Source organism: Xenopus laevis, chromosome 8S (genome assembly GCF_017654675.1).
Source record: "Xenopus laevis strain J_2021 chromosome 8S, Xenopus_laevis_v10.1, whole genome shotgun sequence".
Classification (NCBI taxonomy): domain Eukaryota; kingdom Metazoa; phylum Chordata; class Amphibia; order Anura; family Pipidae; genus Xenopus; species Xenopus laevis.
This window is the reverse complement of record NC_054386.1, coordinates 8,640,709-8,711,999: the sequence shown is the minus strand read 5'-3', so window position 1 is coordinate 8,711,999 and position 71,291 is coordinate 8,640,709. Positions and strand designations below refer to the sequence as shown.

The following is a 71,291-nucleotide window of genomic DNA, read 5'->3' as shown; positions in this document are numbered from 1 at the left end:
ATATTTTAGCCATAGGGCTATAGAACACTTGTAGTATTTAGCACTGGTTATCATGAAAGTAATCCCTGGTTTCAGATTATCTCTTGGGTCTGGGGTGGAGGGCTCAGTTGACACTGGGTACACCTGCATGTACAAGTATGGTATCTGTTATCTGGAAACAAGTTATCCAGAAAGCTCCAATTTACGGAAAGGCGATCTCCCATAGACCTCATTTTAATCAAATAATCCAGGTTTTTAAAAATGATTTTGTTTTCTCCATAATAAAAAAACAGTACCTTGGACTTGATCCCAACTAAGGCATAATTAATCTTTGTTGGAGGCAAAACACTCCTATTGGGTTAATTTAATATTTAAATGTTTTTTAGCAGACGTAGATCCAAATTACAGAAAGATCCCTTATCCAGAGAGCCCCAGGTCCCAAACATTCTTTATAAGAAAACAAATACAAAAAGGTCCTCTGCATTCAACCCATTATCAATATATTTAAGACAGAGACATTTTGTGCATACTGCTACTGAAAAATGCCTTACCCTTTAAACAAAACAGGGATTGTTTGTCCATATATTGCAATATATTTAAGCTGAACAACTACGTCAAAGTCATCCCATATCTGGCCAGTGGCGGGCGGGAGCTCTTCTCCTGCTCTCCCCGCCCTCCACCTTCAAATGTCGGCATCCGCCTTCCGGGTTCTGGTTTTATAGTCTCGCATCTGCTAGTCCCACCCCTTTTGTGACATCATTGTGACGTCATCTGTGGCGCGGGTCTATAAAAGGACCCCAGAAGTGCGGGTGCGGGCTGCAGCAGGGCGGGTTAGGGTCGGGTGCGGGTCAGGAAAACCCTGAAAAATTAAGAATTCTATTGCTTCATTATACATTTTACAAAGGGACTAAGTTTCACCTGCAACGATGCTTTCAATGTAAAACTCTCAAACTTGGTTGCCCTTTTATTAGCCACCTGTGGGATCACCTGACTATAGCTGGGAAGGGTTTTGTTTAAAGGGTAAGGCATTTTTTTGAGCTGTATGCACAAAATGTCTAAATGTCTTAAATATATTGATAATGGGTTGAATGCAGAGGACCTTTTGTATTTGTCTATATATATCTTGTGGTCACACCCTCATTGCACCCCCGCCGAATGGTTTAGAAATTAGTGGTGAGCACAACTTTCCCTTGTTTGTTATAGTTATACAGGAGCAGTGACCAGCTCCATGTTGTAGCTCCCACCCTTCCCAACTATAGTCAGGTGATCCCACTGGTGTCTAATAAAAGGACAGCCAAGTTTAGGTGGTTTAGTGTTGAGTCTAGGACTGGCCAGATTTGTTGGCCAGCTTAAATATATTGCAAAATATGGACAAACAATCCTTTTTTGTTTAAAGGGTAAGGCATTTTTTAGTAGACGTATGCATAAAATGATTACATTTTCCCAAAATTTGCTTTGCTTGAAAAAATCTGATTTTCTCGATTCTTTCAAATTTTTCATCCGAGTTTCGCAATTTTTTCAGGTTGTTCATCCGAAAAATCTGATTTTTGCCTGAAAACTTCGGGGTATTGAACGAAACACAGCGCACCTCAAAAAAACATTGGAACTTCTCCCATTGACTTATATGCAATCTCGTCAGGTCTGAGATGCCGGTTTTTCAAATTCGGACTTTTCCATCCTCTGGGTTTAATAAATTCTGAAAAAAACGTGATTTTTTTTAAAAGCCCAATTTTATAAAAAAAAAAAAAATCACAAATTTTTCATGATTTTTGCATTCAGAGTTTAGTAAATAACCCCCTACATGTTTTAGGCCAAGCCCTTTCTCAAGTGGAGAAACATGTAGTGTGCTCACACTAATAAAATAACACTTGTAGTTTACTAAATACTGCCTTACAGCTGTTTGATTCCAGACACAGACATGCACAGACTGGGTCAGACTGGGGGGTCCGGGGCCCAGGAAAAATTTTTTTTTTGTAAAAACCGAACATCGGGAAAGGGGGTTTGGCTCAAAGAGGGCCCATGAGGGTCGGGGCCCATGAGGGTCGGGGCCCACCGGGTTTTTTCCCGGTGTCCTGCCGGGCCAGTCCGACACTGCGCACAGACACCTGAATATACAGCCAATAGAAGTTGGAAGGAGCACAACTGAACCATCACCTCTCTTGGTCTCCAGCAATACAAAATACAGGACAGTCATTTACTTTTTACTACGGAAATAAATACAAGGGCAGTAACGAGTGCAAATGTGTTTTACTTTATGCTCCGTCATATACCCAGGAAGGGGATTTTACTCTGCCGTACTGATTGATATTGAGCCAACACGGAGGCAAACTTCTAGATTACTCTTCAGTACCTATGTTGAATACAATATACTGTATATATTCCTCTCAACAAACAGCTCTTTATATGATATATTCATTATACAATGCAGCAACCTTGCGATCAGGGGATACAAAGAAAGGAATTCCATTTACAGAAAATTATTCATTTGAATGGAGCTGCTGTTCAAGTGATGATCAAACAGATATCAATAATAATGACTTAAGTGCACCCAGGAGATAGAGATCTACTATGTGCAAGATCACAATTATCCAGACAAAGCACAAAAAAAAAAGCCTAGAAAGGTAGAAAAAAATAGATGCATATAAAGGTTAATGCTATATGATGAAATGGAATGACTATGCTTGGCAACGGATGTAGGTGTTTGGTTCTCAGCATCATATTGAAGCTAAAATATGGGGGAAGGTATTATACAGAGTAAAGAGAATGAACACATTAAAACCCAGGCAATGGGTTGGTAAAAAACGTAAAATATTCCAAGAATGAAAAATAAAAAAAATAAAAATAAATAAAATAAAATGAATATTCCTGTGATATTTAAATGAAAAAACCCATTAGATAGATACAGCAGATACAGTAGATAGATTACACAATTACACAGATCAGTCATAAAACATGAGAGAAACGGAATAATGTTTATTTAAAATAATAAATATTATTTAAGGCATTTTTCAAGCTTATCCAGTAAAATCCCTATGTTTGGGGTACACAAACATCCTTTATAAAAAAAGCAATCTGGTTTTCTGTAAGAAGTGCATTATTACCTTCAGCACATTCAGATATAAAAAGAGTTGGGGAGCAACACAAGCATGAAAAACGTTCCAGGGTGGTGTAAAATAAGGGCTGTGATTGGCTACCTATGTGGACTGTCAGCCTACAGGAGACTCTGTTTGGCAGTACACTGGTTTTTATACAACCAAAACTTGTCTCCAAGCCTGGAATTCAAAAATAAGCTCCTGCTTTGAGGCCACTGGGAGCAACATCCAAGGGGTTGGAGAGAAACATGTTACTCACGAGCTACTGGTTGGGGATCACTGCCTAAAATAAAGGCAAAGGAATAAGTAATCCATACAGACAACATCTCGTTGGGTTTGGGAGAATATGCTGGCAGCAATATGAGCAGAAAACATTATTATCCATGGGAAAAAAAAATACATGAAAATCTACAGAGACAGTAGGGGTTATTTATCAAACCCTGAATACAAAAATCACTACAAATTTTGATTAAAAAAAAAAATCTATTTTTTTCAGAATTTATAATACCCCAAGGCTGAAAAAAAGTCTGAATTCGAAAATCCACCATCTCCAAGCTGTCGGGGTCTTGTAAAGTCAATGGCAAAGGTCCCATTTCAATATCATGGTCTGCACTGAGTTTAGGCCAAAAATATATATTTTTTTTTATTTCGGGAAAATCGGACTTTTGTCCGAGTATGATTATGAATGCAGGACCGTCCGGGTTGCCATGCAACATAATTGAGCTTGCACAGGCTCAGCGCTGACTGCCACCAAGAGTGGAAAAGGTTGGAAACAGGTCGCCGGCTAAGTCATCAGTCCTGTTTCAGGATGGCGGCTACAATGGCGAGTTATGCTGACGTCCCGTATCGGTAAGATATATAGAGAATTGTGCCGGGGAATCCTTTCTTCGGAATGGCTATTTGCACTGTGTATAGGTCACACACATTATCAATGGTTGGGATCCCATTTTGCACACTATGATATAGGAATATAGGTCACATCATCACTTGCATGTGATGTGATTGTGTTGTGTACGGTGTTTCACTTTCTGAAAATGGCTCAGTCTGTGGAGCCGAAACGTTGAATAAAATCTAACTATGTTTGTTGGAGAAAGACCTGAGGGTGCGGCTATTTTTTGGAATAATATATATATATAGAATTAGTAAAGGAAGACCATTGCAAGATTCCGAAGTACGGGTTAATCTTACTTTAATTGCTTCTTATACATTTGTTTCCAGTTTTAAAGTAGTTGCTCTGGCAAACTGTCAAATACAATGCAAATGAATTTACTCGCCAGTAGGAAGGCAGCAGTGATGCTGTGCTCTTCCCCGCGATTTGAATCAACATTGCACTGCACTACACAGTGAAAGATCTCAGCCTTTTTACCATCACCTCCCACATTCGCCTACAATGCATTTACTATAATTGTACTTATGGGAAATGCTTGAATGTATGTCGTTTCTTATTAGCTAAACTGGCCATGGTTCCTTTTTAACTTTGGTGAGAAACAAACATAAGCTTCAGAGATTCGTTTAGATCACCGCTGCCGTATACAATGCAGGTTTTCTAAGCAGGCCCGGACTGACAATCTGTGGGTTCTGGCAAATGCCAGAGGGGCTGCTATAAGGTCCCATAGAAAGTCAGTATTTAGTGGTCTGGTGGGGGCTGTTTGGGCCTCTGTTTACCTGAAACGCCAGGGCCTATTTTAATTCTCAGTCCGGACCTGTTTCTAAGGTTCATAAATGAAATGGAGATGTTCACTGCTGTTTGATCAGGCTCCCATTATCTGACAATGAGGTTATGGATATATCTAAAAACCTTAGCCATTCAACTGTAGTACAGTGAGTATCAAGGCAGCAAATACATATTCAGGCCAAATGTCACCCTAACTAACCAGTCCTTTGCCCCTCAGGTTGGCCTACCTGCAAACAACAACAGATTGGACACTGTTCTCAGGTTGGTTATGGGGTTTAACAAACCAGTCAAGCAATATGATTTAAAGGATAACTAAAGCTTAACTAAAGAAGTAGTTAGAAATGTTGTACATTTTGTTTTGTGCTTCTGTACCAGCCCAAGGCAACCACAGCCTTTTAGCAGATCTGTGTCTCCAAAGATGCCCCAGTAGCTCCCCATCTTCTTTTCTGCTGATTCACTGCACATGCTCTGTGCTGCTGTCACTTACTGAGCTTAGGGAGCCACTCACAATATACAGTACACATAGAATAGAAATGTCACAATATAAGGCTGATTAGTAATTAATACACATAATTACTACATGGCAGCACAGAAACCAGTGCAATTAGCATCAGAATGTAATAATCAGCAAACCTGTAGCATCAGCTTATATTACAGCCAGGGAAGCTCATTTTCTGCTGGATAATTAGTGACGAGCCCTAAGCTTAGCTTCTCAACAGCCAATCAGAGCCCACTGAGCATGTGAGTGTCACAGACACTTTCCAAGATGGTGACCCCCTGTGACAAGTTTGAAGTCCTGGATCATTGCTGCTATTGACAAGCTCAAACTTTAGCCTCGTGCAATAAGTTCAGTATATAAAATATAGCATTATTAACCATATTAATTTTTAGGGTTTCGTTCTCCTTTAATGCCTGAATCCTGACCCTGCTGACCCTTTTTCAGCAGGGTTCGGGTTTTGGCCGAATCCTTCTGCCCGGCCGAACCGAATCAGACTTCTAATTTGCATATGCAAATTAGGGGCCCGAAATTGCGTGCCTTTTTGTCACAAAACAAGGAAGTAAAACATTTTTCCCTTTCCCACCCTTAATTTGCATATGCAAATTTGGATTCAGTTCGGTATTCTTTCGTGAAGGATTCTGGTGTTCAGCTGAATCCAAAATAGTGGATATGGTGCATCCCTAGTTATTTATCCGAATTTATCTCAGTATTTCTAATATCAAACTATTTATGATGAAAAAAGCCTGTAAAAATAGGGTCGGGCAAACTGCGGAGCTTTCCCTGAAAGTTTTTTGCGCCAAAACCCCAAAATTATCGGATATCGGTACGGACATCAGCGCAGACACTGGGACCTTCCCCATTGACTTATACAGGACCTAGAGAGCTTTTAGGTGTCAGGTTTCGGATTTTGAGTTTTTAGACCATCGGACTTTAATAAATCTCGAGAAAATTCGTAGTTGTAGGTTTTGCTCCAAAAACTACGAATTATTTGAAGGTTCGGATATTCGGACCTTGATAAATAACCTTCTTAATGTTTAAATGATTTATACCAGACAAGAAAGAGAGATCCAAAATACAGACAGATCTCTTATCTGGAAAACCTCAGGTTCAAAGCATTCCAGAATCCAGACAATAGATCCGACAGTATATATTTTTGACAGACTTCTGAACTTTCCATTGTTATATGTAATTAAACATGTAGTCTGCCTGTCTGAAAACACAGGCTGCTATAATATATGGTAGCATGTATGTAGCTGAGGCTGGCAGTCTCCTTGTCGCCTTACAAATGATAATTGGAACAGAGCAGATTTCTAGTTGCAGCATCCTATGAAGGGCAGAGAATAATAAATATGCCAGATAGTTATATAGTTAAAGGGGAACTATTGCAAAAATGAAAATTTATTATAAGCTTCATCATACTGAAGTAAGAAACTTTCTAATTACAATCAATTACAAATTCTGCATTGTTTCTGAAATAATCACATTTATATTCACAATTCCTCTCTCAGCATCTGTCTTCATGCAGCAGTTGGGTGTCAGATGACAGTTGACAGTTAAATCCAATATATCTTATAGGGGGGCTCCTTGCCTAGCAGATGAATTAGAGCTCACTCAAATAACTGATTCCAGTACAAACAAAATCTAACAAAATAACTGCCTTTTGCACAAATTCTGCATGTAGAGAGACATGATGTCTGGTGATTTTAATAGAGTGAGCTCTAATACATCTTCTAGGCAAAAGGAGCCCCCCTATAAGATATATTGGATCATTCATCTGACACCCAACTCCTGACTGAAAACAGAATGAGGAGAAACCGATGCTGAGAGAGGAATAAGGAAAATAAACTTGATTATTTAAGGAAAAGTACAGAATATTTAATTGATTGTATTTACAAAGTTTCTTACAAAGTGAGCTGAAGCTAATATTACATTTTAATTTTTCAAGATAGTTCCCCTTTAAGTTGGGTTGAAAAAAAAAAAGACCATCAAGTTCAACCCTTCCAAATAACCATATTACCCCCTATGCACATGCATATACTTATCCAGACCTATACATATACCAATATCTATATTAACTAATTTCAGATCCCAATAGCCTTGGATATGCAAATTCGGATTCGGTTCGGCCTGGCAGAAGGATTCGGTGGAATCTGAATCCTGCTGAATAAGGCAGAATGGATTCGGTGCATCCCTAACGTATATACAAATTAAGAAAAAACAGCACAAAGGGACTTTTTGGATTTTCAGAAACATTTTATGTATAAATGTTTTTGAAAATAGATTGAATCTTCTTTAGAAATCCATTTGTACAATAAACATTGAAAGATCCGCTTGTTTGGCAATATCGGGCTGATCTCATTATTTGGGCCTCAGTGATCGGAATACAGGATACGAGGATTATATCAACAAGCCAATGCCTCACCCCAACAGGATCTTTAAAGGGAAAGGAACGCCAAAAAATGAAAGTGTTTTAAAGTAATGAATATATCCTGCACTGATAAGGGTGGTGGCACCACGCAGATTCAGGGAGATTAGTCGTCCAGCGACAAATCTTCTCTTCATCGGGGGACTAGTCTTCCCAAAATGCCTTCCCGGCGGCAAGAATGTGAATTTCCGGCAGGATAGCATACGGATCGCTTTGGTTTTCCAAAGTCACCCAAAGTTTCTTCGTGAGGCAACTTCGGAAATGTATGCCATCCCGCCGCCGATTCACATTGTTGCCAACGGGAAGGCATTTTGGGGAGCTTAGTCGCTGAAGAAGAGAAGATTTGTCGCTGGGCATATTGTGTTTTTGTTTGGGGAGTGCTCCTCCATGTTCCATATATATTTACTAGAAACAAGACATACATTGGGTTGGACCATCCTTTAAAGGACAAGGAAAGTCTAAAATAGAATAAGGCTAGAAATGCTGTATTTTGTATACTAAACATAAGCATGAACTTACTGCACCACAAGCCTAATCAAACAAATAATTTATGCTTTCAAACTTGGCCACAGGGGGTCACCATCTTGTAACTTTGTTAAACATCTGACCCTGACCCTGCACATGCTCAGTGTGGTCTGGGCTGCTTAGGGATCGTCATAAAGTAAAGGGGATGCAAAGGCAAACATAAAATCCAATACAAATCTCTACACAGTCGCCGACTGCTCTACAGGGAAACAAACAAAGCTGCTTGAGTTCTGCATGGCTGGGAAGTAAGGAGGGGGCTCCCCCTGCTGTTCATAAGTATGATTGTTTCCCTTCTCAGCAGTTAGGGACCGTCTGACAATTCCTATCCACAGCAGTAAATGAAGGGAGAATTTCACTGCATGCAGTCAGGTTTCTTTTAAAAACGGTACACATTTTTTAATTAAAGTATATTGGAGATAGGTTTCTTTTTCATTAAACAAAGTAAAAATGGGATTTTATTTTTTGCCTTTCCTTGTCCTTTAATCATCCAAAAAGCATTTAGGTATATTCCTGCTTACCTCCATCAAAATGTTCCTTGTTCCCATCAAACAGTGGAGATACCTTACACTTTGTTTAGTAAATAAAATGCTATGGTTGCTTTGGGTAATAGAAAGCATATACATCACAGTTTGAAACAAACTGCAAAAACACATGTAAGCCTGTCACATTGCACAGTATAATCGGCAGACAAACAAAGCTACATTCTATTCTTGGGTCTGGCAAAGAGAGCAAAACAAGCAATATTCTGGAGTGGCAAGTGCACAAAGTAACCTTTCTCTATCAACACCTTATTTATTAAACAACACCACATCCTCGGTACTAAATCTTGTTTAATGTACCGCACAGAACGTGTGTTAATTAGAAAGCTGTAGGCATCTGCAAGGAACCATGAGTAAGTGTTTCTTTCTCTCATCTGCCAAAAGGAAACTGTTAAACCTACATTTTAATTGGGTTAATAATCTTGCAAGTAAAGCCAGAGAGAAGAGAAACCTTTTGCAGCGTTTTCAATAGGTATTCAGCACAGTGGGCTTGGGATGCCATTCTATAATATAAAGTATCTGCGACCTAAATAATAAAATAATATAATGATACATTTATAGCAGCGGTCCCCAACCTTTTTTGGCCGGGGGGGACCGGTGTAAAGCCAAATTTTTTTTGCAAGGACCGGGGGAGGGGTGGGGGGGTTGGTGTCCAATTCTGGCGCGCCGGCGTCCATTTCAGCCTTAATTATACCCTAGGCTCGGCGGCCCAGGTGGCCGGTAATGGTCCACGGCCCGGCGGTTAGGGACTCCTGATATATAGGATCTGTTATCCGGAAACCTGTTATCCAGAAATCTCCAAATTACTAAAAGGCCATCTCCCATAGACTTCATTTTGTCCAAATAAACCAAATTTTTAAAAATGATTTCCTTTTTCTCTGTAATAATACTTGATACTTGATCCCAACTAAGATATAATTAATCCTTATTAGAAGCAAAACCAGCCTATTGGGTTTATTTAATGTTTACATGATTTTCTAGTAGACTTAAGGCATGAAGATCCAAATTACGGAAAGCCCCAGGTCTCGAGCACTCTGGATAACAGGTCCCATACCTGTAATATAATAAAATTTAAAGGGATACTGACATGGGGAAGGAAAAAAATTTTTTTCAAAACACATCAGTTAATAGTGCTGCTCCAGCAGAATTCTGCACTGAAATCCATTTCTCAAAAGAGCAAACAGATTTTTTTATATTCAATTTTGAAATCTGACATGGGGCTAGACATTTTGTAAATTTCTCAGCTGCCCCAAGTCATGTGACTTGTGCTCTGATAAACTTCAATCACTCTTTACTGCTGTACTGCAAGTTGGAGTGATATCATCCCCCTCCCTTTCCCCCCCCAGCAGCCAAACAAAAGAACAATGGGAAGGTAACCAGATAGCAGCTCCCTAACACAAGATAACAGCTGCCTGGTAGATCTAAGAACAACACTCAATAGTAAAAACCCATGTCTCACTGAGACACATTCAGTTACATTGAGAAGGAAAAAGAGCAGCCTGCCAGAAAGCATTTCTCTCCTAAAGTGCAGGCACAAGTCACATGACCAGGGGCAGCTGGGAAATTGACAAAATGTCTAGCCCCATGTCAGATTTCAAAATTGAATATAAAAAAATCTGTTTGCTCTTTTGAGAAATGGATTTCAGTGCAGAATTCTGCTGGAGTAGCACTATTAACTGATGCGTTTTGAAAAAAACATGTTTTCTGATGACAGGATCCCTTTAACAATCATCTATTCCCGTTATTGTTCCTCAGTGATTCAAAAGACCCCAGTAGTTATATACAATCAATAGCTGAATACGTTCACAATTCAGCTGAGCTCTGCGTAGATAAATTATAATGCAATGTACTAGGATTGCTTGAGTCATAGGAACACTCCTGTTTCTGTTAATGAGTGCTAACTCTTATGCACCATAACAAAAGGGCTCAGCTACGTGGGTGTATTTTCTCCAGCTGCTACCAACTTCTCCAAGTCACACATGTGTCACAAATGATAGTTTGATGGGGTGCTAGTAAATGAGCAAAGAGGTGCAAACGGCACCCCAACTAACACCAACCATTGTTTTAGCCTATTCAAGGTTTTTGGTCAAATCACCATTCTCACTGAGAAGAATGATAAAGGGGTTATTTACTAAACTCCGAATGCAAAAATCACAAAAAATTATTGATTAATTTTTTTATAAAATCGTACTTTTAAAAAATCACAAATTTTTCAGAACTTATTAAACCCTGAGGATGGAAAAGTCTGAATCAGAAAATCCGGCATCTCAGACCTGTCGAGGTTGCATATAAGTCAATGGGAGAAGTCCCAATGATTTTTTGATGTGCGCTGGGTTTCGTGCAATTCCCTGAAGTTTGCAGAGTTTTTGGGTGAAAAAAATTGTGAAAATCGGATGAAAAATCCGTAAAATCGCGAAACTCATATTTTCCCACAGAGTAAATTTTTTGTGAAAATGTAATAATAAATAAGTGCAAAAAACCTGAGCGGATTTGTAGCAGAAAATATTGGGATAAATTCGGACTTTGATAAAGAACCCCCTTAATGTAAGTGGTGCTAATAAAGAGAAAATCCCTATACCCACAGTATAAACAGAAAGATGAATTTTATTTGAAAATTGTTCTATAGATATTTATATATATATATATATATATATATATATATATATATATATATATATATATATATATATAATACACAAAAGCCATAAATATCCTATAAATTATATCCTTATAAACGGTGAGTTCTGATGTCATCAGTTATAAACGGTGAGTTCTGATGTCATCAGTTATAAACGGTGAGTTCTGATGTCATCAGTTATAAACGGTGAGTTCTGATGTCATCAGTTATAAACGGTGAGTTCTGATGTCATTTCTCTCACATGACTCACGGATACTTATGTATTATAATAAATAAAGTACCGACAGTTGCAAAATATGAGGATATTAGTTCCATGACCTGTAGAAAAACACTCGGCCTTCGGCCTCGTGTTTTTATATGGTCATGAAACTCCTCGGTAACTTCTAATATCCTTATAATTTACAAGAGGGGGTACTTTATTCACTATATAACCTCATAGGAAAGTCAAATGATAAGGCTTTTTAAAGGTGGCCATAGATGTTAAGATTTTTCTCTCCCTAATGACCAACTTTAGTGCGATCTGACAAATCTGTCAAATTATTGTGAGGTTAATGGCCACTGAACAATCGATTTTTCATCCGACATTGGTCAGAAAGTCGATTGGTCAGGTTGGAAAATTTTCATCATTCACAGTGAAATGTATCCATTGTCCAATTGTTTTCAGTGCCAATCAGACAGTTACCCACAGCTTTCCTGGCTTCAACTAGACAACATCACTTGAAAAAGTCTTTTTAGTTGATGGACAAATTGTACATTTAAATGATGGTTTCAGGATAAGCTTGGTCCTACGATAACCAAAAGAGCATTTAAAAATCATAGGGGGGAATGTAATTAAAGTCGCAAAGAGAAAAACAATTTGAAGCAATAAGAATAAAAATCCACATCTTGCAATGTAATATTGTTCCTTAAACTGTTGCGAATTTTAATTACGCGTTGCGGAATTTTATTGCGCACTCTTAAGAAGTGCTTGAAGGTTTTGTAATCTTTTGGAGCAAACAGAACGACTTTTTTTGTAAGAAGTTTTATCACATTGAATGTGCATTGGCGCAAACTATAAAATTCGCAAATGGTCTTCCACTGTCGGAAGTGGTCGCTAAACAGTTTCCGGGTTTGCATAAGCTACATTATATTAATTCGCACACAGCTAAATTTGTTTGCGCAAAGGCATAACTGTTCGCAATGCAAATAGTTTTTCCGTTTTTTTTTTTATTTATTTATTACATTCCCCTGTTAATGTCCCCCGTTAGTGTTGCTCTATGTATACTGGTAACAAAACAGATACAAAGCTAATTTCTTACAGTCATAAAAGTTTTGCTTTTATTACGCTACAATAGGGGGCAAATTTACTTATGGTTGAATATCGAGGGTTAATTAACCCTCGATATTCGACTGCCGAATTGAAATCCTTCGACTTCGAATATCGAAGTCGAAGGATTTACCTCAAATAGTTCGATGGAAAGATCGAACGAAAAATCGTTCGATTCAACGATTAAATCCTTCGAATCATTCGTTTCGAAGGATTTTAATCCATCGATCGAACGATTTTTCTTCGACCTAAAAATAGTTCCAAAGCTTAACATCGACTTCGGTAGGTTTTAGGTGGCGAACTAGGGGGTCAAAGTTTTTTTTAAAGAGACAGTACTTCGACTATCGAATGGTCGTAGTAGAAGTAGCCAATTCGATGGTCTAAGTAGCCAAAAAAACATTCGAAATTCGAAGTTTTTTTTATTCTATTCCTTCACTCAAACTAAGTAAATGGGCCCCTAAAAGTTGCTTTTCATGTTAGAATACTGCAGAAACTAAGGCTTGCATATGGTGGGCCAATTTGGGCAGATCCAAACCTGCCCTCGATCCAATGGTCAGAACACCTGGAGGGATCATACCAGAGTCCGCCATGGACTGCATTCAAGGCCTTATGTGACCCTTAGCCCGTGAAATCTTTTATCCTGTATACTGTCAGATTGATATATGAATTATCTTCAGATTTAGAACAAGGAAGGTATCATTTCATACACAGCTGATTAGGTCAAGAACGTCCAAGTTGGTAGCCAAAGTCTGCCAATTGATAGGCACTTTTACGGTGTTGGTTAGATGCTCTGCTTGCTCATGTGGGTGTTCACATTAACAGCATGGTTTAAACTTCTCACATACAACATTCAACCCTAGTGCAGAACTATATAAGGCTAGAAATGTCTTGCTCCACAACAGAAAGCTTTAATGAAGCTTGGTTCATAAAGCATTAATAAAAAACAACGCAAACAAGGAGCCAGGGCCAGATGGCATACTCCCCTGGGTTCTAAGAGAGCTTAGTTTCAGATTTTCTCGGATTCGCCAAAACTCTTGTAAAAAAAATTTAGAAATAATGATATGGCATCACTGTTAAGGGCCAAGTTTTGTTGAATAGAGGAACAGCTTTCTTAGATTAGTTAGCTCCCTGGACTCAGCATTGGGAGCACATTATTGTACTGAACTGTGTGTGTGTCCAATCCTCCATTTAACACCCACAGTCTTGCTAGTAACAGATACAGACAAGCACATAAAATGCACGAAGCCAAGCAAGTTGGCAGACTGCAGTATGTTAAAAGCCAATGACAAAATTGGAGTTTGTTATGAAAAACATTATTCTATTTCTGCTGTTACTGGCCAGCCAAATTAAAACCCAAAAATGCACAGTATTAGACATGTGAGCTTGCCAGAGTATCCTCTGTATTCTATGCTGAAGCATTCTCACAGAACTTTTCTTTCACCGCAAACATGGCTTTTCATTAAGGAACACAGACAAATAACTGCAATACAAAGGGTTTATTTATAGGAAGGGAATGCAGGGGCGAAGGGAATATACATGTACCTCTTCTGTGTATTCCTTTGGTAATGGCACTAACCTGAGGATAAAACAGACTAATGCAAACAGAAGAACACCTGCAAAGGCACAAAAGCATTGACATATTTACAGGTGATGCTGAAGGAGTGTAATCAGTAAACCTTATTTTCTTCTTTGAATTAGAATTGCTGCTTTAAAGGACAAGGAAAGGCAAAACAATAAAATCCCATTTTCACTTTCTTTAATGAAAAAGAGACCTATCTCAAATATACTTTAATTAAAAAATGTGTACCATTTTTATAAGAAACCTGACTGTATGCAGTGAAATTCTCCCTTCATTTACTGCTGTGGATAGGAATTGTCAGACGGTCCCTAACTGCTGAGCAGGGAAACAATCATACTTATGAACAGCAGGGGGAGCCCCCGCCTTACTTCCCAGCCATGCAGAACTCAAGCAGCTTTGTTTATGACGATCCCTAAGCAGCCCAGACCACACTGAGCATGTGCACAGTCTTAGTCTTGCAAAGATGTTTAACAGAGTTACAAGATGGTGACCCCCTGTAGCCAACTTTGAAAGCATAAATCATTTGTTTGATTAGGCTTGTGGTGCAGTAAGTTCATTTAGTATACAAAATACAGCATTTCTAGCCTTATTCTATTTTAAACTTTCCTTGTCCTTTAAATGCTGATTCTCTGCTTTAAAGCAGCCATCACAGTACCATAGCTTGGCCCACAGATTAAACCTGTCTAAATTTGGGTTCAGAATTAGGAGTGCAAAGATAGGCAATATTTGTGTTTTTGAGAGGAGCCACATAAGACCACTACTGCCCTTTGGTTCTGCTACAGAGAAAACAGACAATGATGTATCAATTTATAACTATATATTTTTTAAAAGTTGGCACCCAGGGACCCTGGTCTTTTGCAAACAACTTCGTTGGACCAGGGCCTCCATTAGAAATCACGGGGCCCCGTACAACAACATTTTTGGGATCCCCTGAGCCCCGCGACCCCTGCCTCTAAGCCCCACCCCAGATCCACCGTACACCACAGTTAAAAGATGACACAGACATCAGCGCTAAAAATGGTTAACTCCCCCACACACAAGTTATAAAAAGCCATTGATGGTCAGGGCCCCCCTATAAGTTGAAAAGAAAACTGTGCCGGCCGGGCACCCTATAAAAGTTTTTTTTTAAAAAAAATTAGTGATCAAGCCCCCCCTACAAGTTAAAAAACAATAATTGGTGACCAGGGCCCCCCTATAAGTTAAAAAAAAAAAAAAAAGTTGAGAAAAATGTTGGCGCCAGGGTCCCCCATAAAAGTTTTTTTTTAAAAACATTGGTGCCAGGGCCACCCTTACAAGTTATAAAAAAATATTGGAGCCTCAGAGAATATTTTTTTTTAAAAACATTGGTGGCAGGGGCCTGTAGAGTATTAATATAAAAAAAAATTGTGTAGGGGTTTAAAAAAAGAAAAAAACACTTTTGTGACTTCGGGTCGTTTCGCGGCTCTTTGTGGCTTCGGGACTTCAACTTCGGTGTGTTTCGTGGCTTCAGTTTGTTTCGCTGCTTCGGGACTTCAACTTTTGCTCGTTTCGTGGCTTCAGGTCTTTTCGGCGGCTTTCGGGACTTAAACTTTGGCTCGTTTCTTGGCTTCGGGTCTTTTTGGCGGCTTTCGGGACTTCAACTTTGTGGCTTCAGGTCTTTTCGGCACCTTTCGGGTCTAATCAGCGGCAGTGGCTTTCGGAGGCTTCTTCGCGAGCCCGGTACAGCTGAACCCGCTGTGCCCCCCTGATGACGGCCCTGGTTGGGACTTTATTCAAATGATAAGCAAGTCTCTTGCTTAGCCAGAAAAATTGTATCAACAGAATCGAGAGAACTAAAGCTAAGTTACTTACACAAACCAAAAAGAAACCATTTAGAACTTTCTTGGCTTAGTAGAAACAGGTCTGAATTGTAACTTTGACCTATACAGGTAAGTGACAGACTAGAGTCACTGCTCAGAGCAAGTTTTAGCAATTTTAGCGAATGTTTGGCTTTTCAACACCATTGCCAAATATTTATACTAATTTATATTTTAGGATACTGTTATTTATAAAATGAAATGTGCCACTTACTGTTGGACCCCCACCATGCAACTCACAGTGGTCACCAGAACAACAACATGAGGCCGCAGACACTTGGGGGCACATTTACTAAGGGTCGAATATCGAGGGTTAATAAACCTTCAAAGTAAAATCCTTCTAATTCGAATATCGAATTAGAAGGATTTACCGCAAATACTAAGGAAATCCTTCGAATTGAACGATTCGAAGGATTTTAATCGATTGATCGAAGGATTTTTCCTCGATCAAAAAAAGGTTAGGAAAGTGCTGGGGAAGGTCCCCATAGGCTAACATTGTACCTCGGTAGGTTTAAAGTGGCGAAGTATGTAGTCGAAGTTTTTTTTAAAGAGACAGTACTTCGACTATCGATTGGTCGAATAGTCGAAAGATTTTTAGTTCGAATCGAAATCATAGTCGAAGGTCGTAGTAGCCTATTCGATGGTCGAAGTACCCAAAAAAATAATTCGACGTTTTTTTACTTCAAATCCTTCACTTGAGCTTAGTAAATGTGCCCCTTGATGTTAAAAAATTTCTCCATTCCAATGTCTGCCCCGAACCCGGCTTCAGTCACTGCAAACATGAACAGTGCAGTAGATTATGCAAAGACACTTCCTATTACAACCAATATGTTGCCATTTATCTGAATATTCCAACATACCAACAAATCCTTCATGACCAACAAGCTTCAGTGCAACTTTATCAGCCAAAATGGAGGAGTTTCCATGTGCGACGTTTGCAAAAGGTCCAGCGGGGACAAACACAGGATTTCCCTGTAAGGAAGTTTACAAATAGGAGTTCAAATCTAACCTACATTTTGTTTTCTTCTTATGCAGAAGAGCAGCATAAATCTTTTGTGTATCCCAATTCCCACACTTCCAGCAAGTACAGACAGGAGTGCTGCTTATTATTATTATTTCTAAAATATAAAGTGTATTTAGGTATACAGGTATGGGACCTGTTATCCAGAATGCTCGGGACCTGGGGTTTTCCGGATAATGGATCTTTCTGTAATTTGGGTCTTCATACCTTAAGTCTACTAGAAAATCATTTAAACATTAAATAACCCCAATAGGCTGGTTTTGCTTCCAATAAGGATTAATTATATCTTAGTTGGGATCAAGTACAAGCTACTGTTTTATTATTACACAGAAAAAGGAAATACATTTTAAAAATTTGAATTATTTGGATAAAATGGAGTCTATGGGAGCCATTCCGTAATTCTGAACTTTCTGGATATCGGGTTTCCGGATAAGGGATCTTATACCTGTATTTATTTATTTATAATACACAAAAGCCATGAATATCTTGTAAATTATATCCTTATAAACGGTGAGTAGTGATGTCATCAGTTATAAACGGTGAGTAGTGATGTAATTTCTGTCACATGACTCACTAAAATTTGTGTATTATAATAAATAAAGTACCCCCAGTTGTAAAATATGAGGATATTAGAAGTTACCTCGGAGTTCCATGACCTGTATAAAAACACTCGGCCTTCGGCCTCGTGTTTTTATATGGTCATGAAACTCCTCGGTAACTTATAATATCCTTATATTTTACAAGAGGGGGTACTTTATTCACTATATAATACACAAAAGCCATGAATATCCTGTAAATTATATCCTTATAAACGGTGAGTTCTGATGTCATCAGTTATAAACGGTGAGTTCTGATGTCATTTCTGTCACATGACTCACTGAAACTTGTGTATTATAATAAATAAAGTACCCCCTGTTGCAAAATATGAGGATATTAGAAGTTACCTCGGAGTTCCATGACCTGTATAAAAACACTCGGCCTTCGGCCTCGTGTTTTTATAGGGTCATGAAACTCCTCTGTAACTTATAATATCCTTATAGTTTACAAGAGGGGGTACTTTATTCACTATATAATACTAACCCTATAAATTCCCATTTATACTTGCCTCCAACATCTGCATCAGATTGGGCTTCACAGCATCCTTCATAAGGACAACCAGAAACACCGCTTACTCCCTGTGGAAATATAGGAATGGCTTATTAGCTCCAGCCAACGCATCTTTAACACAGGAACACATTTAATAATCTGGAGCACGGAACTAGGTTGTATAATATTAAGGCCAAGTGAATTTATTACTTGGTGGTTTTGAGCAGTTCACATTTCTTATCCTCCCCTAGGCTGCTCCCCAAGGCTAGTAGAACAGTAAATATATGCTTAATGAAATTGATTAGCTTTAACATTGCTTTGCAAAATTATAGCTCCTTTTGTAACTTATTTACATTTTTTTTAAATGCCTTTTAAAGTATTACAACTAAAGTAATCCATAACACTTTCATTTTCAGCAGGTCCAGTGATTGCATATTGTTGAGCAGGTATCTGTTTGTAGGCAGATGATGCACATTATATAGTATAATATACACTATACACAGTATAGTATTACCATTTAGCTACAGAAGTTCTTAAAGCATCTGCCCTAGGCATGGGCTCTTGGGAGCATATATGGTAAATATATATAGCTGCAGAACATCATAAGGAAATACATTATAAAACTATTTTTAAAAGATCAACAACCTTTAGTAATAAAGCAGCTGCAGGACAACACCACCACCATCCCTCTCGCAATTGCACCTAAATAAAGCTGCCAGGACAGATCTGCAATTACTGAATTATAAAAATAGCCAGTGTGTGGTTTACAATATGACTTGAACCAAAGACACATCATTTCATAAATCCAGTACTAATAGAGCAGGGCACATGTTACATCTGCAGAAACTGGCTAAATAAACTGCACTGCTACTCACCAGGGGGGCAGATTTACCAAAGGGCGAAGTAGCTAACGCTAACGTCAATTTACTAGCGCTACCGCCAACAGAGACATCGCCAATTTACTAACAGGCACAAATTCACTAGTGAAAGAGACATGCGCTAGCGCTCATTCACACTCTATCGCCAGGCGACAATTCGCTCTGGCGAATGGACATTACTCCACAAATTCACTAGAGTGCGGATTTTACTGAACGTTACCTCTTTCGCCAGAGTTGCCTTCGCCACCTCAGACCAGATGAAGTGCATTAAAGCAGCGAGATCTTCCTCAATCTTCTGTCACTTACATTATATTCTGTGAGCCGAAAATGCATCAAAGTCCAAAAAACGCTGGCGTCTTTTCCTTTTTTCAGCCTAACCGCCTGCAAAAGACCTAACAAACTTTTTTTGGGTAACTGGTTTTCCCCCATACATTTTCTTACATATGGAACATAAACTATACAGTGGGCTCATGTGTAGGGCATTATAATAACTCTATTGTATTTATTAAGGTGCCCTGGACTTGTGTTTTAAAAAGTGTAATTTGTAAGTATTTGCACCAACATTTAACATAAAGACGTCCATACAACTTTAAATTTCCCGCCCTATGCAAATCGACCTTAGCGCAAAAGATTGAAAGTGTTTTAAAGGAATCACAATATAAAACTGATGTGTTTGGTTCAGAAACACAAGTATAGTTTATATAACAAGCTGCTGTGTAGCCATGGGGGCAGCCATTCAAGCACAGGATACACAGTAGATAACAGATAAGTACTACTATAGTTTATATAAACAAGCTGCTGTGTAGCCATGGGGGCAGCCATTCAAGCACAGGATACACAGTAGATAACAGATAAGTACTACTATAGTTTATATAACAAGCTGCTGTGTAGCCATGGGGGCAGCCATTCAAGCACAGGATACACAGTAGATAACAGATAAGTACTACTATAGTTTATATAAACAAGCTGCTGTGTAGCCATGGGGGCAGCCATTCAAGCACAGGATACACAGTAGATAACAGATAAGTACTACTATAGTTTATATAAACAAGCTGCTGTGTAGCCATGGGGGCAGACATTCAAGCACAGGATACACAGTAGATAACAGATAAGTACTACTATAGTTTATATAAACAAGCTGCTGTGTAGCCATGGGGGCAGCCATTCAAGCACAGGATACACAGTAGATAACAGATAAGTACTACTATAGTTTATATAAACAAGCTGCTGTGTAGCCATGGGGGCAGCCATTCAAGCACAGGATACACAGTAGATAACAGATAAGTACTACTATACTTTATATAAACAAGCTGCTGTGTAGCCATGGGGGCAGCCATTCAAGCACAGGATACACAGTAGATAACAGATAAGTACTACTATAGTTTATATAAACAAGCTGCTGTGTAGCCATGGGGGCAGCCATTCAAGTACAGGATACACAGTAGATAACAGATAAGTACTACTATACTTTATATAAACAAGCTGCTGTGTAGCCATGGGGGCAGACATTCAAGCACAGGATACACAGTAGATAACAGATACTCTCTGAAGCATCCCATTGTATAGTACAAACAGGCTAACAGGTAGATATGGTGGAGCTTACTGTGACATCAAGGCTGCAGCTCCATGTAAGTTGCACAGATAAGTCAGCCTTTTCGCACCTCTCCTGGGGGAAATTATGGGGGTAATAGATGGGCTCTGTATTCAGCTTTGAGAATGGCTACACCACAGCTGCTGACAGCTGGAGACTACTTTCACTGCCAGAGCAGAATTAAGCCAGAGAATATGAAATGTAAAATCTGCAGCCCTTGCTATTGAAGATACAATTCAATGTCAGCCACAGGGTAGCAGGTTACTTCTCCCCATTATGGGCTTTGCACGAGGCTAAAGATTTCCAGAACTAGAGGTTTTATTATGTAGTGCAGAGTAGGCATTGGTATTTATTCTACATATGGCTAGGCAAAGAGCTGCTGCTTTTTCAGCCTACGCCACCTGTTTTAGCTATATATAACTGAAAAAAATAAACTGAATTGGTTATTGAAGAAAAAGAATAATAACAGAAAGACAATTCCAAAACTGCCATCTGTTCACAAATACCAGTTGATTTTACACAGTAGGTTTCAATTATGCATGTAACTTTATTTAAAGCATTTATGTCTATATTGTGTGTATATATATATAAAATGGTTGCTGGTGTCCGCACTCTTTTCTTGTTAGAGCAGGGGTGCACGATCAATATTGTAGATAATGGTGTGAAGGATCAGCACTCTCCCATTAGTTTAGTGAATGAAGGGTTGTTTTATTGAATACACAACATTAGATCCGACGTTTCAGTCCCACTTGGGGACCTTTTTCAAGCATGGTGTGTACATACATGTGAAAGCCTAAAACGGGTGGGTATTTAAGCTTTCACATGTATGTACACACCATCCTTGAAAAAGGTCCCCAAGTGGGACTGAAACGTCGGATCTAATGTTGTGTTTTCAATAAAACAACCCTTCATTCACTAAACTAATGGGAGAGTGCTGATCCTTCACACCATTATATATATATATATATATATATATATATATATATATATATATATATATATATATATATATATATATATATATATATATATACACACATATATAAATATGAGTTGTAGTAGAACAGTTGACCTGTTGGACAGTCTGAAATACATAATTTTATACCCTGATACTATGGGGCCCATTTACTTAGCTCGAGTGAATTCGATGGTCGAAGTAGCCAAAAAAAAAAAACATTCGAAATTCAAAGGTTTTTTTTTTTGGCTACTTCGACCTTCGACTATGACTTCGATTTCGAATCGAACAATTCAAACTAAAAATCGTTTGACTACTCGATAGTCGAAGCACTGTCTTTTTAAAAAAAACTTCGACCCCCTACTTCGCCACTTCAAACCTACCGAGGTGCCATGTTAGCCTATGGGGAAGGTCCCCAATTTTTAGGTCGAAGAAAAATCGTTCGATCGCTGGATTAAATTCCTTCGAATCGATTTTTCGTGCGATCAAACTATTTGCGGTAAATCCTTCGACTTCGATATTCGAAGTCGAAGGATTTACATTCGGCAGTCGAATATCGAGGGTTAATTAACCCTCGATATTCAACCCTATATAAATCTGCCCCTAAATGTTAGTAAAATGACATTGAAGAATTTAGTGGGTGCATTTAGGGCTCTTTCAGCACATTTCTCCTGTACCCCTCTGCCATATGCCATGTTGTTGTGTCAATATCCAGCCTGACAGTTTATTTCTTCCTCTACTAGAGCCCCAGGGTCTGTTTTCTCAATGCCCAGCCTCTGTGGTGCAAATTAAATTAGAGAAGAGCATTGAAAACAATTGGATTGTACAAATTCAATTTACCATATGGTCCACACTTCAGCTCTGCCTTTAAAGAGCTGAAATTTTTTTTTTTTTTTCAATATTTAACTTTGTAAATATAGGCTTAAACAACAACTCATAGAAATAAGCCCCACATTTTTAATCAGAAATGTACAAATACAGTTTGGATGAAGCCCCAGCAGTTGTTGAGATATCAAGACAGAAACTCATATTACAAATATGGAACCTGTTATCCAGAATGCACAGTAGATAACAGATAAGTACTACTATAGTTTATATAAACAAGCCGCTGTGTAGCCATGGGGGCAGCCAATCAAGCACAGGATACACAGTAGATAACAGATAAGTACTACTATAGTTTATATAAACAAGCTGCTGTGTAGCCATGGGGGCAGCCATTCAAGCACAGGATACACAGTAGATAACAGATAAGTACTACTATAGTTTATATAAACAAGCTGCTGTGTAGCCATGGGGGCAGCCATTCAAGCACAGGACACACAGTAGATAACAGATAAGTACGACTATAGTTTATATAAACAAGCTGCTGTGTAGCCATGGGGGCAGCCATTCAAGCACAGGATACACAGTAGATAACAGATAAGTACTACTATAGTTTATATAAACAAGCTGCTGTGTAGCCATGGGGGCAGCCATTCAAGCACAGGATACACAGTAGATAACAGATAAGTACTACTATAGTTTATATAAACAAGCTGCTGTGTAGCCATGGGGGCAGCCATTCAAGCACAGGATACACAGTAGATAACAGATAAGTACTACTATAGTTTATATAAACAAGCTGCTGTGTAGCCATGGAACCTGTTATCCAGAATGCTCAGGTATTGGGGCTTTCCAGCTAACGGTTTATTATTGTAAATATTAAATAAACCCAATAGGACTTTTCTGCTTCCAATAAGGATTAATTATATCTCAGTTTAGATCATGTACAATGTACTGTTTTATTTTACAGGGAAATCATTTTTGAAATTTTGGATTATTTGGATAAAATGGAGTCTATGGGAGACGGCCTTTCTGTAATTCGGAGCTTTTTGGATAACGAATCCCGTACCTGTACTTGGTTTACCACTTTACATCAGAAAGCTACTGCATGTACACATTGTTAGATTCTGTACTGATGTACCTTTCAAATGAAAGTTTAATTCATTTTGTTGATTTAATTCAATGCCAAAATAAAACTCAGATTGAGTTAAAGGGGCCTGTCAAATGAGGTTACTAGAAAGGCATCTGCAGAACATTTACTGATCACGATGAGCAGGAATACTAATACAGAGGCTGTCATGGCTCTGCACACATTAAGTGCAATTCTGCTGGAATGATTGGCAGTTTCACTTGCTTTGCTCAATGCTCCATGTGATCACAACCCTGATTGCCTTTAGTGTGACATAGATCGCTTTCATATTTAACAGCTCTAGGGACCTAAAGAACAAACAAGCTCCATTTTAATCTGGTGACTCACTGTATAATCACCAGCCGAGATCATGAAATCTATTTTAGTCATCCTTCCCATGTAGTACAAAAGGAGACACATGGCATTTAACGCAAGCAAAGTAATGAGAACTCACTGTTATTTATTCAGGAAGATGGGTGGTTGCAGTTGTACAAATTCTCTAATGATGGGCAAAATTAATCCTAGAAGCACATACTTAAAGGTTATCATTTTGTTAGTGCCCCACAAAGCAGCAGTTGGATGCAAAGAGAAAGACAAAAAAGCTTGACTGCATCTCATCTACTTCTGGAAAAGACTGACAAGGCAAGATGGGTCAGGAACCACACTCTGGATAAAACATTCTGCCTAGAAAAAAACTATTATGTTTCACCACCAGGACGTGCACACGGGAGACAACATTCTCCACCACAGCAATTTTGAATTTTAAAGGGCAAAAGGATATTACAGATCAAAAGAACATGAAGGGGTCAAAAAATGGAACTGAGAGCAAAAAGCTTAAAAGGTAAAGCAACCATAAGGGCTCTTACTCACGAGCGGTTGTAGCTGCGCTCCCCTGCGTTCCGTTTTTCTGCGTTCAGCCGAAGGGGAGTGCAGGAATAGACGGGTTACTTTTTTCCCAATTGGCTGTACTCACACAGGCGCGTGTAGGCGCCGAACGCAGGTTTAGACGCAACATGCTGCATTTTTCCTGCGTTCGACGCCTACACGCGCCTGTGTGAGTACAGACCCTTTGGAAAAAAAGTAATGTGTCTATTCCTGCGCTCCCCTGAAGCTGAACGCAGGAAAACAGAACGCAGGGGAGCGCAGCTACAACCGCTCATGAGTAAGAGCCCTTAATAAAATAGTGAGGGCATCCAAAGTTGGACAGTAGGGCTTGAACTCAAGGAAAGTCAGAACCTGAGAGGATGCAAAAGAAAAAGTCAATCAGTAAGGCCCATGGAACAACAAAACATGCTCCACTGGTGAAAAAAACACCTTTCACCACTCAGACTGCAAATGCTTGAAGTCCCAGTCTGCACATTTCAGGTTTAAATTAGACAAAACTCCACCTGATTGGTTTCCAAGCATACTGAGGGAAAGCACGTGCTTGCTCAGTGTGAATGACAGACTTTCTTACTTTATTACTTTGTATATGATGACCTGAAGTCTTCTGATCTGAACTTCTGAGAATTTCCGAACTCTGTTGTTGGAAGGTACCAACAGGCTATAAAGGGCCTACAGTAAATACAGAAACAAAATAAATAAATAGTAAATAAATAAAAAAAGGTTTAAAAAAAACACAACTGATTTTCTGTTGCAAAAATAATTCTTTTCCTAAACCGATCATTGCAAAAAATTCTTCCATTTGTTTGACCCAGTGAATCATCAGATTTGACAAGAAATCTAGAGTCAAGGGAGGAGGGGTCATTCTTCCACTGTATAGAGCACTGGTAAGGCCCCATCTAGAATATGCCGTACAGTTTTGGTCTCCATCACTCAAACAGGACATTATTGTATTAGAGAGGGTACAGAGAAGGGCAACTAAGCTGGTAAAGGGAAAATCTTAGCTATGAGGAAAGACTGGCCAAATTGGGGATGTTCACTCTGGAGAAGATGCGCTTAAGGGGTGATATGATAACTATATATAAATATATAAGGGGATCATATAATAATCTCTCTAATGATTTATTTACCAGTAGGTCTTTCCAGCTGACACGAGGTCACCCAATCCGATTAGAAGAAAAGAGGTTGCAGCTAAATATTGGGAAGGGGTTTGTTACAGTGAGAGCTGTGAAGATGTGGAATTGTCTCCCTGAATCAGTGGTACAGACTGATACATTAGATAGGTATAAGGAGGGGTTGGATGGTGTTTAGCAAGTGAGGGAATACAGGGATATGGGAAATAACTCATAGTACAAGTTGATCCAGGGACTGGTCCGAATACCATTTTGGAGTCAGGAAGAAATTTTTCCCCCTCTGAGGCAAATTGGAGAGGCTTCAGATGGGTTTTTTTTGCCTTCCTCTGGATCAACTGGCAGTTATAATAATAAAAAAAAAAGGTTGAACTTGATGGACGTGTGTCTTTTTTCAACCTTACTTACTATGTTACTATGTTACTATGAAGCTTCAGCAACTTTGTTCAACATTGAAGGGATTAACCAAGATCTCTCAAAACAACGCCCCAAGCTCATATGCCGCTAAATAAACGGTCTAGCAGTTTAGTTGATATAAGTCAAACTGACCAATCAAATGTAGACATGTATTGTCAGTGTTTCCGTCTAGAGAATAAATCATACACTGGGAGAGCAGCCTAAAGGTTGTAACACAAGTGATTCCTTTGCTTTCAGTTAAAGATGTATTATAGGATCTTCCAAGCAGAAACAGTAATCCCGCAAAGACACATATGAGAGTAATTATCATTAATTGTACCAGCAGGTGCCTCCTGTCATCTGAAGCCTTTCTAGGCCAGGAAAATGTAACTAATGTTGCACCGGAGAGTGGGTCAGTTGTAGATCATCCTCTACAAGCTCTGAATTTAAATAAAATTGTACAAACACACATGAGGCTTCCCACCTTTACAGACTGTCAGCTCATGAATAATACGAGCATCAATAGCAGCAGCTACCAGATTATTGGCGGCGGTGATTGATCCTAAACTGTCACCCTGATATACCTCCAAGTGGTCCCACTATTCATTCAGGCACATTAGAAAAGCCACGGGGCCACAAGGGGTACAAAACCCGTAGAGCCATTAGGAGATGTTAATTTTTCAATTTAATTTGAAATAAACGCTCTTTTGCTTTATATTAGTGGCCCCATGGATTTTCTAGTGTGCCTGAAGCTCACCTCTAAAGTGTTGCTGTTGGTTTATCTGTCCCCCGAACTGAGGGTGTCAGATGAGTATCAATATAATTTATTTGTGGCATTTCTTTCTTGTTTTTGGCTATCATGGGGCAACACTAGAATACACTTTTATTGGCTTTAGCCTAATATCAAACCTTCTGCAAATGATAAACAAATTCCAAAACCAATACTAATATGCAAATTAGATAAACCCCTGGGGGCGACTGCACATTAAAAAAAAAAAAAAAAACAATGAGAATTTCAGGTCTAAAGTAATGTGATTTTAAGGGTTTAAATTCCGTTCAGCCATGTACAGTTGGTGTTGTAGTTTAATAGAAAACCAAAAGAACCAACAGTCAGGCCGTGCATGTTGCTGATTCTGTGTAATTTAATCATTAATTGAGGCTTGTTCCAAATAATAGCAGTGTCCAAAATAATAATAGCTTGTTCCAAATAATAGCAGAGTGGAGTTCAATTAGTGACGTCATTCATTCTGTGAAAAAACAGGCGTCAATTACGGCCCTTATTTAAGGAAGGAAGGAGTAAATGTTGTGCTGCTGGTTATAGTGTATTTCTCTCTGAAAATCTGAATAAAATGACTCGTTCCAGACATTGTTCAGAAGAACAGATCACTTTGATTAAAAGGTTAATTGGAGAGGGGAAAACATATAAAGAAGTGCAGAAAATGATACGCTGCTCAGCTATAATGATCTCAAATGCTTAAAAATTGCAACCAAAACCTGAAAGAAGTGGATGAAGTCGGAAAACTACCATTGGAATGGATAGAAGAATAGCCAAGACTGCAAAGACTCAGCCAATGATCAGCTCCAGGAAGATAAAAGAAGGTGTAAAGTTGCCTGTGATGCTGTTACAATTAGAAGACGACTATGTGAAGCCAATCTATCGGCAAGAAGCCTCCGCAAAGTCCCATTGTCTAAAAAAAGACACGTGTTGAAGGGATTACAATTTGCCAAAGAACACATTGACTGGCCTAAAGAGAAATTGTGCACATTTTGTGGACTGATGAAAGCAAGATTGTTCCTTTTGGGTCTAGGGCCACAGACAGTTTGTCAGACGACCCCCAAACACTGAATTTAAAGGGATACTGTCATGGAAAAAACATTTTTTTTCAAAATGAATCAGTTAATAGTGCTGCTCCAGCAGAATTCTGCACTGAAATCCATTTCTCAAAAGAGCAAACAGATTTTTTTATATTCAATTTTGAAATCTGACATGGGGCTAGACATTTTGTCAATTTCCCAGCTGCCCCAAGTCATGTGACTTGTGCTCTGATAAACTTCAATCACTCTTTACTGCAAGTTGGAGTGATATAACCCCCTCCCTTTCCCCCCCCCAGCAGCCAAACAAAAGAACAATTGGAAGGTAACCAGATAACAGCTCCCTAACACAAGATAACAGCTGCCTGGTAGATCTAAGAACAACACTCAATAGTAAAAACCCATGTCCCACTGAGACACATTGAGTTACATTGAGAAGGAAAAACAGCAGCCTGCCAGAAAGCATTTCTCTCCTAAAGTGCAGGCACAAGTCACATGACCAGGGGCAGCTGGGAAATTGACAAAATGTCTAGCCCCATGTCAGATTTCAAAATTGAATATAAAAAAATCTGTTTGCTCTTTTGAGAAATGGATTTCAGTGCAGAATTCTGCTGGAGTAGCACTATTAACTGATGCGTTTTGAAAAAAACATGTTTTCCGATGACAGGATCCCTTTAAGTCACAATAAACTGTAAAGCACAAGTATTATCATATGGGGATGTTTCGCATATCAGGGATCATGAATCAGCTTCAGTACATCAAAATACTTGAAGAGATCATGTTGCCTTATTCCGAAGAGGAAATGCCCTTGATTCAACAAGACAATGACCCCAAACACACTAATAAACAAACACCATCTTGGTTCCAGACCAACAAGATTGACATTATGGAGTGTCCAGCCCAGGACCCTGGACCCTGGACCTTAATCCAATAGAAAACTTGTCGGGTGAGATAAAAAATGCTGTTTCTGAGGCAAAATCAAGAAATACAGAAGAATTGTGGAATGTAACAGGTGCCAGAAGTTGGTGGACTCCATGTAACACAGATGTGCAGCAGTTCTCAGAAACACTGAATATACAACTAAATATTAGTTCCGCGATTCAAAGGTTCAAAGGAAAGCAAAATCTTGAAACATTTTTCAAACTAAATGTTTGAGTTTGTAAAGAAGAATACAGATACCGCTATTTTTTGGAACAGCCTAATATTCCCTTTTCTTCACTTTTTGTAAAGGAATAACATTTGATAAACGTTTCTTCATGATTTGGAATAGACTGTGCAGTGTTCCCAATGCATTTGCGTTTATAGAAATAAAAGCTATAATAAGGATTTTGAGCTTTATTCACTTTTTAAGAAACACTGCTATTATTCTGAACACCAATGTACCAAAGGGGTTATTTATCAAAGTCCGAATTTATCTCAATATTTTCTGAAAAAAACTCAGACCAAATCTGCATGTGTTTTTTGGGCTCATTTATTAATACACTTTCCCGAAAAATCAGATTTTCAAGATTTTTTCAGAGTTTTCATCCGTTTTTCACAAGTTTTTTTCGGATTTTTCACCTGAAAACTCAGAATTTTGCCCGAAAACTTCGGGGTATTGCCAAAAACCTAGCGCACATCAAAAAATCATTGGGACTTCTCCCGTTGACTTATATGCAACCTCGACGGGTCTGAGATGCCGGATTTTCAGACTCTGACTTTTCCATCCTCTGGGTTTAATAAATTCCAAAAAAATCTTGATTTTTTTTAAAAGTCAGCTTTTATTACAAAAAAAAAATCACAAATTTTTCATGATTTTTGCATTCGGAGTTTAGTAAATAACCCCCTTAGATTTAGCTGAATCTGAATCCTTCAGAATTCACTGCAGACTAGACAGACTAATTACCTTTATCCTACACACCCCATTGCATACTTGTTGAATGGATTGTTCGGGAAGCACCCCCAGGGCAGCCATCAGGGGGGGGACAGGGGGGAGAGTTGTAGGGTGCCCCGAGGGTAAGGGGGGCCCCGGCCACGCCACACTTACTTGATTAGCCGGGCCCCCACATCTTTCTGAGAGCTGCTGACTTTGGGAAGGCATGGACGTTTAAAGGGCCCTGGCCACCAATTTTCTTATAATGTGTGGGGGGGCAGCCCAGGGGGCCCAGGAAATTTTGTCATATGGAGCCCTGCAATTTCTGATGGCGGTCCTGAGCACCTCAGCATTGTCTCCCCCCTTAATGGTTTTATGTAGCAGGTACAATTTACAACAGCAGCATTCTCCTCTTCTTTGCGTTTTACCACATGTGGCAGTCAGATGCAATCGACAGTTTTACAAAGCCAATAAAAAATGGAAATAAATCCTATTTCAGAAAAGGTTTGGAAGTTTTTTAATCACTTGCCATGTGTGATAGAACTGAGAATTTTGGCTACTGTTCAGCCCTTGTTATCACCAAGCGTCTGTAATCTGCATATGGGCCTTATTAGCTGAAATGACAGTTGTCAAATTGATGACCAATGCGTAAACCCAGCTTTATTTGCTTTATTTTACATAAAAAAGGGCTGTTCTACCTGGGAGCAGGGGTGAATTTTGCTCCACACTACCAAAGGTTGCTTTAGGCCATGGTTCTTCACAGTGCATCTCAATACATTTTTGTACTTTATCTTTGAAATACAAAGCAGTGCTGCTACATTTAACAAACACCTCTTCCATTGGAATGACCTGGGAATATCCTCCAGCTGCCGCCCCCTCTTTCAGATTTTAGAGAAAGAAAAAGTGCACTAATTACATTTATGGAAATTGGAAAAGGCTGTTTATGTTACTCATTAGCTGTAATGCTTTGGTTGGCAGAACATCAAATCTATGTGCAATGTACAATTTATGTCCATAAAACAGATTCTAAATAAGACGAGAGTACACAAAGTAGCTTTCAGATACCCAGATTGAGAAATGAATGAGACTAGTGATATGTAAGAAATAACAAGCACCCAATAGGTAGTGCCACAGATACATAACATTCCTGACCATACCAGAATGTATCAATATCTTAAAGGAGAAGGAAAGGCTAAAATTAAGTAAGCTTTATCAGAAAGGTCTATATAAATACACCAGTAAACCCTCAAAGTAATGCTGCTCTGAGTCCTCTGTCAAAAGAAACACCACATTTCTTTCCTTCTATTGTGTACTCATGGGCTTCTGTATCAGACTTCCTGTTTTCAGCTTAAACCTCCAGGGCTAGGGCTTGAGCATGCTCAGTTTGCTCCTCTCTTCCCCTCCCTTTCCTGCTGTAAGCTGAGCCCAGAGCTATGAGTAAGCAGGGAGAGACTCAGACAGGAAGTGATGTCACACCAAGCTAATATGGCAGCTGCTATCCTAAACTAACAGAGAGAGCTTCTAGAGCTGTTTACTCAAGTATGGTAATGTGTTCTACAAAATAAATATAGTGTTATAGCTTGCACTATTGTGGCTAATCTATTGGCAAAAAACTGCTTCAGTAGCTTTCCTTCTCCTTTAAAGAGAGGCATAGTGGTTAGCATTTGTTGCCTTGCACACCTGATGTTCCAGGTTTGATCCTGATCAATTCTGCCCATGTGTGGCTTCCCTCCAACACTCCAGATGAAATGGACCCTAGTGTGTTTGTTTAAAACTGGGTCTTGTAAACACTAGGCTGGAGAGGGACCATGTCCACACTGTATAAAACAATACAGAGTATCTGAAGTTTTAAAATGTTTCATTAATTTGCCTTTATTCCCAAATGTTGCTTCTTGTGATGGCTGCCTAACACAGGCAGAGACATTTAGGTTGAGATGAGCGCCAAGGGCTTGCACTAAGCCAATTGTGCTATCTTGGCTGCTGAATTCACTCTCTCCTCCAAGAAGTAACATCCAGCAGTAAGATACCGTATATACTCAAATATAAGCCGAGTTTTTCAGCCCCCAAAATATGCTGAAAAACTCTACCTCGGCTTATACTCAGGTCAAGCGCAAAAACGGTCGCTGGCGTCTAACAATAGTCGCCGGCGTCTAAGAATAGTCGCCGGCGTCCAAGAATAGTCTCCAAGAATATTCACGGGCGTCCAAGAATGGTCGCCAGCATCCAAAAACGAGACGCCGGCACCTCCAATGCAGAAACCCTCAATTTTTTGATTGAAACTTACCAGAAGCTGCTGCATTTCTCACCCTCGGCTTATACTCGAGTCAATAAGCTTTCTCAGTTTTTGGAGGTAAAATTAGGTACCTCGGCTTATACTCGAGTATATACGGTAATTAAAATATTACAATTTTGCCTAAATAAAAACACATTACAGTCATGTCCATGCATTAAAATCTCCGTAGATTCGTGTACATAAAACAATGGAAATGAAAAACAAACATGATATTGCTTTGCTAAGTATGTAACATGGCTATCCGTGTGACTGGCCACCACGTATAAAGTTACTATGGACCTGCAGAACACTATTAGCTTGTTAGGGCCATTTTCTCAGAGCACTGCTGGCAGACAATTGATGGTTTAAAGCAGTGATCCCCCAACCTGTAGCTCACGAGCAACAGGTTGCTCACCTACCCCCTTGGATGTTGCTCCGAGTGACCTTAAAGTAAGTGCTTGTTTTTGAATTCCTGGCTTGGAAACAAGTTTTGCTTGCATAAAAACCAGACAGAGACTCCTGTAGGCTGTCAGTCCACATAGAGGCTACCAATAGCCAACCACAGCCCTTTTATGGCACTTCCTGGAATGTTTTTCATGCTCGTGTTGCTCCCCAACTCTTTTTTACATTTCAATGTGGCCAACGAGTCAAAAAGGTTGGGGACCCCTGGTTTAAAGGAATCCTACATGATAGTGTTCAGGTCTGGCTAGGGACACTGATGAAATGTCACTTTGCTGATTTGGAAATTCACAAAGTCCACTTGATTATCCTGCTTGTTATGTTGGGGGAGGTCCATTGGTATATCTGAGCATTGGATAAAATGACCTGGCAAAGTTGTTTGCATGTGCACAGCTAAAGTCTTCTTCTGAGAATGGGATCATGTATGCAAGGAGCAACATCAGAAACAACAACAGCTGGAATGGAAAAGCTGCTCTCAGCACTCGATAAAACCATGAGCGGGTTTTGGGGACCTCTAGGACTGAGCTGGACTGTTCGGGAATCCTGCAAATAGAAAACGCAATGTTTGACAGTGCACCAACAGAAATAAATCCGGTATAAAGCTTTGTAAGTGTGGAGTAAAAGAGGTCATGCACATATATATTGTTTTGTGAGGCCAATAACTGCCCTCTCATTATGGGACCCTTGTGTGCCAGTTTGGACAGAAAAAAAACGATCTCCTGATGCCACTTCTATCGAAAGACGTATGAGGTAGATGTGGATATGAGAGTCTATTAGCATCTGGTCATTTTGGCTTGTACATCACAATGGCCAGAATTACCCAACTATTATATCCATGTATGACTGGCACAGGTTACATGGTTTTTCTTTTAGACCATATACAATGTAAGTGGTCTTCTTTCTTCTGTTATGTACTCTGAGCACTGGCAATGGCAGTAAACTGTAAATGCAGCCAACCCAATGTTCCACTCTGCTGCATCTCCACAATGTTCCAAAACACAACATATTCAGTCCCTAAATGGGCTGCTTAAACTCTAGCAACCGAGTTGAATGGAAACTTTTGCATCAAACTCTTCTTACCTCACTGTGCTTTTTGATGCTGCGTCAACTTCAGCCTGAAAAAAAAAATGGAAAACCAATTTTATGGTTTAAAAAGAAATGGAATATGCGCGGCTGTCATTTTGGAATTTGTTACCTTTATAAATCGATTTTTAAAGAAATTCTGCTCTGTGCAAGTGAGCAGCACTAACTGTACATACAAATTGTACACTGTACAAAAATGTGATTGTGTCCCTTTAATAAACATATAAAAATGAGAGCACAGGCTACTTACATGACTCGCTGAGGGTCCTGAATACAAGGAATCTATTCCGTGTTGTTGGGAATAGTCCTAAACAAATAAAAAGAAACAGAGCTTTTAGGGCAGAGAGACACACGCTGCGATTCGGGGAGATTAGTTGCCCGGCGCTGGCTAGAATGTAAATCACCGGCGGGATGGCACTCTGATCGATTCGTTCTCCCAAGTCGCCCGAAGTTTCCTTGTGAGACAACTGCGGGCGACTTCGGAAAACGAATCGCTCCGAGTGCCATCCCGCAAGCGATTTACATTCTAGCTGGCGGGAAGGCAGGGGGGGCAGTTCGGGGAGATTAGTTGCACCAAAGAAGAGGAGATTTGTCACCAGGTGACTAATCTCCCCAAATCGCAGCATGTCTCTGCCCTTAGGGTAAGGCCACACGAGAAGATTCGGGGAGATTTTGTCACCTGGCTACTAATCGCCTCGTCTTCTGAGCGACTATCCCCCCGAACTGCCTCATCGTTTTTCCCCATAGGCTACAATGAAAAGTCGCCTGCGCTAATGCACACGCGGCAATGCATTTTCTATAGTCACCCGAAGTTGCCTCAGTGAGGCAGGTGACAAAATCTCCCCGAATCTCCTCGTGTGGACTAGCCCTTAAGGCTTCAGAATAACTGAGAGGAGCTCTAAAAAGGAAAAGAGAAAACCAGACCTTAGACTTTCAGTACATAAAGAAAAACATTGTACAACAGCTGAAATGTAAATGAATCTGCAGTGAAGTAAACAAAGGACTAAGCTGTTTAAACATATACCGCCTTATTTACAGACTGATATCAAGTTCATGGAAAGAAAATAAATTAATTTTGCTTGTCACTCCCAGCAGAGCTCTGAAAGTCATCAGCTCACATGCCAATTTGTTTCTTAATTATTAACATGGTTAGGGAACCAGATTTCCTCACAGAACATAACAAGTACTGTATATAAATAGTTACGTAACAATCAATGTCTTGTAATGGATTTGTGACCAGAACGTCCCTATAAGCAGAAAGGACCTTATAATGTATTAGAGATTATTTATTTTAAAATCCTCAATGGTCTTCACTTTAGGGCAGAGACACACGAGAAGATTCAGGGAGATTTAGTCGCTCTGCGACAAATCACCTCTTCTACAGGCAAATAATCTCCCCAAAAAGCCTTCCCACTGGCGAGAATCTAAATCGCTGGCACAGAGATGTTCTGAGGTTGTGACACACACACAGATACAATTCATCTGCATGTTGTATAAAATAGGAAGCTCAGAGCGAGTGCTTATACTCACCAGGGCTTGCTGAACAGTCTGCAACTCTTGAGAAACCCCATTCAGTAGCTGCTTCAGTTTTATTCTCACCACATGAACCTTCTCATTGGCTTCGGTGTGCTCATCCCCTGCCCTTTTATTCAGCAGGCAACCGGAAATGTCTTGTAAAGTGTTGACTTGACCTTGCAGTCCTAGTAGGCGATCTTCTAGTTGCTAAAGAGATTACAGGCATTTGAGAAGGTCACAATGCTTAGTTTTGATCTAAAGTTTAGCGTTTTTTTATAACTGCTTGTGTACAACCGTTTAACACAAAGTCCAATATCCAAACTGTAGCTCTTCAGTTACTAAACTATTCCAGGGTTTGTTCTTGCAATATTGATTAGATTACCAGTACCCAACACCCTTCATTCTCCCTTTGTTGTGACAGTTTTGTTAGGAGAAGACTATTATGCCGTGAGATTATCTGTGATTTGGTAATCTAATATCTAGTTCACAAGTACCAGACATGGAGCAGCTTTGTTTCCCCTGGAAATTACAAAATATATGTTGCCAAAAGAGTGGATCTCTCTGATTTGCCCACCTTGAGGTGGGCCCAACGATCGGATCCTAGCGAACGGGAACGGGCGGTCGGATCGGGGGACTGCATCAACAAACAGATGCGGCCGTGATCCGACAGAATTTTTAGTCCCATCCGATCGAGATCTGGCGACTTTCGGCCAGATCTCGATCGGGGAAGCCCGTCGGGGGCCCCCATACATGGGCCAATAAACTGCCGACCCGGTCTGTCGGCAGCTTTTATCGGCCCGTGTATGGCCACCTTAACTCTCCCTGTGGAAGCCAGAAGTTTTATTACACAAAGAGCATTTTCTGGCTTGTGCGTCAGCCTTGATTATGGAGCACACAGAATTATTGCTTCATAGTGATAATGTTGACATTTTGAGGGTTTAATCACCTACATGTAGTGCTGATGCCATTTTGCCTGAGGCTAGTTTTTTTTAATTGGCGAGGCAATATACCACTACATATGCCAATAGCCTGATCCCTTCTAGGCAATTAATCCTCAACATTTTGAGGGTAAGGTTTTCTTGAAATGTAATGGTTAAAAACCAGAGGCCTCCCAACAAGAATCTTCCTTCCCCATCTGCAGTCCCTGCCTATAGCAGAACTTGACATTGGTGGACAAGAATTACTTGAGAATGATTGTTTCCCTATGGTCATAAAGACCCACGTACCACTCAATAATTATATCTATTTACCAATAGCTCCTTTTGTCTTTCCAGAAGTACATCTGGGTCCACAGTGAAGTCTGTCACTTGATTTCTCAGTCTCCTCTCTTCTGTTTTTGTTTTATATAAGAGCTCATCCTGAAAGAAATATTGCATGATATCTCGTATACATGATCTTTAAAAAATGAGCGGCATAGCAGCAAATGAAGCAGTCATACTTGAATCAAAATGGAGAGGGAGTACCTATTGTTTTTGGCTGATAATACCACAGCCGGAACTAGGGGTAGGCAGTAAAGTCCCAGTTATTGGGGGGTGCTGGGCAGGTACCTGTGTCTTCTGCTTACCCCTAGTCCATGTTTGCTCCCCTCTGTCGCTCTCCCTTCCCTCCCTTCTGTCGCTTGATGGTATTTTTAGTATTACCATTTTGACCTCGCGTAAGAAAAAACTCAGTAAAGGAAAATCTTTAGTAATAGTCAGTCAAATTATTCACACAGAATACAACATAACAGTTTTGTCTGGGTAAGCTGTTGGAGTAACACACAGAATGTCACGCAAGGACTCACCAAAGACCCACCTCTTGGACCAGGCGTTATATAGCTTTCAGAAGGCATATACAGTAATTGTGACAAGGGGTACACGGAAATACCATACATGTTCTGGTGAGGAGACTTACTGGCATATATATTTATACATTCCTGTAAGATGTGCAGTTTTGCAACATAAGAGTCTTCTGGTCCCAAATGCCTGAGCTGATGTCTACTAATTTTAGGCAAGGTGGGCGAAATCAACTATTTAAGTAACACTTCTGCAAAAGGGCATAAGAGACATGCTGACACTCTGGAATCTAAATAACAGAGTGGAGATCATTTATTTGTACGGCCTACTATAAGTTATATGAGTGACTATTGTCCACAGTTGACCATTTGCCCTTATAGTCCATCCCTGTCTTGGGCCTGGCGTTCGTAACAGAGGATTGGGGGTTTCAAATAATAGATATAGACCCTCCGTCACTAGCCATTCATCTGTCAAAGGGAATAGACCTTTCCAGATATAAAAGAGATATACAAAATATAAACACGCTCTCCCCTCCCTCCCCACTGCCACTCTCTCCCCTCCCCTCGGTCACTCATCCCTCCCTCCCCACTGTCGCTCTGCCCTATCTCCCCTGTCACTCTCCCCTTCCTCCCCTCGGTCACTTTCTCCTCCCTCCCCACTGCCGCTCTCCCCTCCCTCCCATCTGTCGCTCTCCCCTCCCTCCCATCTGTCGCTCTCCCCTCCCTCTCCCATCTGTCGCTCTCCCCTCCCTCTCCCATCTGTCGCTCTCCCCTCCCTCTCCCATCTGTCGCTCTCCCCTCCCTCTCCCATCTGTCGCTCTCCCCTCCCTCCCCTGTCACTCTCCCCACCCTCCCCTCTCTGCTCTGTCCTCCCATCTGCTATGGTGCATGGCACATTCACATTTGCTGTTGGAATATTACATATACCTAGACTTCTGTTGGTCAGATATTGGCTTGGGGAAAAGACTTAGTTATCTGCCTCTAGCAATGTATAAGTTACAGTTATAAATATAGTTATAAATACAGTATATATCACTAGAAGCATATTTTGCATTTGGCCTACCTCACATTGCATGAGCTCCCTCTGCAAACTCTCCGTCCATTTGTCCCTCTCATGGCATGCTTTGTCCCAGCGTAGAGTCACCCCATGAAGTCTGTTAAGTAAATTCCCAGATTCTGAATCATTTTCATGTTGGAGTGCTTTACAGCCAAGGTTTGCGGAGATCACTAGAGCTTTAAAGTTATCAAACGCTCTCAGTGTATCCTGAAAAGAATGCAGAGAAAATCAGCATTGGCCATTGGTTAATAATATGCACTTAGCATTCCATTAATTTCATTTATACTGGAAATTAGTAATTTAGTCAGAGGGAATTGGATTAAATCAGCAGAAAAAACCCAGAGGTGGTGTGTCAGATCATGCGTAGCCAATTCTTTGGCCACAGGGCCAGTAAAGAAGTCGCACAGACGTTCTGTACAGAGTTTTTGGGAATGGATTGAAGCCACAGAACTTTAGCACTCACCTGACAGTCAATCAAAATGTGATATATAATAATAGGAGCAAATAAGATGTTAACTGGTCAGGTGGTGGCAGTCTGTATATGGCCAACTTTACGTGATATCAAACAAGTACTCTATTCAAAATCATTGCATTTTAATCTTATGGTAACTATAGGCATGTTATTGGGGGTCTGTTGGCAAAGCAGGCATTTGATTTCTTGCTAAAGAGTAACGCCAGGCTACTTCCAATGGGATTACACACCTTAAGCTTAATCACTTTCTGTTTGAGTTCTTGTATGGTGCATGCTGGCTTCACTTTACTCATACTGTCGAGATCAGTCTCCGTCTTATCCAGCCACAAAGTGATATCATTCAAGTCTGAGTTTAACTGCTGCCATTGTTGTAGGTTTTGCTTCATTCGCAGTTCATCACCGCGGCGTTGAGCCTGGATAATTTCCCATCGCTCGTTCACACCTGTGTGCAGGAAATCTTTGAAAATGGGTTTCCTATTAAGCCCAAAAAAATACTAGAAGGCATTATTGCTATATCTAAAAACATAGCATATTATTATTTAATTCACATTAATATAAAGGAAGCATAAGCACCCGAAACTGAAAAAATAATTATACTGCTGGTGCTTTACAAAGTGCAATTTAGATATGAGATTTTACCCAATTCAACAATATATTTACAAATATCAAAAGAGGGCTCAGAATGTTCTATATATGCTTTGTGGATGATTTAATAACAATTGGTAAATCGACAATAGTGCAGAAACCCATAGCAACCATGCAGCAATTAACTTTGAGCAGGCTCCTGCAGACATAAAAATAAAAGCAAGTTTCTGGTTGCTATGGGATAACACACTGGCCAGTGGTACTTTGTTTTCTGCATCTGGTGTATGATAAGTTATTGATAGGATGTCACGCTTTTACCTGTCTCTGGACTTGCTATACCGGAAAGACCCTGGTTCTTAAGTTGCTCATTTTCAGTACTTGATGCTATATGTTGGCCGTCTTCTATACCAGCAGTGCTAGGCATCATTGCAGACTACAAATAGATTGAAGGAAATTCAGTCTGAGTCTCCATATACATTACCACACTTTAAAACCAAACACACAAAAAATAGATTGCACTTGTTGTACACACAAAAGATTGACCAGCCAAAGCTTTCTTTAGGGGTACAAATATTAAAACAAAGTTAGGATGAAATGGTCTGAAATGTTTAAAACCCATCAGCCCATGTAAGGTTACATACAAGTTATACAAATCATTTTTGGGAAGACAGATACCAAATCAAAGGTTGTGTTTGTTCCCGTTGTAGCTGTGCGTGGCCCCTTCTCATGCTTTCTGTGAGACCTCCGTTTGCCAGGAGAATGCCAAGGAGTAACTTTGACATCAGGTTGACCTATTAAGTACAAAATACATTTCTTATAATTGAAGGGGCACTAGCGTTAACATACAAGTTGTTCTTATATCAGACAGAAAGACGGAGCACGCAATTATCTGTTTTGTCAGCAGGCCAGGATTTGTGGCGAGGCCCAGGCCTAGGGCGGCAAAATTTGAGGGGCAGCATGCTGCTACAATGGGGAGCACTTGTAGGGAGGTGCACACCTTACATGTGGGCGCTAGGACCCAGGTGGCCTAAGGGCTGGCACATGCACTTGTAGGGTGGTGCGCTATAGGACCCAGGTGGTCTATGGGAGCAAAAAGATTAAATCCAGCCCTATTTGTAAGTAGAAAGCAACAGCAACACCTTTTCCTCCTGTAAAAATAATATTGGAAATACACCTCGGTGTCTATTAATTTATGGATTTTTTTTCCAGAAGTTAATTTGCAGCTATTACAAAACGCGCTTTCATACATGAACAAGATGTATTTTAGCCAACATTGCCATTAAGTCAAGGGTTCCAAGGAAAGTTATTTATGGTGCACCAAAAAGCCAGTCCAGTGATCAGTAGGCATCGCATGCATCCCACAATCTTTTTAGCCACAGCAATATTAAACATTATGCACATACATATACAATATTTATATAATAGCACTGTGAAAATACAAAATATGGTACTTAAATAATGACATTGAATACAGTAGATCATTAAACGTGTGAGAGGCAGTGTAGACAAATCAACAAGACAAAAATACACAAGAGCCATCCATTGTGTATGTTAATAGGCCACTGCATATCTAGCACAGAGTAGGCCAATCTAATATAACATCTTCAAAGGATTTCATATTTCCCCAGCAGCGAACCAACCATGTCACCTATCTTCTGTTAATAACAAGGCAGATGTGTTGTATTATAGCGTGTGGGTTTAGAGCATGGTATTGACACAAAGCAATAGAGGAGATGCTGTAAATGAAAGGACATGAGATGGGTAGTGTGTATCACAACCACGGTGCCATGTTGAGGCCCATGCAATGGTAGGTGCCTACCAGAAGATTCCTGTACAGATTTGGTGGTCATTATGAGATATGCCTCTGGATTTTCTGGAATTTCTACATCTGAAAGACAATAATGTCATTTTCTGTGTGCCATATACATTTTGGAAGAACCATGTTTTATAAAGGTTTAAAGTTTTATATCACAAACCAAGGGTTTAAAATGGTAAACCACTGGCTTCTCATTGAAACCATATTATTACAGACAATAAACGTAATACTATGTTAATGCACTCAACATAATTATTTGCCTTTACCTGATAAAGCAGTGAAGTAAGTGCCTTCTTCATCGTCTTCATGTGAAGAAGAGCCCCCAACATCACCAGTATGGTCCCATTCAAGTGGAATTGAGTCCACACTGACAGGAGTTTCACGGCCAGATCTCTCATGGGGAAGGGTTGGAGGCATCAAGTGGCACATGGACGGGTGAGAAGTGTCCGCTCCATGGATTGGTGAATGCCATGAAGAGTTTTGTATCTCTCTTGAATCTTCTGCATCTGTATCATTCTCAGAGGTTTCAATTTCTTCATCTAACAGCTGGAATGTGAAGAAAGAAAAACCCAAACAACTAACATTATGGCAAACATTTATAATAAAGAGGATATAATCCTTTGTAAGCAGCATCTTGAGCTCATTCAATTGGGCTTACGTATAAACATTTTCTAAACTTACATAGACATTTCACAGAGAAAGGGATATAAAGGAAATTAGTCATAAGTCTGATATCTGTATATGATATGTCTGCTCCCATGAACCATTGTCTCTCTGCTTTCCAGAAAATCTTTTAACCACCCACTATGGAAAGCAAGAGGCCCAGGATCCATCACTTCAAGTGAACAAGATGAGGGAGGGGTTGCATTACACTGAGGCTGAACTGGTTGGGGAACTGTTGCCAGTGAGCACAGACTATTATAGTTTGCTTTTAATTTGAAACGTGCTGTACTGAGTGAAAAATGGAAGACAAATTTTACCAGATTTCTAGAGGTCAGTCTTTGGTGGAATCGAGACAGCCGCCCAAAAACTTCTTGACGGTATCTGAGCAGTTCTTCTATCTCTTCTTCAATGACCACTGCATCCATCGTCTCACTTTTCTGTATCAGGTGCTCTCCAGAAACAATAAGATCATCTATCTTGTTGATGTTCAGTGTGATCTGCTGCTGAAATTCCTACAGAGCAAAAGGGTTGAGATCAAATAATATTTGCTTGATTTCAGGATAGTAGAATGCAGACACTTGCTGTTGTAAAGACTAAATTGTAGGGCAAAGCAGATGATCTATTTGTACATATTTTTATCAAGACCGAATATCCAGTAGTTTTGCTATAAAATTAATTCTAATGATGCTTACAGACCATGCCACTTTGCCCTAGATTTCTCAAATTCTTGTGCAGTAATTTTGGTTCATAGTCGCCCAAATAAAATAACCAGATATCCTGATAAAAGTGGTAACAAAACCAAATGAGATCCTTTGACTTCAAGACCAACTAGGGGCAGGGAACATGTGTGTGTGAGATGTGTACACACACACATATATATATATATATATATATACAAGTCTCATGGGTGTCCGCACTCTTTTCTCCTGTTTTGCTGAGGTGCACGATCAAGTGTTGTATTACAGTATATATGATAAAGGATCAGCACACTCATTTGTAGATCACTCAAACGTGCTTTTATTTAACACAGCATTGTGTCCAACGTTTCGGTCGCACTTGGGGACCTTTATATATATTGGCATGCATTTGAATGTAGCTGGATCATGTTTTGCCTCCTTCCAGTGTTTGGCCACTGGTTGTTGTGCTATGTCTTGCTTATTGGCATCAACACGCCTTTCTGTATCTAATGCTGCCCTTATGCTGGCCCTGTGCATGTTGATTCTTTCTTTTTAAGTTTAATCTATTGTGGTAAAACCATAAGGCAGTTGAAAGAAAGAATCAACATGCACAGGGCCAGCATAAGGGCAGCATTATATATATATATATATATATATATATATATATATATATATATATATATATATATATATTTATTTATTTACCACTATGGTTGCCACCTTTTCCGGAAAAAAATACCGGCCTTCCTATATATTTATAATTTTCCCTATTAACAACATTGGGATCAACCATCGTTTTTACCGGCCTGGACGGTAAAATACCGGCCAGGTGGCAACCCTAATTACCACTAAATTTAAGCTCTAGACTGGATTGTTGAAATATCTTGTAACACAAATAAACATTTGCATCTCGAATCTCATGGTACCAGTATTACTTACATTTAACTGCCGCATCTTCTCTTCAACGTCACTTTCAGAGAAATGTTCAACATTTGTAAGCTGAAGGTCCATCTCTGTAAGCCAGACAAGGATAGAGTCTCTTGTTCCCTCAAACTCTTCCCTTTGACTGGTAAAGTGCTAAAACAAGCAAACAAAAAAAATTGTAGCGGTTACATTAAATGCCCATCTAGGTAGTTCCAATGAAACAGTGACAATGTCAACCATAGAGGCAATGCCTTGAGTGCTGGTGCCTAATTGCTTGTATACGGTTAGTGGAGTGCCTTCTCCCCAGGCCTTCGTGCACCAGGTAGAGTTGCAGAAGAGAGGCCTGGGTGTGCTTGTTAAGGACCCCATATATGGCCCGATAAAAGCTGCCGAAAGACCGAGTTGGCAGCTTATCAGCCTGCGTGTGGGCCCATACGATGGGCTTCCCCGATCGTTATCTGGACGAAAGTCGGGCAGGTTAAAAAATCCCGATGAATCGAGGCCGTATCTGTGCGTATGTGGTCCCGCAATCTGACCGCCCATATCAGATGCATTATGATCTGATTGTTGGGCCCTAGGGCCCACAATCGGATTAGCCCGATATCGCCCAACTCAATGTGAGCATATCGGGGAGAGATACACTCGTTTGGTGACATCGCCAAACGAATGGATCTCTACGTCTATGGCCACCTTAAATCCTTTGTCCACTACTGATCAAAATGATTCTGCTCTCTCCCCAGGGCACTTGAGACTTAAAAAATATTTATTTCCAATTGCTTGACGTTTCATAATTTTAAAACGTACCTTTCTCAAAAGCACAACAATACAAAAACATTTTCACATTCAATATGAAAAAATAAATCCTCGTCCCCACCCTCAAGTGTGATGTTATATATAAACTTTTAACCCCTATTCTGCCATTGCCTTCGTTAAAAAAACTGGAGTATGCAGAAAGTGAAACTTTATTTGTATGGTTGTGCTTTAGATAAAGGGACTTTTTACAGTTCCAAAACGTCAAGAAAAATATATATTTTTTTAAGTCTCAAGTGCCCTGGTGACTAAGTGGATTTGTTGCAGTAGTGTAAGGGGTACGGTAGACCCTCATCCACTGAACAAAGAGCAAAGTGAATTAACATTGGGTGAGAGAGCAGGTAATCACTTAGAAGGACGGTGATCAAAATGATTTGAATAATTTCATACCTTTTACTGAAAACGGATTAATGTTGTTGGTAGGCATATATTCATATATTTGCCCTAATGAAATTTAACAATATAACTAGGTGTGTTGGCCGCAGAAGATGATATAGTACTTAATCTTTGCATACCTAAAGTGACTACCTACACAAGCAGTATATTTAGTAATATTAACCTTGAGCCTTTTGAGAATTGCAGCCACTCTTTTTTGGAGGATGTCCCAACGTTGATTTCCATGGTGGACCATGTGCTTGAGCTTACTGGCTGCATCTGTACGGTTCTCACGGGCAAGTCTCCTGTATTGCTTATTGACCAACTCAAGATGAGTAAGGCGTTCATGGATTTGTCTCTGGAATGCCTAAAAATCACAGATTATAAAATGTCAAACTCCATGCGCTCTGTATAACTTTATCATTGAAACTGCATGTTACAGAAAGCAAAGACAAGTTGGAGTGGAGTTGCAAGTTCTCAGAGAAACGTATACATACTTAAGAAAACATTAAATAGGATGTAGTATTTTAAGCCCTGTATATAAGATACCGTATATACTCGAGTATAAGCCGACCCGAGTATAAGCCGAGGTACCTAATTTTACCTACGAAAACTGGGAAAATTTATTGACTCGAGTATAATCCTAGACACAACTACAGCCCTGTCTCCCAGCAGCGCACATTCTGCCAAAGCGACCCCCCCAGCGATCAACCGGACTTCTTTGCAAAGTTGATCGTGACAGACAATTGCCAAACGGATTACTGTGTGCATTGTCCCACTGTCCCACTACCATGTGCAGACGGTTCTGTGTGATATTGCCATCACTGTTAATCTTTCGTATAACCAACAGAGGGCGCTGTGTGATATTGCCATCACTGTTAATCCTTCATATAACCAACAGATGGTGCTGTGTGATATTGCAGTCACTGTTAATCTTTCATATAACCAACAGAGGGCACTGTGTGATATTGCAGTCACTGTTATTATTTCATATAACCAACAGAGGGCGCTGTGTGATATTGCAGTCACTGTTATTCTTTCATATAACCAACACTGGGCACTGTGTGTGATATTGCAGTCACTGTTAATCTTTCATATAACCAAGAGAGGGCACACTATTATTATTTCATATAACCAACAGATGGCGCTGTGTGATATTGCAGTCACTGTTATTCTTTCATATAACCAACAGAGGGCGCTGTGTGATATTGCAGTCACTGTTATTCTTTCATATAACCAACAGAGGGCGTTGTGGGATATTGCAGTCTCTCCCCAAGTGTACTGTTGGTATAGGAATGATTAGAAGTGACTGCAATCTCAGCTACTGCCCGCTGACCTGAGTATAAGCCGAGGTAGACTTTTTCAGCACATTTTGGATGCTGAAAAACTCGGCTAATACTCGAGTATATACGGTAATTATCTTTTCTTGCACTATTGCAAGGACCATATAAACCTATTACTTTATGATAATGTATAGAAATATGAAGTTAGGAGGCGCACACCCAGTTAATGTAATGAGTGTGAGGTGCAAATCCAAAGGAGGCTCCCCAGGCGAGTCTCCAAAATTAGAATAACCAAAAAAAATTAAAACTAAGGACTCTGGATCAAGATTTATTACATCAAAAGAAATATACAAAAATCATACCAAAATAAATGACATTATCCCAAAGGTCATTTTTGTGAATTTTTATTTTTTTCCCCCTAAGGAAGACCACGTTGGGCTAATGTCATTTATTTTGGTATGATTTTTGTATATTTCTGTTGATGTAATAAATATTTTTGATTTCGATCCGTTTTGATCGTTTAATGTTTTACTTTATGATAATGTGGCCTGCCTTTGTTTTACATTTTGTATATCCCATCATATGAATTGTTGAGCATTAACCAACTTGATTTACAGATTTTTCAGCAGTGTCCATTGAATTCAACCTCAGATTAAAGCTGTAAAATACAAGACTTGAGGTCACTTCCCTGTCACAGAATAAATATGCCCCGTCACAAAATAAGACTGACAATTTGGGCTTGTCTGCAAACAACATGGGTATATTGCCTTTAACATTTATATAATGAGTGTCATGCAAATGGCACATACCTGCAGTTAGTATGAATACCCCTGATCATATAAGCGTGTATTCAGTAGCAGCTTACAGTAAGTAAAAGGGAAAACTACATGGAGATTCAGAATTAAATGGACCCTTACTAAATGTGTGTGGGATATCTCTGCTCCGGCACTTGCTGCTGAAACAGAATCCAGTAAACTCATGGCAACCATCTTTAACAGTGTAATTAAACAATCCTCTCTAACCTTAATCAACGAGGAGCTGCAATGCAGATAATCACACTGGCAACCACCTTGTTTCAAGGCATTGGAAGCATGGTTAAACAAGGTAGTGGAAAGCCAAAGACCAAAGATATTTATGTGCCCATATTTGAATACCGTATATACTAGAGTATAAGCCGAGGTACCTAATTTTACCTCCAAAAACTGGGAAAGCTTATTGACTTGAGTATAAGCCTAGGGTGAGAAATGCAGCAGCTTCTGGTAAGTTTCAATAAAAAATTGAGGGTTTCTGCTCCCATTGGAGGTGCCGGCGTCTCGTTTTTGGATGCCGGCGACCATTCTTTGATGCCGGTGAATATTCTTGGAGACTTTTCTTGGACACCGGCGACTATTCTAAGACGCCGGCGACCATTTTTGCGCTTGACCCGAGTATAAGCCGAAGTAGAGTTTTTCAGCATATTTTGGGGGCTAAAAAACTCGGCTGATACTCGAGTATATACAGTAGTTAATGTTAATCAACTTATTTTTCTTATTTAGGACTAGATTAAGCTATATAAGTTCAATCGCTATACTCTGTTGGGAGCAGTTAGTGGAGACGGCAAGGTCACTGAACCCCCTTACTGAGGTGCCATTAACACATTCATGAAATGTTTCTTACAGTGACCGTATTCATTTCAGATTGGACCTTCTATTACCTTTTGGACAAGGTCTTACACCAAAAAGAAATTCTTGTGATACAAACAAGCCACGCTATTAATAAATGAATGCTAGCCCAAAATCAACATTATTAAAAAATCTCTTGTAGCTGGTATTTTAATAAGACATTTTTTACACCTAAGCACAGACTACGCAAACTTGATTTCATGGCCAAAATGAACCAGTGGCACAGGGCTAAGCAGAAGATAAACGTCAATGACTAACCTCAAACCCCTTTTGTTCTTCCTTTGCACGTGTGTATAAGACTTCAGAGGACTCTGGGGAAGCAGCTTTAACTTCTGCCTCTTTCAGCCACTCTTCAAATCGTGAATAGTCTTCCAGGAACTTTTGCCACAAGTGCCAGGTTTCTTCAATTCTGCCATTAAATGTTTAAAATTAGAGACTGAACTTTGCCTAGAGATTGCACGGATAGTTTAGCAGTAGATCTGATACTTTGCAGGTGCCGTGTTGTTCATTTTATTTATTTTTTGTTATAGCCATACCAAATCCTTTATATTTGGTTCAGCTTTTACTACTGAAGCTTTAGCAACAGTGTCAGCATATATTCTCATGCGTTCACTAAATATTTACTTAGAGCTTCATCATAAAAAAAGCAAGTCATGACTGCATTGCTACACTTTGTGCATTCCCTAGAATACATAGATGATTTAGGGGCACATTCACTAAGCTCGGGTGAATGAATAAAGGGAAAAAACTCGAATTTCGAGGAGTTTTTTGTGTTCCTCGACTATCGAATTGGCATAAATTCACCTGAGTAGAATGATTCGAATAGATTGAGCGAAAAAACGCGGCGACTATTCGCCCATTCGATAGTCGAAGTACTGTCTCTTTTAAAAATCATTTGACTGCCTACTTCGCCAGATTAAACCTACCGAATTGCTTTAAAAGCCTATGGGAAAGTCCCATAGGCTTGTTTTCTAAGAATTTGATGAAATAAAAAGGCATTCGATCGATCATTCGATCAAATGAAAATCCTTCGATCGAATATTCAATCGCCGGGCGAATATTCGCCCATTCGACAGCGCGTAAATTCGCCCGAATTCCCTATTCGATTCTATTCTCCAGTCTAATTTCGAGGGATTTAACCCCTCGTAAATTCAACCCTTGATACATCTGCCCCTTAGTGTGTTAGTCTTGAAAATAAGGATAGAAACAATTTAAACAATGTAAACAGTGGCAGAACTACCGGGGGAGCAGGGGGATGCGATTGGGCCAGGGCCCGCACCCACTTGCGCACCACTGATTCCGGACGGAAAATCGCGTACGGAGGGGGGCTGCACGCCCCGCACCAGGGCCCGTCCCCTCTAGTTACGTTACTGAATGTAAACGTTTGTATTCCTTACTGAAACAGGAGCCTTGATTTTAGCCAACAGCCAATTCACATGCTCAATGGATCATCAAGTCTCATGGCTGTTTATTAGCAGGTTCTCAAGCTGTATGTGGTCAAGACATTTTTATTGTTCTCAATTTGCCCAGGGGATTTATTGCCTTGTTAGTACGACTTTACCTCGTACAATCATATAGTGGAATGTCCCACTACAGTGCTGGACATATCTGTTGCATTTCATATCATTTTTAAAAAAAGTACTACAGGCTACTTAATTCTTAATATAATTCATTAGCAGAGAGGTGGAGACAAAAGTGAGAATGCTAAATACAGGCAGGGGAACATAAACCATTGAATTTTATTATGGAGACTGTATATCTTAGAAAGAACTGAACAGCACTATAAGCAAAATGCAAATGTTGATATGAGTAAGTGTCCATTTGGCATGAAACGCGTTACAAGGCTACACATCCTAATAAAGATTTTTTTACATAATTATTTTTGCTACTGCACTATTATTGGGTCTCTTCTTATCCTAATTGTACGTTTTTGAACTTTTGTTTACCCTTGGACGGGGGACCCTCTATTATTGTAGTTTATAATCACGTTCACTCATCTTTAGGAACAGAGCCACACACCATTACTCTCTTTATTTGGATACAGTTGGCCAAATTTTTGGACAAAGCTAAAACCTACACAAAGAGCTTGCATTCAGCTGAATTCTGAAGCAATTCATAGATTCATTGCATCCCTAGACAAGACTAGGAAACCTGGCATGAAAGGCCAGCTCTCAAGGAACATCTCCAGGAGTAGGAATCAAAAGCAGGGAAAGCTTTTTACTTGTATCCATCCACTGCTTTGGGCCTCTCTAGGTGCCAGTCCAAAAGTATAGATGTATGTAATTCATGTTAGAAGGATACCTCAGTCGTCTCTCCATGGACATTGTACAGATGTTTCGCCACCGTTTATCAAGACTCGTAGTCGTCTGCTGGATAGAGTCACACTCTGTTTCATTTGCACATGCATCAGTATCATGAAGAAGACGCTCACAGATATTCAACACAGAGGCAACACCAGCATTGTGCAGCTCAATGTCTTGGTGTAGGTTCTGTTAAAAAAAAAGTTAGGCTATGGATTATTATTTCAGAACTCTGCTGATTTCTCAAAAGTATAATTTTGTCCGAAATGTAAAGAATATAACGTTGACTTTTTCCTTTATATTTGGTCATGTCCAATGATAAAAAAATTTTTGGGAGAAAATTAAACGATTCATCAAAGATTCAATTAATATAAATATTAAATTGGGTCCAGAGTTTGCACTTTTAGACATGAAAGTTTAATCCATTATGACAAATAATGTCTTTTTTGTCAACTGAAGTTCTTGACTTTTGTCAACTATTAATGGCAGCCACTAGGAAATCTATATTTTTATGCTGGATAATAGAGAAATCCCCCACTCTGAAAGATGTACTCTCATATTTATATAGATTATGTATTCAAGAAGTTCTTAGATTCAGAATGGAATGGAAAAAATAAACAGGAGGTGGTCAATTTATGTAGAAACTTTAGATGACAACAAAAAGGAATATATTAGTGATGGGAGAATTTATTCACCAGGTGCGAATTTGCGGTGAATCTCCACGTTTCGCCGATGGTGAATAAATTTGCGAAACTGCAGTGAAACTTCGAAGGCGTCAACATTTTCAATTCTGACACCGGCAACAATGTACCGCATTGACTCGTCGATTTTGACGCCGTTGATTTTGACGCCAGCACCAAAACTTGGGACAAATTCGCCCATCACTAGAATTTATACATAAACTCATGGGGAAGGCTGATTAATAATTCTGGGTAAAGTGGGTTGTCATCCCATTCATGTAATTTTTAAATTGTGTTTACTAATTCTCTCTTTCATGTGTTTTGAGCAATAGTGAATATCAAATAAATGAGAAACCGGTCAAAATAGTTAATATTTGTTAATTGTTGATGTAAAAATCTGTATGATATCCATTTGTGATATGAAACTGCATATTTATTTACATGCTGTAAAATGGAGGGTCATATTGTTTTATTGTAAAATTCAACAATTTTAAAAGAAAAAAATATGTCAAGCCTAAACCTACTTAAAGGGATACTGTCATGGGAAAAATCTTTTTTTCAAAATGAATCAGTTAATAGTGCTGCTCCAGCAGAATTCTGCACTGAAAACCATTTCTCAAAAGAGCAAACAGATTTTTTTATATTCAATTTTGAAACCTGACATGGGGCTAGACGTATTGTCAATTTTTCCAGCTGCCCCAAGTCATGTGACTTGTGCTCTGATAAACTTCAATCACTCTTTACTGCTGTACTGCAAGTTGGAGTGATATGACCCCCCTCCCTTTTTCCCCCCAGCAGCCAAACAAAAGAACAACAGGAAGGTAACCAGATAGCAGCTCCCTAACACAAGATAACAGCTGCCTGGTAGATCTAAGAACAACACTCAATAGTAAAAACCCATGTCCCACTGAGACACATTCAGTTACATTGAGAAGGAAAAACAGCAGCCTGCCAGAAAGCATTTCTCTCTTAAAGTGCAGGCACAAGTCACATGACTGGGGGCAGCTGGGAAATTGACAAAATGTCTAGCCCCATGTCAGATTTCAAAATTGAATATAAAAAAATCTGTTTGCTCTTTTGAGAAATGGATTTCAGTGCAGAATTCTGCTGGAGTAGCACTATTAACTGATGCGTTTTGAAAAAAACATGTTTTTACCGATGACAGGATCCCTTTAAATAATTAGCCCTAATATGTGCATATATGTGTGAATAAGAATTCTCATCTAGATGTCAAAATAAAAAAGTACCATTGCACTAAATTCAATGGAGTATCAGGACCTTGTATGCATAAGTAAAATTTGCCAGTGCACAATGTTCTCTTCAATTACTTACTGTATGTATTCATAGTTATTTTACTCTTTTTGTTATGGTACAATATGGATGTTATTTTAGGTGCCCAACATGAGTTTTCTGCATGCTACTGGCCATCAGTAGTGACGGGGAATTTTTCCCATTTCGGTTCGCCAAAAAAATCCTGAGAAATGTATGAAACGGCGAAAAATTTGTGAAAGTCGAAAATTGACACCTGTGTCAATTTTGGACGCGCGTCGGAAAAGTCGTATGCATCGAATTTTCGCAAATTTTTTTTGCCGGCTGTCAAACGCGGAAATTCGCCAGGCGAATTTATTCACCCATCACTAGCCAGCAGAGGTGTTGCTGTTCAGGCTGGCGATTCAGATGAAACAGTGGACAAATATACACCAATACAGGGATATCTAACCTGTTGCTCAGAAAGCTTTTTTTGTATTTCTTGGTCATCGCATATGCTGTATATTACAGGCTTGGATAATTCAGACTCAATCTGGGCCAACCAGGTGCGGAGGTTACTCATATTTTTGTCTAATTGCTGAATGATCACAAGTGTTTCTTTCAGTTTCTTCACCCTGGGAAATCAGATTAAGAAGACAAAAGCCAAATTAGAGAACAAAGCCAAAACGGACATAGAATAGGTGAATGACCATGATTTGGCAGATAGTTATACAATTACATAACTAATCATTTTATAATATTCAGATATTGTTCAGGCAGGTCGCTGGGAAGGTCCCATATATGAAACTATAAGAGGGGCCAAGTCAACTTTTGGATTTGTATGGCCACCTTGTACTTTAAACTTGAAGTATAATGCTGATGAATTGTACATCACGGTGTACCCTAGTAGTGCTTTATAAATATACATATATGATCACTGCAATAATTAGCTTTAACCATACCATGACTCATTAAACATTGCCTGATAAGCCTGTGTTCCTGCCTCTATGCGATATAGAGCAGTGATCCCCAACCAGTGGCTTGTGAGCCAACCCCTTGGATGTTGCTCCCAATGGCCTCAAACCAGGTGCTTATTTTTGAATTCCAGGTTTGAAGGACAGTTTTAACATAATAACAAGATGTACTGCCAAACAGAGACTACTGTAGGCTGTCAGTCCACATAGGGGCTACTAAGCAGCCAATCACAGACCTTTTTTGGCACCCCCAGGAACTATATTCATACTGGTGTTGCGCCCCAACTCTTTTTACATTTGAATGTGGCTCATGGGTAAAAGAGGTTGGGGACCTCTCATATAGAGGGCCTAAAAAATTCTCAAAGGAGCATTATACACATATTTACACCAACATGAGCATAAGAAATTGGAGCATTTGTATTTTTAATTCAATGTACAGGTATAAGCCATTACAAAGCACTTTAAAAAATATTATTTTTTTTGTTTTAGCCGCAAATAAAACAACTTGTCAAAAACAGTATTCCTTAGGGTGGTGGCACATGGGGAGCAACTAATCTCCACCCAAAATGCCTTCCCACCGGCAAGAATGTGAATCGCCAATGGGATGGCATAAGTGTTTTCCGAAGTCGCCCGAAGTTGCATTACAAGGAAACGTCGGAAAACCAAAGTGACACTTATGCCATCCAGCCAGCAATTAACATACTTGCAGGTGGTAAGGTAATTTCGGGAAGATTAGTTGCAAGCAATTGCGAAATTTATCGCTTGGTTACTAATCTACCCGTGTGCTACCACTCTTAGGGCAGAGAAACATGCTCAGATTCCGGGAGATTTAGTCGCCCCGAAGAAGAGGCAATTTATCGCTGTGCGACTAAAGCTCCCTAAATCTGAGTATGTGTCCCCGAACTGCCTCCCGCCGGCTAGAATCTAAATCGCTGGCGGGATGGCACTTGGAGCACATTGTTTCCTCATGAGGCAATTTACATTCTAGCCGGTGGGAGGCAGTTTGGGGCGATAAGTCACCCCAAAAAAGGGGAGATTTGTTGCTGGGCGACTAATCTCCCCGAATCTGAGCATGTGTCTCTTCCATTAAAGACTGACCAATGCACAACAACATCAGATTAAGCAGATATTCATTTTTTATTTGCCGTATCACTTTTACTAAGTCACAATCACTACTGCTACAATATTATCTCTCCGAGGAGGTGTTACATAGTAACATGCAATGTAAATCGCTAACAATAAATGAAATTCTCTGTATTGGTTACCAGCACAAGACAATTTTCTGCATTTGCAGGTGAAAGGTTTTTTAAAGACACAATGTTTTTATGCAATTGTGACTAAAGGGAATACATGCAGAAAACACACCTTGGCCCACAACCGGCCTCTATTGTACAGGCCCGATGCTGAAGAACAGGATAATAATGCCCAACGTACATCAGGGATTGTAATGCCACAGCACTTAGCCATTAATCCGCTGCACAATATAGACACAAACCTTGCTGCAGGGTCGGACTCATTGATGCTCACACATCTCTACAGACAACATACCTTACCAGAAAAGCAGAAAGGAAGCAACATCCCTGATACAATGAGAAGGCACAACATTCTATTCCTTGCCTGATACAATGCAGGGAGCCAGCGTAGCCCCCACAGCAGTTGCATTGGCGTGTGAGCCGACAGATAAAGGGCTCCTGATGGAATGAAGCAGCCTAATTAAGCAGCCTCTCCTGAGCCGGTCATTCATCCATCTGCACATATTAGTCCCACCACCCCCTGACACGAATCCCAGCACAATTTATACACTAGAGGAGAGCCATAACAATGTACTCACGGCTCCTCAGATTACAATTTCATCCATCTTCACGGGCAACCTTGATACCACTACAGGAGCCAAACAATTCTTGTAGAGCTCCTCCCATAGCCTGGTTATTCATTGGCTAGGGTAAAAAAAGACCACCTAACATCACACCAAGTATGGGATGCGATAATATAAAATATCCAGCATTCCTGGAAAAATAACTTGTTTACATGGGGGAGTTCAGGGTGATCAGGACGCCTCATCATTCAGGAAATAAATGGAACAATTTCAATTGGCATTAGCCTTTAAAGGTGCCTAAATATTTGAAATTTTTCCCACATTCTTAAAAATATTGTACAGGTAATTTCTTGTCTGATGCGTTTCACACACTAAATGTGGCCATACACGTAGAGATCCACTTGTTTTGACGATGTCGCCAAACGAGCGGATCTCTCCCCGATATGGTCACATTGAGATGGGCGATATTGGGATGATCCAATCATGGGTTCTAGGGCCCAACTATCGGATCATAATGCAGCCAATACAGATGCAGCTGCGATGTGTTCCCACATTTCAGTTTGAAGTGGTCTGGTATGAGACCTGTTATTCAGAATGCTCTGGACCTTTTTTTCTCCGGATATTGGATCTTTCCGTAATTTGGATCTTCATAACCCAAGTCTACTACAAACCCATTTAAACATTAAATAAACCCAATAGGCTGGTTTTGCTTCCAATAAGGATTAACTATATCTTAGTTGGAATCAAGTACAAGCTACTGTTTTATTATTACGGAGAAAAAGGAAATCATTTTTCAAAATTCGGATTATTTGATTATAATGGAGTCTATGTGGGACCTCCACTTAAAATCGTAGTTGCGCTGGCACTTCACCAGGCGTATTTTCGCCAGCGCTCCGCAAATTCACTAAAATCCGAAGTTGCGCTCAGGGGAAGGTTTCAAAGTTGCGCTAGCGTTAATTCGCCAAGCAAAGCGAAGTTACGCTAGCGATGGTTAATTTGCATACGGCACCAAATCCAAATTTCAATGGAAGTATTCGTAGCAGCACTACACAAGCCTGGGAAACCTTCAAAACATCAAATAAAATTTTTATTTTGCCCTACACATGTGCCCACTGTATAGTTAAGTTTCCATGAGTTAGGAAATGTAGGGGGGAAAGGAGAGGAGCCCCAAAAAAATTTTCGATCTTTTTCAGCCTATCACCCATAATAAAGAAATACGCCAGCGTTTTTTAGGACTTAGAAATTTTTTTACTACTACTCTATTGCGCTTCGTCTGGTCTGAGGTGGTGAAGGAAGTCTGGTGTAAAAGGTAGCGTTCGGAACAATCCGCACGTTAGTGAATTTGCGTAGTTACGTCCATTGCGCAAATTCGCCAGGCGTAAGGGTGCGAAGTTACACTAGCGAAGTTACGCCAGCGTCCGTTAGTGAATTTGCGAACTAACGAAAATGCCCAACGCTAGCGAATTCACGCTAGCGTTAGGCGCTTCGGCGCTTAGTGAATTTGCCCCTATGGGAGACGGCTCTCCATAATTCAGTGCTTACTGGATAATGGATCCCATACCTGTAGTACAAATTGCTGCAGTTAATACACTCAAATTGCATGAAAATTATTTTGTATATATTCCTTTAATAGGCAGCAAGGACCCAGACTAGGGGTCAGCATCAGAAGAGGTATGTGCATTACACCCTAGGTTCTGCCCACCTCTAGTTCCAGCCCTGGGCACAAGTGTGGTTTAGGTGTTTCTCCACGAGTTGAAATACACATGAAAGGGAAAGGCTCTGTGTGCCGTTATGTTCACTTAGGGCAAAAAAAAATGTGAACTTACAGACAAACATTTCTCCAAAATGGATCCACCATTACAATTGCATAGGGGGAGGCCTGGGGAACCTTCTTGCAAGAACTTACATTAACATAATAAGATTATACTGTATTGTGTAATAACAGAGTTAGTTACAACTGGACAGAACCCTTTCGAATGCTAAAATGGATATGACACCCTTTTTTGAATATAATGGTTTTATGCACACAAAGCCCCTGTTAGCTCTACTTTCTGGTTTCACATGACAAAGCAATGGTCACAGGGACAGCTGAAGTTACAGGGCATTACACCAGTTTAACACACAGCTTTGTATCCTCAGTGCAATGGTCCTAGTGCTGCTTTGACTCAAGAAGACTAGAGATTTCTTTTCAAAAGGTTGAACCTATACATTCAACATATTTTAGCATTCTGTATCTTTAATTTAATAATATTGCCCTGTTGCTTACCCTCTTCTGTGTGATCCCTCTGACTAAACACCTGCTGTGTATTTCTTCAACAACAACAAAAGTGGCACTTGGCATTAAGCCTAATAAAGCTTTGCAGCCCTTAATCCTTTCTGCTGAATGGCTCAGAGCTTGGCCTGAGTCTGCCAGCAGAATACCAGAACTGGACTGCATTTGGGAAAAATGTTATGGAAAGAAAAGGAACCTTTAATACTAGTGCTACTAGTTCATACTGAAAATAAAAATTTGCAATATCAATATTAAATTGTCTTGTGCAAGAAAGTATCCCTAAAAATAAAAACTAGGCTGACCATATACTCAGCAAGGTGATCCTCTAGTAAGGTCATTCTTTTATTGAAACTGGCCAGGGGTTGTTCTATGCTGAGTCCTGCAGCAGGTCTGGTACCCAAGGGTTACCCGCAAAAACCTGCAGTACCCTGCGGGTTGCAGGCAGAAGTTTCGGGAGCAGTTATAGACGCGGGTCGGTGGTTCTCCAGGTTTGCGGGTCGGGGGTCTTCTCAAAAGCGAGTTTTACTCGTTTTTTTCTGATCATGCCGGCTACCAATGATGTAACTTCCGGTTTACAATGACAGCACTTCCTGTTCTACTCCTTTTTTTCTGATCACGCCAACTTCTAATGATGTTACTTCCGGTTTTCAATGACAGCACTTCCTGTTTCTTGATGGTCAGCAGGTCGCAGATCGGGTTGCGGATAAGGTACTTGCGGGTCGGGTAGCAGGTCCAAGCTGGTAAGTATGTGGGTTGCGGGTCCAGGTTGGGTTTGGTTTTAACAAACTAGTTCCGCGCAGGATTCTACTTGGTCTGCTTAGCCCCTTACAGAGCTGGACCCCTGCAGATTTGGCACCCAAGGCAAAGGTTGCACCCCTCGCTAAGTTATTGGCACACACAGATCACCTACCCCTAGTTCTGGCCTTTTGTCAGTCAAATTCCAGTGAAACTGATGGTGCATCCAGTACGTCACTTTTGTGTGCCGGAAATAAATGTTAGTCACCACCCCAGAGAATAAATACGAGATATGTTCTGATTTGCAATACAGGTGATGAAACACATGTACACATTCCAATCATTTGGTCTATTCGACTAGCAACTGAATTAATTTCTAGTCCAAAATATTAGTGTAACAATCGCAAAGATACTCGACTGGACCTTCCCCATAGGCTAACATTGCACCTCGGTAGGTTTTAGGTGGCGAAGTAGGGGGTCGAAGTTTTTTTTAAAGAGACAGTACTTCGACTATCGAATGGTGGAATAGTCGAACGATTTTTAGTTTGAATTGTTCGATTTGAAGTCGTAGTCGAAATTCGAAGTTTTTTTATTCTATTCCTTCACTCGAGCTAAGTAAATGGGCCCCCTTAAAGTTGAATGTTCGTGTGTCTGGTGTTTGAGTCTGACAGCTCAGTAATTCAGGTGCAGACTCTAAACTTACAATTTTACAACATTTAGTTGATCCATTTCTCAGCAGCATCTCTGGAGTATTAGCAACTATTGTATCAATTCTAACAGCTGCCTGTAATGAAACCCAGAGATTCTGCTCAGCAGGGACAAAGATAAGAAATGTATCAACTAAATGTATCCATTTAGATCACTTTATACAGGGTCGGCGACCCTCCCCTCCCAGAGCTGCTGTACAGCAGTAGGTTTCCTCGTGGTGGTGCTTAAATAGGGTTGCCACCTTTTCTGGAATAAATACCGGCCTTCCTATATATTTATCCTTGTTCCCTATTAATAACATTGGGATCAACCATCATTTTTACTGGCTAGGTGGCAACCCTAGGCATTAAGGAGTAGCTGAAGTGCCCATCCTTGTGGTCATATTGGGTGATATTAATTGCTGGATATTTGGTCTCCAATAGTCTGTGAAGCCAAACAAAAGACCTAGCCATTTTTGTACTTAAATGTTTCCCCATATCATCACCCAAAAATTCTGTTGTTATGAGCAATATCCAAATTCTGATAACACAGATTTGTTTGTAAAATGCCCAACTACCTCACATAGTCAAGACTTTATAGAGAAGACTCAGATGTCCTGTTGCTTATTTTACTTTTGTAGTAGAATATTCTTTATTTGTGCCGGCATCCATTTTTTTTGACGCCGGTGAATTTTCACGGCAGTTTTGCAGATCACTAGTGTATACATTCGCCATACATCTTTTCAGACAAAAACAACTAATAACCAGTGCAAAAGGTAATGCAACCATGGCCAAAAGAGCTTACAATCTAAAAGAAGGGGTATGAGACATAGGGTGTAGGGATGGGGAAGTCTTTAGAGACAATTTCCTTACCGTGAGTTAATGATATCAAAGAGGTGCCGCCAACGGTCATCGATTTTATTGGACTTGTTGTCAATTTCTGTAGCTCTCGCCTTGTTGCTTGCAATGATCAGCTGGTCACCAATTTGTTTCAAGTGATGCTTATTCTCACTGAATAGATGAATTTCTTCCATACAGTCCTAGTGTGGAAGGAAATAAATGTGTTTTTGAAGAACATTTAGGAAACATTTTATTTCAAGTGTAAGGGGCCCATTCACTAAGTTCGAGTGAAGGAAAAGAGGAAAAAAAACTTCGAATTTCAAAGTGTTTTTTTGGCTACTTCGACCATCGACTTTGAATCGAACAATTCGAACTAAAAATCGTTCGACCAATCGACCATTCGATAGTCGAAGTACTGTCTCTTTAAGAAAAAAACTCCGACCCCCTAGTTCGCCACCTAAAAGCTACCGAAGTCAATGTTAGCCTATGGGGAAGGTCCCCATAGGCTTGCTAACAATTTTCTGATCGAAGGACAATCCTACGATCGATGGATTAAAATCGAACGATTATTCATTTGATCGTTCGATCGAACGAATTGCGCAAAATCCTTTGACTTCGATATTCGAAGTCGAAGGATTTTAATTCGCCAGTCGAATATCGAGGGTTAATTAACCCTCGATATTCGACCCTTAATACATCTGCCCCTAAGAGAAAGGCAGAGTTTAAAAAGTATTGCTTAGCAGCTTATTATTAATACTTAGGATAGAATAAGTTAAAATGAATTGTGTGTTTAATGCCAGTACCAGACAGTAAACCATCTGCATACATCTAATCTTATAATTTGCTGTCTGGATCATTCAGAAGCACTGGGAGAAAGTGTTACTTAGTATAGAGGGTGGTAGGCTCAAGCAATATCCTTTCAGCTGGATGGATGAACCAAATGCAATGACATTAAAGGGGACCCGTCACCCAAACAAATTATTCAAAATCCTATTTTATCACATTAGTCAAGCAAAATGAACTTTAATTCCATTATATAAATCATTTGAACCTTGTTTCCTTCGATCTGGGAATTCATAATTATAACAAGCAGGCAGGAGCCATTTTGTGGACACTGTTATTAAGACAAGCCTAGAATCTTGTTTGTGCACCAAAATGGGGGAACTGATGTCCATCCCCATGTCCTGGCTACACAATTAAATGGTGAAGAGAACGGGGGAATGTGGGGAGAGCAGTGACATGTAGGAAGTGCTGAATGGAAAGTGAAAGTAATTGTCTGCCCGCCTCTATGCCTAACTCATTTAAAAATCGCAGCTGTCAATCAAATATTGTCTGCCCCTCCTCTATACCTTAGGCATAGAAGAGGGGCAGACAATATTTGATTGACAGTTGAGATTTTTAAATGAGTTTACAACAGCTATGAATGCTTTCATAAAAAATAGAAATTGGATTTCATGTTTAATTTGAAAAGGACTTTTATTATAAAGATTTTCGTGTCTGGATGACAGGTCCACTTTAAGTACACGCTGAATGGGAAAAACAAGTCCATTCTGACTATGACTGAGCTCTTTAGAGTCACCAGAGAATATTGAGATTAGATAGGACAATTATTTCCTTAGTACCATCGAATGTACCCATGCAGAGAGGCCTGCTTGCAATGGGTTAACAAGTAAACCCCTTGTAATGAAGTCGTGTAATTGCTTCCATTATATTATTGCATCTTTACAGGAAATGCCTTTATAGAAATGACTTCCAGTGGGATTGTCAGAAAAAACCTCTGGCATACACTGGAATGGTTACAATATTCCTTGGAACCCATCCCATATAATTTGTTAGTAAAGTCTTCTTTTTCCCCCAGAATGCTTAAGACTTTGTGCTGTGTCAGTATATGTAGAGGGGAATTCACAAAAGTGTGGGAAATGAAAAAATATCTTAAAGGGGACCCTTCACCCAAAAAAATTATTCAAAATCCTATTTTATCACATTAGTCAAGCAAAAGTAACTTTAATTACACTGTATAAATGATCTGAATCTTGTTTCCTTCAGTCTAAAAATTCATAATTATAACAAGCAGGCAGGAGCCATTTTGAGGACACTGTTATTAAGGCAAGTCTTGTATCATCTCAGAATCTTGTTTGTGCACCAGAATGGGGGACCTGATGTCCATCCCCATGTCCTGGTTACACAATTAAATGGTAAAAAGAACGGGGGAATATATGGAGAGCAGTAACATGTAGGAAGTGCTGAATGGAAAGTGAAAGTAATTGTCTGCCCCGCCTCTATGCCTAGGCATAGCGGAGGGGCAGACAATATTTGATTGACAGCTGAGATTTTTAAATGAGTTTACAACAGCTATGAATGCTTAAATAAAAAATAGAAATTGAATTTCATTTTTAATTTGAAAAGCACTTTTATTATACAGCTTTTTGTGTCTGGGCGACAGGTCCACTTTAAGTGTCGTAGTAACAGCCGACAAATTCACAGAGCATTTACCTGCCAATTTTCCGACGTGTGCGACACTTTTGAAATAGTGTCGTTAAAAGTGGGCGCAGTTTTTTCGGTGACACTTTTCCCAACATTTTTATGAATTGCTCGTAAACTCATTTGTTTTGCCGACAATTTTTCCGACACATTTGGCTCTCCAAAATAAAAATGACAGTCAAATCGTCTTTTGAAGACGCTCTGTAAAATGCTGTCTGTCCAATGAAAAGATTTACGACATTTTAGAAAATTGTCGGACTTACGAGAAATTTGGAGATGGTGATATCTGCCTTTGTGAATTTGCCGTTTGTACGTCATTTTACAAATTTGTCGACCGCCACTTCTGGGTTACTTAATTTACCAACACTTTTGTGAATTCCCCCCATAGTGGGGCTAAATATACATATCTAACTATAGACAAAAACAATGGGGCAAATTCACTAACCGGCGATAATCCGCCAGCGCTGGCTTCGCGCACATCGCAACACTTCGCCAGGTGTAAATTCGCCTGGACAACGCTAATTCACGAAGATCTGAAGGGTACTGAACGCTGGCGAAATTACGCCAGCGAAATTACGCTCAGCAGTTCGAAGTTACGCTAGCGTTGGCAAATTAGCATACGGCGTGTAGTACAATGGCCGTATATGCTGCAGCAAATACATTACACTACACAAGGCCAGGGAACCTTAATAAAATTATATAAAGTTGTTATATTGCCCAACACATGTGCCCACAGTATAGTTTATGTGCCATATGTTAGCAAATGTAGAGGGGGAGGAGGGAACCCCAAAAAAATTTACAATCTTTTTCAGTCTATCTCACTTTATATAGGAAAAAACGAGTTTTTTGGGACTTTTTTTTTGAGGAACTCCTATCTACTCTATTGCACTTCGCCTGGTCTGAGGTGGCGAAGGCAAGTCTGGCGATAGAGGTAATGGTCAGTAAAATCAAAAACTTAGTGGATTTGCGCAGTAACGCTCTTTCGCCAGACTGTAAATTCGCCTGGTTTTAGAGTGCAAAGTTGCGCCAGAGTCTATATCCTTGGTGAAATTACGCCAGCTACCGTTAGTAAATCGGCGAAGTGCCGAAAATGGCGAATTATCGCCAGCGTTAGCCACTTCGCCCTTTAGTAAATTTGCCCCAATGGCTCTAAACATTAACAGGTTCTAGTTACAGTACCCAGACACAAAAGGCTAAATGGCTGACAAGAGAGGAATAAATAGGTGACATTTTAACCCATCATCTGAGAGCTCAGCTAGCTCTGGCACTTGCTATGCAGAATGTACATACATCAGTCCTTCTAATCTTCAAATCTTTCACTACATAACGGCACATAGACTAGAAATCTTCTACTACTTTTAAAGGAGAAGTAAAGCAGTTTATTGCCAATAGATTAGCAACAATAATGCAAGATATAATACTATTTATTCTGTAGAGTGCTTTACCATACCTGAGTAAACAGCTCTAGAAGCTCTCTCTGTTTGTTTAGGATAGCAGCTGCCATATTTTCTTGGTGTGACATCACTTCCTGCCTGAATTTCCCTGCTTGCTTAAAGCTGTGGGCTCAGATTACAGCAGGGAGAGGAGGAGGGAGGGGCAAACTGAGCATGCTCAAGCCCTAGCCCTGGAGGTTTATGTTGAAAACAGGAAGTCTGATACAGAAGCCCATGAGTACACAATAGAAGGAAAGAAATGTGGTGTTTCTTTTGACAGAGGACTCAGAGCAGCATTACTTTGGGGGTTTTCTGATAAAACGTACTTAATTTTAGCCTTTCCTTCTTTAATGGTTCAGAGATTTCTTAACATTTTGGGGCATAAGAAGATGAAAGCCCTGGACAGTTGTTTTACACTGCAACTGCCATCATTTTCATTTTGGAGATGATGGCAATTCTGAGCTCCTAGTGCTGGGTCTCTTTGTTCTAGAATCGGAGCTGGCAAAATTTGCAGTTGATGAGAAATATGATGGTAGTTTTGATTTTATCACAACGTACCTGTCATGCAGGTAATATGTACATTATTTAGAGAGAGAGAGAGAGAGAGAGAGAGAGAGAGAGAGAGAGAGAGAGAGAGAGAATATTTCACTTTACCTTCTGAAGCTTCTCTATCATTTCTTCGATGTTGACATCTGCAGTTTGCAACACTTTGCTTTCCATTTGCGTCAGCCATTCACACAGCTCTTTATTCTTTTTATCAAACACATTCCAAGAATTCAGTCTGTCCTCTATCTCCTGCTTCCGGACAGACACCTGTACCATAAGAATGGTCACTATTGGTTAGCATCCAATATTTCATATAAATAAGACACTTTCCAAAACGTAAGCACCCTTTGCAAGGTACCTGCACAATATTAGAAGTTTGTTTTCTTCTGGGTCAATAAAGTAGCAATTTGAGAATTTCTAATATCATGGCAATATGGTTTACCGTGAACATACCTATGCAAAATGGTGAAAAGGATGCAGAACTAGCAGATAAGGCACCCTGATGGGAACATACAATAAACCAACTAATTTATAACAGAACTGTCCAAATTGTAGACTGTTGGCAGATTGCAAGGATCAATAATGCAGAAGCTTGCTGCAAAAAAATCATATCAATGGATGCACTGAGGAAGAGCAAGGGGGCAGATGTGGCTTAGAAGCTTGCAGGGAGTTAAAGGAGAAGGAAAGGCTAAAATTAAGTAAGCTTTATCAGAAAGGTCTATATAAATACACCAGTAAACCCTCAAAGTAATGCTGCTCTAAGTCCTCTGTCAAAAGAAACACCACATTTCTTTCCTTCTGTTGTGTACTCATGGGCTTCTGTATTAGACTTCCTGTTTTCATCTTAAACCTCCAGGGCTAGGGCTTGAGCATGCTCAGTTTGCTCCTCTCTCCCTCTCCCTTTTCCCCCCTCCCTGCTTTAATCTAAGCCCAGAACTATGAGTGATGTCACACCAAGCTAATATGGCAGCTGCTATACTAAACAATAGGAGAGCGCTTCTAGAGCGGTTTACTCAGGTATGGTAAAGCATTCTGCAGAATAAATATAGTCTTATAGCTTGCACTGTTGTGGCTACTCTTTTGGCAATAAACTGCTCCAGTAGCACGTACCTGTGTAGAGCAATGGACCTTTGGAGCCCAGTAGGCTGTGTGTACAAGAAAGACTACCTCTTCTATCAGGTGCTACAAAACCTGATCTATGTGCCCTTGGCATTATAATATATTTCCCTGGTATACACCTGCATCACACACACACAACCATTAGGAGTAAGAACATAGATTTGAGAAAAACTGAAAACAATGTAACACTGTTTGTAGGGCTTACAAACAGCTTTATGTCATATGACATCGCAACTGCAGCCATTTTTACCAAGGGCATAGCATTGTTGAATGGCATATGTCTTATTAGCTATGTGGGAGGTTAAAAATTAATGCAACAGAGCTGGGTAAAAAAAAATAAATAAATAAAAAAAAAAAAGTTGCAGTTACTACATAATCACAGACAGTGAGCAAGGACATGCCTGACTATTTTTAGGATAAGTTCAGCAGGCCATTGTTCACAAAAGGAAATAAGCTGACTCAGAATAGAGATCCTTTAACAATTAAAAGGTATAACCAGCAGTACAGATAAGCACATTTAAATGTACAGATCAGTCATATTTATGAAAATACATATATTTTGTGTTGATCTGTATTTTTCATGTCAAATGGGTCACTGCTGCTCTGGCAGAGAATTCACAATCATATTCAACTAGACTAGCGGTGCTTTAAGAATGTAGAGTGTGATGTTCAGGGACCTGTAAACACTTGCCCTGTATACCCTGTTCTGTTGTTCTTCTGCTTAGAAAATTTGAAACCTTTCTCGCATCTTTCCTTAGCAAAAGAACATCAGAGCAGCCTCTTTCTTTCTCCTGACAACTTCCTTGAATACTTGGTGGTCAGACTGGTGGGAAACTGACCAACAGGTGGCGCTGTTGTAACAAAACTCATTCATATTAAAGTGATCCCGTCATCGGAAAACATGTTTTTTTCAAAATGCATCAGTTAATAGTGCTACTCCAGCAGAATTCTGCACTGCAATCCATTTCTTAAAAGAGCAAACAGATTTTTTTATATTTAATTTTGAAATCTGACATGGGGCTAGACATTTTGTCAATTTCCCAGCTGCCCCTGGTCATGTGACTTGTGCCTGCACTTTAGGAGAGAAATGCTTTCTGGCAGGCTGCTGTTTTTCCTTCTCAATGTAACTGAATGTGTCTCAGTTGGACATGGGTTTTTACTATTGAGTGCTGCTCTTAGATCTACCAGGCAGCTGTTATCTTGTGTTAGGGATCTGTTATCTGGTTACCTTCCCATTGTTCTTTTGTTTGGTTATTGGGGGGAAAAAAGGGAGGGGGGTGATATCACTCTAACTTGCAGTACAGCAGTAAAGAGCGATTGAAGTTTATCAGAGCACAAGTCACATGACTTGGGGCAGCTGTGAAATTGACAATATAAAAAAAATCTGTTTGCTCTTTTGAGAAATGGATTTCAGTGCAGAATTCTGCTTCACTTTGAAAAAATTTTTTTTCCCAATGACAGTATTCCTTTAACAGTACATGTATCCCTTAATATCTTGAAATAAAAACAAAATAAATAATGCATGTCAATTACAAAAGTGCTTAGAATCGCCCCCTCATCAATTTTACATTCACTTATTTTAAAGGTTTACTTATCCTTTAACCAGGTAGCTAAATACCACAAGGATGTTTTAGTTAAAACGAGTGTATTATGTATTGGTTTTACAGTGACACAACAGTGTTTGAGTTAATGCAATTAGTTTATGGAGATGCATTTAGTATTATTGAGATGGGTTTTGCATTCACCGTTTCAGTTCTAGCGGATCACTATGGAGCCGTGTGGCCCTTTAATCTCAATGAAACTGCTCTGAGGCAATCAGATTTTAAAAAATGCAGCACTATGAGTCAGTGCCGGTTCCATCCAATTGTGCTGAAAGACAAGGTAGTTACCCAAGAGTACGAGAGATAAACATAGTAAACGACTGCAAATCAAACACACAGCTGGGAGGAAACACTGAATTTCATGAAAACGTGGAACAAAGAAATAGTGATAATCTAGCAAAAAGTCCAAACTCAGGGGTAGAACAGTATTTTGCCCTATCATGTCAGGGGTTACCAAAATGGTAATTAGATTAGGCCCCAAAGAGCCAAATACATGTTTAATAGCAGACCTCTCAGTGGAAAGATTCAAATCCCCTTTAAGAGCATGACTTTATATAGTGAATAAAGTACCCCCTATTGTAAAATATAAGGATTATAAATTACCGAGGAGTTTCATGACCATATAAAAACACGAGGCCAAAGGCCGAGTGTTTTTATACAGGTTATGGAACTCCGAGGTAACTTCTAATATCCTCATATTTTGCAACTGGGGGTACTTTATTTATTATAATACACAAATTTCAGTGAGTCATGTGACAGAAATGACATCAGAACTCACCGTTTATAACTGATGACATCAGAACTCACCGTTTATAAGGATATAATTTACAAGATATTCATGGCTTTTGTGTATTATAGTTCAATAAATGTAGCTGATAATAATGTACAGCCAATACTATACATTTATGTTTGCTATTTGTGAAGAAATACCAGTAGCACTTGTGAGTTCACTAGTGTGCAAACTCTATCCTCACCAGAACACTGGAATTATTTCGGCAAGATTGTGACCCCTAATCAGTGTCAAAAAAAGGTCCCAAATACAATAAAAAAAAAAAAGTTGTTTCTACATTATACAAACGCTTGAGAAAATAAAGTGTACTTTGTACAAATAGCAGCCGATAAGCCTAGATACATGGGTTAAACAATAAGACTCCAAGGTCCATTGACACTTTAGGGTCAAGGCACACGATCAGATTTTAGGGAGATTAGTCGCCCCACTAGAAAATCTCCTCTTTTTCTGGGTGACTAATCTCCCTGAACTGCCTCCCGCCGGCTAGAATGTAAATTGCCGGCGGGATGGCACTCGAAGAGATGTGTTTTCCTCGTGAAGCAACTTTGGGTGACTTCGGAAAACGAAGCGCTCCAAGTGCCACCCCGCCGGCGATTTACATCCTAGGCGGCGGGTGGCAATTCGGGGAGATTAGTCACCCAGAAAAAGAGATTTGTTGCCGGGCCACTAATCTCTACGAATCTGAGCGTGTGCCCTGACCCTTAAGTATTACATAGCTATACAAAGCAGCATGCACTTTTCTAGCAATGAAAGGGTTAAATAATTCCCCTAGGAAGGAGACAGCAGGCTTTTCCCCACACTTACTCACCCGGAGGCACAGCTCTTCCCACTGCACATGCAGAGCCTCTATCTGCTTCTCCAGAACCACTCCATCCCCAGCCAGGATATACTGACATAAGTCTGATTTCATGTTGCTGAGCTCCTTTAAACTCAGCTCCCACTCATCCAGCGACTCCTCCAGATCCTGCATTACAGCACAGGGAACAATCAGCTTAACATTGGCTGGTTTTTTTTTCCCTTTGCAAACCTGTTTAATCTTCTGATTGGTCAGTGGGGGGAAGGGTGGTAGAAAGGGGCCGGGTGTTTACACAAAAGCATTATACACACACACACGTATTATACACACACTGATACTGGTAGACAAAACCCTGCTCTCCTCTTGTCCCACTGGCCGAAAATTTGACAACTAAGGGCTCTTACTGACGAGCGATTGTATCTGCGCTCCCTTTTCTGCGTTCAGCCGCAGGGGAGCGCAGGAATAGACGCATTACATTTTTTCCAATGGGGCTGTACTCACACAGGCGTGTGTAGGTGCCGAACGCAGGAAAAATGCAGCATGTTACGTCTCAACCTGCGTTCAGCGCCTACACGCGCCTTTGTGAGTACAGCCCCATTGGAAAAAATGTAATGCGTCTATTCCTGCGCTCCCCTGCGGCTGAACACAGTACAACTTTTTTCTTTTTTCTGCCTCTTCCAACTTTTGTGACTGTAAACACTGTCCATTTGTATAGGAAGCACTGACTCTGGAGCCAATTGTGCTCTCGGTATCTCTTTACCCACCAACTTCATGCTATTGGCTGACAGAGAGGATGACTTCAGGTGGCCATACACAGGCAGATAAAGCTGCCGATATCGGTCGTTTGGACCGATTTGACAGCTTATCTGCCCGTGTATGGGGGCTTCCGACGGGTCTTCCCGATCAATATCTGGCCACGATATCGATCGGGAAGGTTGGATTTTTACCCGACCGACCCGTCGGAGCCCCTTGGCGCATCGTAATTCGATCGTTCGGCCATACGGCCGAAAGTTCAAATTACCCCCGATATAGCCATGCAGTTAGTGGCATATCGGGGAAAGATCCGCTTGTCGCCAAACGAGCGGACCTTTGAGTCTATGGCCACCTTAAAGCTCTCTTACATGAAGAGATCCTCTGGCAACATCGACAAACGAGCAGATCTTTCACTGATATGCCCACCAACGGCAGGGCTATATCGGGGTAATCCTAACATTCAGGCCTAGGGCCGAACGATCAGATTACAATGAAGAGCAATGGGCTCCTACGGGTCGGTCGGCAGAAAAATGAAACCTTCCCAATCAATATCATGGCCAGATATCAATCGGGAAGACCCATCAGAAGCCCCCATACACAGGCAGATAAATTGCCGAATTGGTCTAAAGGACCGATATCGGCAGCTTTATCTACCTGTGTATGGCCACCTTTATCATGCTTTAAGGTGGCCATAGATGCAAAGATCCGCTCGTTTGGCGATCTTGCCAAAAGAGCGGATCTTTCCCCGATATGCCATTAACAGCCATGGCTATATCGGGGGTAATCTGATTGTTCGGCCGTATGGCCGAACGATCAGATTACGATGTGCCATGAGCTCCGGCGGGATCGGTCAGGTCAAAATCAAACCTGACCGATCGACCAAACGACAATCTCCGCCGGGCAAAAGATGTCGGCACACGCCACACACAATCCGAAAATCGTACGAATCCACGATTCGTACGATCGGATCTGTGTGTCTATGGCCACCTTTAGACTTTGCAGCCTTTCCTCCAGATCTTCTATTGTAATCTAAAGTGTCCTCGTTGCCTCCTGAATGTCTTTGACTCCTGGTGTAGACGTGCTCTGTTTCACCTGCTCTGCTAATTCTAGTAACTGCATTTTAAGGTGGCCATACACTATAAGGTCTGTTCGTTTGGCAAGGTCGACAAACGAGCGGGATCTTAACCCAATATGCCCACTTTTGGGCGAATCCAAACGTTCAGCCCTGGCGCAGACGGTATCAACTAGTTACTAGCCAATGCAGTCAGGCCACCTCAGGGGAGAAACAAATAAGGGTAGACAGGTGAGATAGTGGTAGAAGAAGAGTTGTTGGAGCTCACAATATTCCCATCAAAGGCCCTAGGCTGAACAAGTCCAGCATCAAGGGGGTGCTGCGCCTGGTGCATTTGCCTTCAAATCGCTAAAAGTATTGTTACAAATCGAAGCCTTGTGTCATTTACAGTATTTGGCGTGCAAGTGCCTTCTACATCCGATTCTTTAGAGCAAAGTGATATCTGCACTCAATCTTTCTGGTGCAACTGTGCTGTTGGAAGCTGGGTGGAAAGCAACCCTGAAACTACCACCTGCAGGTGGCATAAAGTTCCAGGGTTCCCCATCATCAATAGATAAAGAAGAGCTCCATTCAGAGGACTGAGCTGCATTGCAACTATACGGAAGTGCATGGGGCGCATCTTGACGCAAGTACCTTGAATAAAAGTGGTTTTACATGCAGGGAAATTTCAGCCACCGCAACTACTGCACTTGTGGACGTAAACGATACCTTTTGTCTTATTATTACAGCAAAAAACAATACTATGAATAATGAGTTTCTGGATATTAGATGCCATATTTGTATAATTTATTAAATATGGAAATGAGCTCTCTGTAGTGGTATTTCTGCAAGGGATTAATTCATGTGTACAGACAACAATAAAGCATCATAAATATACTAGGGATGCACCGAATCCACTATTTTGGATTCAGCCTTCTCGAAAGATTCTAATACCGAACCGAATCCTAATTTGCATATGCAAATTAGGGGTGGGAAGGGGAAAACATTTTACTTCCTTGTTTTGTGACAAAAAGTCACGCGATGTCCCTCCCCGCCCCTTATTTGCACATGCTCATTGTAATAAAATTACCTGGTGGTCTAGTGGTGCGGCGGCCACGCCGCTGCGCTCCTATTCCGGCCTCCAGCGCCATCTTGGTTCTCTAGGGCGCGTGCGGCACGCCTCTTAAAGGTACAGGCGCGCTGGCGCGATTACGCCAGCGCGCATTGGGCACGTTTTGGCGCGAAATTTGGAGGTATTTAAGGCCCATTCTTACTCCCAGCCAGTGCCCATGATAGAATCTTGATTCTGGTGGTTCCTGAAGCCTTGTGCTGTCTGTTCCTGTGAAATTTGTATCTGTTATTCTGGTTTTGATCCCTGCCTGTTCCTGACTATTCTGATATCCGAATCCTGACCTTTGCCTGCATCTCGACTACTCTTTCTGCCTGACCCCATCTGTTTGATTACCCGGTTTGACCCTTGCCTGCCTGATGATTCTTGATATCTGCCTGCCTCGACCCAGCCTGTCTGACGATTCTCTTGCCTGCTCCATTTGTACCGTGACCTTTGGCCCAAAAGACTATCTACCTGCCGTGCCTCTCTGCTAGCCAGAACATCTCGCCTTGTACCCCTCGTTAAGTCCAGGTGGCACCCAAGTAAGCTGAGGGCTCCTCCCGAAGCCCAACGGTGGTCACACTACTGGTGAAGCTGAGACCAGGGTACTTGGCACCTGTTCTGGTATTGGGTGCCGGCCGTGACACTCATTAGGATTCGGATTTGTTTCAGCCGGACAGAAGGAATCGGAATCCTGCTGAAAAATGCAGAATCCTGGCTGAATCCCGAACCAAATCCTGGATTCAGTGCATCCCTGAAATATGCTCTTTATAAATCATATACCATTTACCTTTACAGTGCTCATTTGGTGTACAATATGCTCCTTAAAGTTGCTGTCACTTTAAAATGTAAACTGAATGACTTAACTGCTCTTCATTAAGTTGAATAACTCAGCAGGCAGAAATGGATGTGTTAAGGAGCAAGCTCCATTGAAGAAGATAAACGGAGCAGTTTAAAAAAGATAAGGTGGCTTTTAATACGAATTGG

At 40.2% G+C, this 71,291-nt stretch overlaps 1 protein-coding gene across 5 annotated transcripts; it reads right to left on the bottom strand.

The window, feature by feature from the left end:
• Positions 1-31,841: 31,841 nt before the first annotated feature.
• Positions 31,842-67,605, bottom strand: syne2.2.S (spectrin repeat containing, nuclear envelope 2, gene 2 S homeolog). 5 transcript variants are annotated; one of them, XM_018232291.2, is made up of 20 exons: positions 67,402-67,604; positions 63,192-63,350; positions 58,657-58,823; positions 51,773-51,935; positions 49,374-49,561; positions 47,331-47,481; positions 44,313-44,495; positions 42,959-43,096; positions 41,660-41,854; positions 40,946-41,225; positions 40,683-40,751; positions 39,539-39,654; positions 39,182-39,296; positions 38,509-38,735; positions 37,813-38,013; positions 36,226-36,333; positions 34,991-35,182; positions 33,711-33,767; positions 33,458-33,492; positions 31,842-32,920 (listed from the first exon to the last, which is right to left on the bottom strand). In XM_018232291.2, the coding sequence occupies exons 1-20, from the start codon at positions 67,561-67,563 to the stop codon at positions 32,695-32,697; spliced, it is 3,132 nt and encodes a 1,043-aa protein (XP_018087780.1). In that variant the 5' UTR covers positions 67,564-67,604; the 3' UTR covers positions 31,842-32,694. The 5 variants fall into 5 exon arrangements, with proteins under 5 accessions (XP_018087780.1, XP_018087781.1, XP_018087783.1 ...); XM_018232292.2 differs by having other exon boundaries at positions 38,509-38,720; XM_018232294.2 differs by lacking the exon at positions 63,192-63,350 and having other exon boundaries at positions 67,402-67,605.
• Positions 67,606-71,291: the final 3,686 nt, after the last annotated feature.

What these genes read in the sequence shown, in the direction of transcription:
- syne2.2.S (XM_018232291.2), bottom strand. Translation starts at nt 67,563, where the DNA reads ATGCAGGATCTGGAGGAGTCGCTGGATGAGTGGGAGCTGAGTTTAAAG. An exon ending in ATCTGTACAGGAATCTTCTG is followed by an intron (nt 39,655 to 40,682) that starts GTAGGCACCTAC and finishes TGTACTTAATAG; the next exon opens with GTCAACCTGATGTCAAAGTT. An exon ending in AGAAAGTGATTAAGCTTAAG is followed by an intron (nt 38,014 to 38,508) that starts GTGTGTAATCCC and finishes CATTCTTTTCAG; the next exon opens with GATACACTGAGAGCGTTTGA.